This window comes from Diplotaxodon limnothrissa, linkage group LG14, assembly GCF_057381915.1.
Source record: "Diplotaxodon limnothrissa isolate DT_005_m linkage group LG14, D_limnothrissa_male_GT1.1, whole genome shotgun sequence".
NCBI lineage: Eukaryota > Metazoa > Chordata > Actinopteri > Cichliformes > Cichlidae > Diplotaxodon > Diplotaxodon limnothrissa.
In genome coordinates, this window is record NC_140609.1 from 9,617,564 (window position 1) to 9,675,912 (window position 58,349).

The 58,349-nt window shown below is 42.1% G+C and overlaps 6 protein-coding genes across 9 annotated transcripts; 2 read left to right on the top strand and 4 right to left on the bottom strand.

Moving 5' to 3' along the window:
- Positions 1-7,247: 7,247 nt before the first annotated feature.
- On the bottom strand, positions 7,248-9,518 carry LOC146618371 (homeobox protein otx5-like). 3 transcript variants are annotated; one of them, XM_085370271.1, is made up of 3 exons: positions 9,419-9,518; positions 8,112-8,263; positions 7,248-7,886 (listed from the first exon to the last, which is right to left on the bottom strand). In XM_085370271.1, the coding sequence occupies exons 1-3, from the start codon at positions 9,516-9,518 to the stop codon at positions 7,248-7,250; spliced, it is 891 nt and encodes a 296-aa protein (XP_085226397.1). The 3 variants fall into 3 exon arrangements, with proteins under 3 accessions (XP_085226397.1, XP_085226396.1, XP_085226394.1); XM_085370270.1 differs by having other exon boundaries at positions 8,112-8,272; positions 9,416-9,518; XM_085370268.1 differs by having other exon boundaries at positions 9,392-9,518.
- Positions 9,519-23,790: 14,272 nt separating this feature from the next.
- Positions 23,791-29,809, bottom strand: psma6l (proteasome 20S subunit alpha 6, like). Its single transcript, XM_085370312.1, has 7 exons — positions 29,610-29,809; positions 29,015-29,109; positions 27,988-28,069; positions 27,670-27,825; positions 27,299-27,477; positions 24,407-24,501; positions 23,791-24,114 (listed from the first exon to the last, which is right to left on the bottom strand). The coding sequence occupies exons 1-7, from the start codon at positions 29,683-29,685 to the stop codon at positions 24,057-24,059; spliced, it is 741 nt and encodes a 246-aa protein (XP_085226438.1). The 5' UTR covers positions 29,686-29,809; the 3' UTR covers positions 23,791-24,056.
- A 262-nt stretch (positions 29,810-30,071) lies between these two features.
- On the top strand, positions 30,072-35,892 carry LOC146618373 (inositol-tetrakisphosphate 1-kinase-like). Its single transcript, XM_085370811.1, has 10 exons — positions 30,072-30,205; positions 30,342-30,366; positions 34,016-34,138; positions 34,330-34,447; positions 34,535-34,636; positions 34,792-34,832; positions 34,952-35,117; positions 35,363-35,430; positions 35,516-35,678; positions 35,753-35,892. Exons 1-10 carry the CDS (start codon positions 30,072-30,074, stop codon positions 35,890-35,892), a joined length of 1,080 nt encoding a protein of 359 aa, XP_085226937.1.
- Positions 35,893-37,751: 1,859 nt separating this feature from the next.
- On the bottom strand, positions 37,752-42,420 carry LOC146618374 (uncharacterized). 2 transcript variants are annotated; one of them, XM_085371609.1, is made up of 7 exons: positions 42,375-42,420; positions 40,128-40,168; positions 39,948-40,017; positions 39,769-39,834; positions 39,291-39,637; positions 38,589-39,242; positions 37,752-37,820 (listed from the first exon to the last, which is right to left on the bottom strand). In XM_085371609.1, the coding sequence occupies exons 1-7, from the start codon at positions 42,418-42,420 to the stop codon at positions 37,752-37,754; spliced, it is 1,293 nt and encodes a 430-aa protein (XP_085227735.1). The 2 variants fall into 2 exon arrangements, with proteins under 2 accessions (XP_085227735.1, XP_085227734.1); XM_085371608.1 differs by having other exon boundaries at positions 38,589-39,637.
- An 826-nt stretch (positions 42,421-43,246) lies between these two features.
- sars2 (seryl-tRNA synthetase 2, mitochondrial) lies at positions 43,247-51,163 on the bottom strand. The gene is made up of 16 exons (XM_085370914.1): positions 50,888-51,163; positions 50,112-50,207; positions 49,934-49,963; positions 49,662-49,802; positions 49,503-49,557; positions 49,334-49,397; positions 49,092-49,197; positions 48,920-48,967; positions 48,225-48,333; positions 47,851-47,896; positions 47,685-47,772; positions 47,463-47,575; positions 45,698-45,791; positions 45,425-45,517; positions 45,271-45,336; positions 43,247-43,413 (listed from the first exon to the last, which is right to left on the bottom strand). The coding sequence occupies exons 1-16, from the start codon at positions 51,161-51,163 to the stop codon at positions 43,273-43,275; spliced, it is 1,566 nt and encodes a 521-aa protein (XP_085227040.1). The 3' UTR covers positions 43,247-43,272.
- A 1,304-nt stretch (positions 51,164-52,467) lies between these two features.
- LOC146618376 (kelch repeat and BTB domain-containing protein 8) lies at positions 52,468-57,363 on the top strand. The gene is made up of 4 exons (XM_085371131.1): positions 52,468-52,621; positions 52,740-52,818; positions 55,188-55,415; positions 55,620-57,363. Exons 1-4 carry the CDS (start codon positions 52,468-52,470, stop codon positions 57,115-57,117), a joined length of 1,959 nt encoding a protein of 652 aa, XP_085227257.1. The 3' UTR covers positions 57,118-57,363.
- The last annotated feature ends 986 nt before the right edge of the window (positions 57,364-58,349 follow it).

A 58,349-nucleotide genomic window follows, 5' to 3' on the forward strand; every position in this document is an offset into this window, starting at 1 on the left:
TCTATCTATCTATCTATCTATCTATCTATCTATCTATCTATCTATCTATCTATCTATCTGTTAAATTCACTCTGCTCACGATTTAGTAACAAAAATCTGTCTTTTCATGTCACAGAGTGTAGCATTATAATTTCAAGTGTAACTGGGTAAATGAACAGCCACTGAAGTCTGTTAGTGACTGCAGTCTCATGCTTAATGTTAATAAGCTTTTTGGGTTAGCCAGAGTTATGCTGTGTCACCATGAGGCTGAACCCAGCTCTGTGTTCTCAGGCTAAATCCCAGTCAGAAGTCTCACTGTTACTGGGCAGCCTGAGTAATAACCTCAGCCGCCTCTATTGTGTGGTACATATCGTTTTTTGGTTTTTTTTGCCTTCCCTATGTTCCAAGAGACTATCACGATCACGTAACTTATCTGCTAACCTTGATATATCATATATTAAGTTGGTGTAGTTTGAAACAAATGGTGAATTGGTCCCTCTGGAATCTTCTCTGTAATGGTCAGCGCACCCTTTGATGCAACATTTCTATTGTCAAGTATGCATAATTCCCTTTTCTTTAAAGGTAATCCGGTGCTGTAACGACCACTGACTAGTTTGGTAGATCTTAAAGGTATATCTGAGAACTACTACTTTTTGAAGGTTCTGAATCATCTCTGATGTTGCCAGTTAATTTTGAATTACTGTGCCCACAGCTTCTCTGGTTTTAAAACCAATAGCCTGTTGACATGTCCTCCTGGCCATGATAACTTATAATGGTCCGCTGTACCAGAGGCATGTAGAAAAGTTGTCGCACCATATGCACGAGGTGTGTGTTTCATAATGGTTTCAGGGCAGTGTACCAGGGGCATGAAGAAAAGTTGTACCATATGCACGGGGAGTGTGTGTTGACATGTCCTCCTGGCCATGATAACTTAGAATGGTGCATTAAGAAAGCATAGTTTGGACAGAACAATGTCCATCATATACACTCTATATACACTATACACAACTCCAGAACTTGTGGCATATAGAACAACTTTATCATGGATTCCTGATGTCGGCCAGAAGCTGGTCAATCATTAAAGTTGTAATATATATACATACATACAGATATATATTTATATATAATGATAATGGCAATTGCCGGTGTTCATTTTTAATGGGCTAAACCTAAAATTATTCTTTTCAATGTATTTTTTTTGAAATAGGGAAAATTCTCTATCATGACTAACCTGTTGAAGTGTGTTGTAAAGCTCACGCGTGTAGTTAGGGTGTTCTAGAACATTTTAACTCTCAGAAAGAGGGTATGTGCTTACAGAGCTTTCATGTCATGCTCAGTGTTACTGACGGCCTTTAAGGAGTCTTCTTCATATAAGCTGTGTAAATTTTATGCTCATTGCCAAAATGCTCCTTTAGCAAAGACTAAGCCTTTCTGAATCCTCTGTCCAAGACAACATGGAGACAGCTGTTAAAGTTCCCTCAATCATCCTCTTGTGTACTGTTCCAGAAAATAGAAACAATCTCCAGGCTTTCTATCCTTGCTCTCACTGATGTTTGGTACTGAAGTTTGTCACTATCAAAAAAATCAATCTCCTTCAACTGTGGTTGGTATTATTGTCTTGGATTGGTAACTCAATACCTTGAGATTTGTCCTTTTGTATGCACAACTCGTATCTGTAAGGATATATTTTAACCTGCTGTCCTGTTACAAAACATGACTCCATATTTTCATCGTCAGGTACGATTCTCTAAACACAGTTTGGCTGAGGTTCCTGAATTCGCAGAAATAAAGGTGGAGTAAAAGTAATTCTGTTACTCAAGGTACAGTCTATAGAAATATACCCTCAAAGCTGCCTCAACACAATCAGCATTTCACAGTGACATGGGGAACACAGAACAGAGAGAGTGGACATGACATGAAGTGGGCATGATTGAATCTAAAGTTTATTCCACTTCAAGGAAGCTGGAGCTGAAGCGACTGCCTATGAGATACTGGTGACTGACATTTGAAAGTTATATGAAAAGCATTCATTATGCTAACTTTTTTTAAGGACCCTCTGGGTTTGAATGTGGGGCTGTTGTTCTCCCTGTGCCCTGTGGGTGTTTTTTGTGTACCTTTGTCTTTTCTCACTGTACAAAGCCATGCATATTAGATTAATCTGAACTAGCTGTTTGGTGCCTGAAACTGCTATATGAATGCCATTTCCAAGTATATGAATGAATAACAGTAATAATATATGTCAAAATTATACCAGAGATACCTTTATCACCTCTTTATGTCACGGTTTGTGGGGGGAGACTGTGTGTGGGTTTGTATAGACTACCCAAGAGCAGACAGAGGCGAGGAGGCGAAACTTGAAAGCCAAACGAACCTTTATTTGGCTAGTTGCAGGTAAAAACATGGAAACTGAGAAAAAATATGAACAACTATGAAATATGGAATAAACTGAGGGATGCTGGGAGAACTAAGACCTAGTATTATGACATAAACTGTTACAAAAAACGACCAGACATCGGGTGAAACACACATGAGTTGATCAGGGGAAGTGGAGACACATGAGGACACAGCTGACTCGAATGAAACATAATGACAACACAGGGGAGAGTAACACTGGACATGCTAACATGAGACACAGACCTTCAAAGTAAAACAAGAAACATGACAGGCACAGAGTAGACACTGAACTAAACCTAAACTCTTAACCAGAATAACACTGAAACTTATCCAAACAGGACAACTAAAGAATCAGAAAATAAACCATAATACAGAAAAAAAATACCAAAATACAAGAAATAGATCATGCTGGGTTAAAATGACCCAGAACCATGGCACTTTTACATATTCCACACACTTGTGGTATTACATTTGTCTGTTGTTGCCATATTGTCTGATTTGGAGAGGGGAATGTCATTTTGAACATTAGTGAATGAGTATTTTCAGTTTTACTTCACCAGGTGCCTCATCTGGGGAAATGGGAGAAATGTCTAAATTTGCAGCAAGCAGTGCATCCCACAGCCCCATGACCAGTTTGCAGAAAGGCCTACAAGCTCCAAAATGCTTTAGAGCTTCCATAACGCCTGAATTGTGTTCGGTAGTACGTTTAAACCAGTCTCTCTGGGTTTCCTTTTCCTCTTTGGGACTTAATATAACTGACTCGTGTGCTTCTTTGTGGTTTTAATACAGCTGAATCAATTTCCCCAGTTTGTTGCAATCTTCCCTTGCATTTTCATCCTTTTTTGTAAGCTCTTTAATTTCATATGTTAGTCCTTTTGTTTTTTTCCCCACATTTAATTTGTATTCTGTCTGAAGACTTTCAATTTTTCAAGTCAGTGCCCTTATTTCAAGCTTGATTGTCCTCCTTTCCTCTATTTTCCTCAGGCATTTCACTAGTCTCACTCATTTTGTTAGATAAACAGGGGCGATCGTGGCTCAAGAGTTGGGAGTTCGCCTTGTAATCGGAAGGTTGCCGGTTCGAGCCCCGGCTTGGACAGTCTCGGTCGTTGTGTCCTTGGGCAAGACACTTCACCTGTTGCCTACTGGTGGTGGTCAGAGGGCCCAGTGTCCGGCAGCCTCGCCTCTGTCAGTGCGCCCCAGGGTGGCTGTGGCTACAATGTAGCTTGCCATCACCAGTGTGTGAATGTGTGCGTGAATGGGTGGATGACTGGATATGTAAAGCGCTTTGGGGTCCTTAGGGACTAGTAAAAGCGCTATATAAATACAGGCCATTTACCATTTACCATAAACTGTATTCCCAGCAGCTCAAAAGCTTAACTTTCTCGGCAACGCAAATTTGCAACCCAAAAAAAGCACATCGGCCACACTGTGACAGCCCAACTACAGCAAACCAAACAGGCAAAACATTTCCCAAAAGAACAAATAGCAGCCTTTAGAAACTGTTCAAACAGAAGCAATCAACACCTTTGATGACATTGATCTGTTCATGTCACCGAGTGACTTTCCTCTGTTTTTGCACCATAGATTATTCAATAAGTTTCAGATAATCCCACGAAAAATAATCAAAAAGGCCCCAACACAACAAAACACAGAGGTGAGGTCCAGTTCAGTGAGTCGAATTAGCCAGCTATGGCTGCCTGTGCCTGAGGCTCTATCAGTCAAACAGCCACATATACCTAACATTAAGCCTAAAAAATATCCAAAGGATGAGTTATTAATTATTATTAATACATTTTTCTTTCCTCCTGTCTGTAAATATCTTCATTTCATAGCTGAAGTGGGGATTCTTTGACTGACTTGCTTGTCCTGTAAGAATCAACACTGATTTTTAGTTGTGGATTTTGTTCCTTGATCTAATCTGAGGTGTCTGACTGATGCTCAGACTGACAGTAATTGATCTGAGGCATTAGAGAATATTATAACTTTGCTCTTTTCTGCGACTGGCTGACAGATCAACAACAGTACAAGAAAGCGTAGCCCACAGACCGGTCACATCACATCTAATAGCAAACACTCCTTGCAGGTTGACCTGCCCATGGACTGCCTTTGTATTACCCTGGTTGACCATAAAATATGGATAAAGCATATAGAAGGCAGTGCACAGGGACAAAAGACATAGCCTATGTGGTTCCCGGAAGCATGGCTAAAACCTTTCATCCAGTGCACTTTGCGCAACCCCCATAAAGCTGACCCTCTGGCCTATCGGTGGCAGGAACACACAGAAACATCCATCAATCCAAAGTAATCTGCCTGTCTCTCATGCTTCAGTTTGGACCCGGTGTGGTGGTGAGACTCGGTATTAGGGTTAGTTCTAATCTGTTTTCTGTCCTCTCTGCCCTGCTCCCTCTCATTTCAGCCTTATACCCACTGAGCCTCTTGTATGGATTCCTAATGTTCCCCACTATAGATGTCCCAGTGCTCCATTTTCTTCTCTTGCAGTAGAGGTGGGCGTATCGATCCAAATATCGATAGTATTACCAACACCAGTATCGTATTGGATTGATGCTAGCGTGATAGGATCGGTACTTTGTTGATATCAGGCACACTGAATTGTGTTAAGCACATTATTTTTCTGGAAATGAAAAAAACATACCTCAAACATGCACTATGAAAAATGTCTGATCCTTTTTGTGTGACTGTCAGTTCTGTTTTATTAATAGCCCATATCAAATTTAAACAACAGGAGTTGACCCAACAAGCTTCAGAGACAGGCAAATTTAAATTCCAGGTCTCCAAAAAACCCAGTTTAAAAATAAATGGAAAGCTGAAAGATGTGTCTTTCTGTGTTAACTAATTATTGTGGAGAATAAAAATCACAGTGATTTAGTGGACACTAAAATGCATTTCCAAATTGATGATGATTCATCTCATAAATTGTGACACACTGCTCTCCCCTAAAAAAGCTGGCTTTATATGTTAAAAGTACCTGTATTAGTACCAGCAGTACTGACCCTGTATTCCCTTGGTATTGGAACGATATTAAAATTTGCAGTATCACTATTTAGCACTATCTTGCAGCCCTGAATTGCAGAGAAATGGAAGGATCCATGACTTAGAGAACACAGTAACCCAGGAGTTTTAATGAAGTTGTTTAATGTCTCAGAAACATTGTAGCTATCTGGCATGGTAGTGATGAGACCAGTCAAACACAGGAGACAAATGAAATATACAAAATAATTCATATCAGAAAATAAGCAGAGACGATTATAAAGCAAAAAAAAATATGTAAGTACAATAAATGATTAAGAAGCATACTGCTACTATTGGATAAACCCCTGAGTTTGACAAAAAAGAAGAAGAAGAAGCAGAAACCAGAAGTATATAAACAGAAAAAAAAATTAAAAGTTGGCAGTTTTCTAGAAATTAAGAAAGAGGGTGATAGAGTCTGTTGGGTGGAGTGCCTGTGTAGCAACACACAGCTGATACCAGACATGATTACACTTTCAAGTTTTAATATTTACAAAACAACAACAAAAAAGTATATTAGCAAAGTCCATGTCAGCAGAAGATATAATATTAATGATGATAGTTATAATAGTACTGATAGTAATATGAACTTAAAAACAAATTACCACAAATTTTACTCAAACAAATTCACAAATTTGAAAAGAAACTTAAGTTGTTTTAAGTCTAATACAAAAAAGAAAAGAAATCAGACAAAACATCAAACACATAAAGTGGTACCCATCACATCTTTACAGGTTGGAGCTGAGAGAGGCACCAGACTCTGAGCAAAGGAGGAGGAGGAGGGGTGAGTCGGCCGCATGTAGGCCCAGTCCCTTCCTTTTCTCCGGTGCAGTCTCCTCTCCCATCAGATACCTCACTGCAGCAGTTTATTGGCAGTCTGCTCTCATCATGCCACTGTGAGATGAAGAGGTTCCTCTGCCTCAACTAGCAACAATGTGACCATTGTCCCTCAAAATGTGTGGAAGTGATCTTATTACACTAACAATGTACTAGCCATTCAGCTAATGATTATAACCATGCTCAAAGGCAACAGGTTCGTACTGCAGTCACTGGAGTGACCTACTCCTCCCCCCCCTCAGCTCGTATCCCACACAGGCTGCAGGGGGTCACTGTCATGCAAGGCTACTAGGAACCATCAGCTTGTGTGTGATTTAGAGAAGACCCTGTAAAGACACCGAGCTTTAGGTGTCACATTGGGTTAGCTGAACTGTTTTCATTTCTCAAAGCTCAATGATTAAAAAAAGCAGCTTTTTCAAAGAAAAACATGACAGAAAAAACAAAATTAGAAGTCTGAAAGGAAGAAATGCAGTTCTCATCAGTGTAAAAGGTCCATTTCAATTCTATGTTAAAAACAACCTGTAGGTTACAAATGTTGTTGTGCTGTGGCAATTTTACAAATAAGCCCTGCTTTAAATTTGGTCCAAGTCAAACTCAGCTTTATCAGTCGAATCAAAAGGAAAGCTTGTTCTCACTAGTCTGATTTTATTCTGCATACATAAGTCTCTTTTTCCTTACATGTAGTCATTCCTTGATTTCAAGGCTGATTTTCTATGTTGCTTAAACACGATTGCCATCTCTTTGTTACAATCACCAAACCGAGCTTCAACAGATCACATTACTCCCACTGATATTTTTCTGAAACGACAAACACGTAGAGTTTATTTCAGCCGATCACTTCCTCAGCTGATGTGTGATTGGTGGGACTTCTTTGTCCCAAGTTTACCTCTTCCTCCTTCTAAAACACATAGAAAGTAATCTTGTTTTTTTTTTCAACCTACTTTGATTATTATCTTTTTATTTCTTACCTCTTCCCTCTACCTCCCTCCCCACGCCCCACCTCCTGTTATTTACAAGACCTGGAACTTCCAGGAGTTCTGGTCTTTGTAGTCCAGACAGTCAGCGGCATTGAAATTGAGCTTCCAGGCAGTTTGGTCTTTGTAGTCTAGACAGTCGACGGCTCCAAAGCCCAGTGAGGCGGCTGTGTAGCCCTGGGAGGACAGTGAGGCTGGGGACTGGCTTAGGGGCCCGCCCATAGAGGAGGCTGTGATAGGGCTCAGGGCCCCTCCGGTCCCCGACAGCTGTGGGTGCATTGGAGACAGGTAGGAGCTACAGTCCAGGCCAGTGAAGTAGGAGGAGGAGCCTGCGTAGCTCTGGCTGTAGGCTGGGGCCTGGGTGTAGGTCATGGGGTAGGTGGTGGTACGCTGCATGCACGGGGTGGTGGAAGCAGACAGGGGGTCTGGCAGCGGAGAGATCGAGGCTGGGCTCCAGATGGACACTGTGGCACTAGCAGAGCTGGAACTGGGGGTGATGGCGGTGCCTGGAGGAGGGGGAGGAGGGCTGTAGGGACCGTTGGTGGGGTTGGCACTGGCCTCGGTGTTGGCCTCACGAGCAGGGGATGCCTTCTTTTTAGGGGGCCGTGGTTTGGACTGGCCTGTGCTCTGTTGCTGCTGCTGGCGGCACTTGGCACGACGGTTTTTGAACCAGACCTTTGGGAACAGGAGCATCAGAGAGAAGATATCTAAGTATCACTATTTCACAATCAAAGCAGCTGATAAAAAACATTAAAGATGTACAAGCTGCTTTCATAAGAACTCAACAAACCCTCACTTTCTTTCTGTATGTGTGTCTCTGTGACATACGCGCACACAGGTGTTTTGCCCTGCCAATATAGGAAAATATATATGATTATAATTTTCAGTGTAATGTGTTACCTGGACTCTGGACTCAGGCAGGTTGATCTTGAGTGCCACTTCCTCCCTCATGAAGATGTCTGGGTAGCGTGTTTTGGCAAAAAGAGCCTCCAGGATGTCCAGCTGCGCACGCGTGAAAGTCGTGCGCTCCCGACGCTGTTTGCGTGGGGTGCCTACAAAAAATATTATTATTATTATTATTATTATTATTATTATTATTATTATTATTATTATTATTGCCACGTTAAAATCTACGTTGAGTTTATACCTGAAGAATTCCGCAGAAAAATTATTGGACCATGTAAGGCCATGTATCAACGTTGGTGTGCATTTATTACATTTAAAAAATGATTGAACTGATGAATGAAAATAATATGAAATTCAAATCTATATATAAACCACTTCAATAAAAACGCTGGAACAAATAAACGAATTCCGATTTTTCTCTTGAATTCGCAGCATACACTTTAAATACATAAGCACTGTTGCGGCTTCGTTTCACATTTTATACGCTGCTGTGGATATTTGTAGACAAACAAATAGTGGCGAGTCTCCGTAGCTCAATCTTTTATGTGGCGTTCAGGAAAGAAACAAACGTGTGCGGGATTGAAACGTTTTTATAGGACCGAATAAGCGGATCCAGCAGGCCTGATGTTTTTCTTTCTTTTTTAATATTTCTGACTGGAAAAAAAAGAAAGACCGAAACGAAATGAATATCCACATCGGGGATTATGACTTTTAAAAACGTAAACTTTGGGCCGAGCTCGACAACACGCCTTCTGCCGTCGTTTCAAACTATCCTCTGAGCTGTGGCAGATGCTGATCGCTGCATATCGGCCTTTATAAACAACCTCAGTGTTCATTCATGAAAAAATATATATTATTAATGCACCAATATGAAATACAATGACTGTCCTTTTTGTAAATAGGTTACACTGTAAGCGCAACAGATTGGAGTTAGTTTTAATTCCGTGTGAGAACAGGCGGCCTTTCTCTTCTCACACATTTTCATTGTTTTTTGACTCTATAATCCTCTGAATTTATAGGTCAAGTGAACACATGTTCTGATACACGGAGCAGACACTTAGGTTCATAATCATAAATATAACCGTACAGATAAATTTTCAAATATATTATTCAAATTGAGTCTTTTTTTTTTCTTTACCGTTTTTCTGCGCGATATAAGCAATAAATACATAACGAATATTTCACTTAATTCCATCATTTCCCTTGTTTTATTTTATTTGTTTACTTAATATAAAGGCGATTAAAGAAACTACAGGTTTACACAGATTAAAAACACACAGAAGTCAAAGGCCAGTACTTACTGGGATATCCAACGGCGGCGGTGTGGAGCAGATCCATGCCCGGGCCGGACAGCGTTAACCCGTTCACGGCGTAATGGGGTTGCTTAATGTAGGACATCATGCCTCCTGCCGGCTTTAAAACACTCTCTCACTCGCTCTCTCCTTCTCTCAGACCGGGGGCCGGGTCTCCTAACTAGTCTCCAGGGGGTGTATCTCTCTCTCTCTCTCTTTCTCTCTCTCTCTCTCTCTTTCCCTCTCCCTCCTCTCTCTCTCTCTCTCTATTTTCCTTCTAACTGCCTTTAACGGTGTTTGTTCCTTTTCCTGGGATGTTTGGCCTTAGGTTGTTTTGTTTTTTTAATTGTCCATTGACTGCCTTCTCCTCAACTATTTTTATACGTTACTCTGACTTACTGCCTTCCAGCCAGGCACCTTTGGCCAAGCCCCTTTACGTTTGTTTCCATCTGACGCGTAAAACCACGGCGCTTTTAAGGATTTGGTGTTTGTTCAATGCTTCTAGTCAAAAAAAGAAAGACTACCTCAACTGAAGTCGGCCCGGTGCGACAAGTCAATACACCACACTGAAAACAGCACAGTTCGCTAATCGAGGCCGGTTAGAATCTCCATCAGAGCCGTGCGTAATTGCAGTGCGCACATATAACGTGGCCGGGTGAAAGATGGCAAAAAGCAGCGGCAGCAGCGGCAGCAGCGGCAGCTCCACAGCAGTTTGGTGCCTGCGGTCTGACGGGTGTTGAAAAATTGTAAGGCGGGTGGGGGGCCTCTCTGTCCCTGGTCGTCCCTGAGAAGAAGAGGATGCTGATCTGCAGGGCGGACAAGTGAGGAGAGCGAGAAGAGACTGGCTAATTAGAAGTAACTTCTTATCCAAGTAGACACCCAGAGCCCTCCCTCCTTCTCTCTCTCCCTCTCTCTCTCTGCGCACACGCCCACGCGCATCTACATATTGTTCATTATTCATTCAAGTTGTCTTTCAATAGAGGATAATATATGGTCTTTTTAATGTCCCTATTTGATCTAAATGTCGCCGCAGCAACAAAGAAGACTTGTTGATATGCAGGCAGTAAACACAAACATCGAAAAAGTATTATAAAACACACACCGCGCGCGCGCAAACACAAATTTTTAACAATTTTCGTTTTTATAGCCACTTGCCAAGCTTAAAACAGTCGTCCCAGCAACAAGCATAGGTGTCCGGAGACATTGTCAAGATATCTTTTTTTTTTTTTTATTTGAATTAATTCTTTTTAAAAAAATTTAATATATTGTTCTAAAGTATTTTTGAAATTGGCCTCCCTAAAATAATTGGACAACTGAGTGTGGAGGCAGAGGTAGAGCAGCTGAGGCGGAGAAGGGGGGTACAGGCCGGATTAAAAGTAGCACAAAGACCGCGTTGTTCTGCTATTAAATCCCCTTCTGATCCCCAACATGCTGCCTCCGGACCAATTATCCATTCATTCACTTAATCAATAATAATAATAATAATAATAATAATAATAATAATAATAATAATCTGAAACTAGTTTTATTTGATTTGTCAGGCCCTGGTCTGATTATATACCTAAATTCTAAATGTGTTATAAGTATCTGATAAAGATGTTTTATTGCAAAGTCCGACGTTATTTCGTTATCTTATAATTTTGTACGCACTATTATTACAGAAGGTTGTTTGTTTTTTTGTTTCCGTTACCCTTTGTTTATTTTGTCAGTCCTGGTGTTGTATTTATTATCGCTGAGCTTTGTGTATGCGTTGTGTCTCCTCCCGGGGCTAGTTTGGCCTGTGCCATCCTCTACAGCGAGACAATTTCACAGTGTCCAAAGCCGATTCTCTGCGCTTGTTAATTGAATCGGATTTCTTATAGTTTAAAATCCACACACACACATACACACACATGTAGCTACAGCCCAAACTGTATAAGGGGTTTATCTAGCTCTGTAAAGCCAAAGCAGGAGATATAAAGACACACACAGAGCCACAGAGAGTATTTTACCGGCGTGTTTGAGCGTTTCCAAATCTCAGAATAAAATGTCTTCACCTGCTGAGGTGTGTGTGGTGGTCTCAGTGTGTGGGAGGCCTTCCAGTGTGCGCGCTGTTCACGGTTTGGATACGGTGGACTCTTCAGTTGCTTACCGCATCCAGGTACGCCTGTGTGTTTGTTGGTATGTCTAGCTGTTATTGTCAGTTGTTGTTGGGTAGTTTATACACAGCTAACTGCTAGCAGGATAGCTAATTGAGCTAACTGTGGGGAGTCCGAGGACAAGACTGTCTCGAGACCTCCAGCTGACATGAAAAAAAAAAAACGGCGGGAATAGCGAGACCTCAGATGCGCGTCAGGGCGCGAGCGCGGTAGTGCTGTGCACGCGCATTCTCCTAGCACCTGCCCTCAGAGTCTTAAGTACATTTTTTAACATGTTTTATGTTATAAGCTAACAGAAAATACATTGTTTTCTTACTTTTTATGTTAAAAATGTTTTTTTGTTATGAGCAGTAGAATTTGATAAGCTTATAGTAGAAAAAATAACTTCATTTAATCAGTAGTTTCTCAGTTGACAATATACGCGAGCATATTAAACAAAAGCATAAATAGCCTGTATTGTGTGCTAATTATAAATGACACATTTGTATTTGGGACTGTATTAGGCTATAAAGTATAGTTGTAAAATATTAGTATATAGTTATTTTTAGTTATTGTACATGTATTTTGAAATGGAAAAGCTGTTCTAAATTAGACTCTTAGGTTCCTAATAAGATAATAAAATATAGGATTTTTTTTTTTAAATCGTCATTAGGTTGTAGCCTAAATGCTGCACCAGATTTAAAGAAAAAAAGTCCCAAAACTGCCGCATCCATTGTTTTAGAAAACAAGACAAGCATTATGAAAGCATTAAGAAGTTGACTCATTTATTCAGAATTATTTAGTACAGTCACTATTTTTGTCCTCCAAGTTATTTTCTTTGTGATTTTTACTCTTTAAATTGTGCTCTTGAATGTGCATAAAAAGATAAGCCCTCCCGAAGATACAGGGCTAGGTACCAGTCTAAATATTAATGCTCTTATTCAAAGCAGCAGATTTTACTGTTGCATGACAAGTAATGTTTTCTGGGTTGTTTGTTTTGGAAATTGTTCCGTGATGCTTGTGGTTTGGACGCACTAGGACCCAGAGTAGAAGCAAATTAAGGGCAACCATCACATAAGAGGCTTAGTGCATCTAATCTATACTCCCACAGACAAACACCTACACACACACACACACACACACACACACAGCAGGGCACAGCATTTCGTAAACATCCCATTTTGAAACAAGCACGCATACATGTCCCACAGGCAAACACTGCCATTGTATTTTCATTTAGTTTTCATTTTCTCCAAACTCTTTTATTCCCCTTGTTGACCTTAACTGCCATCCCACTTTGTTAGAGAACATTTGCCCATATGCTCCACTATTTCTCTCATCCCTTTTTCATTAGCGAACGCCCTTCAATAAACTAAGAAGCTGAGAGCAAACTCATCCATTCTGGACAGCTATAGTTAAAAAAAAAGAAAGAAAAATACTCAGATATGAAATCCTCCTCATCTGTATGCTCAGCGCTGCTCAGATGGATGTCTGAATGTTTTAATTCCAAAGGATAAAAAAAGGATTTCAAACTGGAATTGAAATGAAGTTTCACTCAGTCATTGCTCATGAAATGTTCCCGAGGCTTTTTTACTGACAGAAAATTTACTTTATTTTGCAGCTAGCCCTTTTTTCTGAATCCTCCCATGCTAAAACGGCTCAAAGACAACTTTCTCTTCTGTTTACTACCAATCCTTTACTTTGTGTGTGTGTGTGTGTGTGTGTGTGTGTGTGTGTGTGTGTGTGTGTGTGTGTGTGTGTGTGTGTGTGTGTGTGTGTGTGTGTGTGTTTGGGAATGATGGAGATGAAAAAAGCTGTTTTTGTGCCATTTGCAACACGACAAAGACCAAAAACCATTAAATTCAAAAAGGCCTAAAACACACATACACATACATGCACAAACCCTCCACACACACACACACATTTCCCCCAGCTGTTAAATACTCTGACATCATATTGTTCGATACACAGCGTATTTTTGTATGTCTGTGTACACTCTGTGTGCTTATAGTGTGCATGTGTGTGTGTGTGAGACAGTTACACACACATACACACACGCGCACAGAGTTCAGCCGATTTATCATAATATGCTTTATCTGAAAAGTAAGTATCTTACCTCGGGATAAAGGGAGGAAAGAGGGGTTTGTGGCCAGATTGACAGAGGAAGGGTGGATGGAGAGAACTGAGCGCTCACTGCACTGGAACGGAGAGCCTGGACCTTAACTTCTGTGGCTGGATTGATCGGTTTTGATAAGGTAAACGAACATTATAGGAAGTTGCTGTTGTGAGAGAGAAAAGGCCACAGTGGTGTTTGTGTGTGAGTGAGGGTGAGACCGGCCAGGCTGACACAAACGAGAAGGTAAGAATGCGACAGTTACCGTGAGTGACTGGCGGACGACAAAAGTCTATAACTGGAGGAAACTGGGCGGAAAGTTAGGGCGGATGGGGTGGAGAAGAAGGAAGAAAGGAAGACTTGACTAGAGTGATGATAAAACAGGGCAGAAAAAAGTGGAAGAACAGAGAGAGAGAGAGAGGCAGATGGAGGGGGAGCATGGGAGGGGCGTTGTGACAGACCCAGTCTGAGCTTTCTCAGGGTCCCGCTGTCAGCGCTGTGCCGCCTCTCATGTTTTTCAGTATACAAGTTGGCCTATTCATATAGAAAGTCATTCACAGACGACACATGTTCATACTACATCTGTTGTAGGAGTTTGTATGTAGCTATGAATGCTGTTGTTGGAGGGTATGTATCGAGGTCAGTGTTAACTCCTCATTTAACTCGTGTAAGGATTACTCTGCGTGAGCCCAGGTCAGACCATGTGTCTCTCTCTCTGATAGTGCTTACATTTCATATATGTACAGTTGTGTGTAGGTTACAATGAATAGTCCTGCTGTTACAATGTTTCTGCACACTGTTAGTGTATACGTATGCATATGCGTGGGCTTGCGTGAGCGCGTCCTTTGAGAAGGATTTGGGTTACCAGCAGTCTGTCATGGATCTAGGCTGTTAACACTTATACAATGCGATGCATATATAAACATATACTCAACAAATATAGACCAGGGCTGGATACTTAATTTACTTGCACCTTGGTGGCTATGTATATATGGATACAAACAAGCTACTTTAAAGAATCTCTAACAAATTTGATGCAGCTAAAACTTCAGTCATATTTATACTTGGTGGTCTCTTTGGTGATATATTGCATGTTTGGAAACCTCTGAAAAATGGTTTCACATGAATTTTTTATGGTAAATACAGCCTGGAAGAAACTAATGCTTTGTTATTTATATTTATGACATTTTAAAAAAGAAATACAAACCTATTTCCGTGATTCTAAAACGCCTTTTCTTCACACTATCAGCTTTTATCAACTGCAACCAAAGACTTTTTTTCACATTTTTTCCATGTTTATGATACAGTCACATGAGGCCCCGTCCTTGAATAGAGTCGTGGCTATCAGGCTGATGAATGATATTAGTGAATGTTTTAATTAACCCCTGAATGCCTAGTGTAAACTAGTGTGACTGGTGTAAACTTATATAAACTTCAATAAATTACACAATAGATTTCTAAGCAATAAAATGCACTCACTCCCCCACCCAAAAAAAACAAACAAATAAATAATTCTTTACATCCTGCAGCAAATAGAATAAAAGTGAAAACTCATGCACTTATGCAAATTAATATTGCTGTATAATTAATATTATAATTTTAAAATTTTTATTTTCAGTTTCAGGGTTCAGCTTTTAAAGTGTTAAGGTGTTGGTTTTATTACCATGCGTGTTATGTGGACAGTTGTTTTATGAGATGAGATTAATGTAATTATACATAATGTATGATATGCGTGACGTCAGTCGTTGCAGGATGCAGTTCTGCTGAGTTTTTTTTTTTCTTAAAGAAGCTGTGCTGCACTCCAGCCTCCTTTGGGTCCCATGTGGAGGCACAAAGTGTGTGTATGACAGAAGAAGGAGGATCAGTCTGACTATGAGTTCATCTGTAAATGATGTCTGGCCAGCATCTTGATCAATTTCACAGACTGCAGACCCCCTGATGCGTGCATGTGTGTGTCCTGCTGTCTTCTCTGGTAGACAGATCTCTAATCAACTGCAGACAGCAGCAGGTGGTGTGTGTGTGTGTGTGTGTGTGTGTGTGCAATACCAGTCATCATTTAACCCCCTCCCTATCACTGTCTGAGGTTTTAGGGTGTTAACACCTGTTCATACCGTCATACTCATACACTTGTAGCTGAGAAACTGCATACCAAAATATCACCAAACAATGTCAAAATATTCACTTTTAATACTGGAAGTGAATACAAATTCAGTAAATGCAATAAAAAGAAAAAAAAAGTACACACACTCACACACACATATGCCCGAAATTCTGACTTGAACTAATTTAATTACATGTAAATTGTTCATTGAATTTTTCTATGCAAGTGCAATTTAAATTGCTACATTTAACAGGATCTGGTCCAATAAAATTATACCTGATTGTTATACTTTTTGTACTTATTTAAATAAATAAACCTTTGATTTTTATACATTTCAGATGCGTTTCATCCAAAATTCTGGCTTCATTTTAATTGTGGTTGAAGAAAAGGTAGATAATGATCATTCAAAATACAAGTTATGTTATGGAATAAACGGAGTTCATAATGTTGACTGATTATTTGAGGTAACCTTTATAGCAAACCAAATATCCACCGGACCAGATGGGGTAACCGCAAAGGTCCTAAAAGAGTGTGCAGACCAGCTGGCTGGGGTCTTCACTAAGATCTTCAACACTTCACTGTCCCAGTCCTGCATCCCGCCGTGCCTAAAGTCAGCCACAATTGTCCCACTGCCAAAGCGTACTAACATTAGCAGCCTCAACGACTACCGACCAGTTGCTCTAACACCTGTTATAATGAAGTGCTTTGAGAAACTGGTCCGACGTCACATCATGTCCTGCCTGCCACCCACACTCGACCCGCTCCAGTTTGCATACAGAGCTAACAGATCAACTGAAGATGCCATTGCTACAACGCTCCACACCACCATCTCTCACCTGGAAGTGCAGGGCCGTTACGCCAGGCTGCTCTTTGTTGACTTTAGCTCTGCTTTCAATACGATACTCCCGGACAGACTAATAGATAAACTGCTGGAAATTGGACTTCCTTCCACCACCTGCCGCTGGATCAGAGACTTCCTCTCAGACCGTGTACAGAGAGTTAGAGTGGGGCCTCATCTTTCCTCAGCCCTCAGCCTCAACACCGGCTCTCCACAAGGCTGTGTACTGAGTCCCCTACTGTACACTCTGTACACACATGACTGTGTTAGTTCCCACCCAGACAACACAGTCATCAAGTTTGCAGATGATACCACTGTGGTGGGGCTCATCTCAGGGGGAGATGAGACGGCGTACAGAGCTGAAGTTCAGAGGCTGTCAGATTGGTGTGCAGACAACAACCTGGACCTCAATACCACCAAAACAAAAGAACTGGTAGTTGACTTCAGAAGGAGGAAGTCCGAGCTGCAGCCTGTCAGCATCAACGGGGAGTGCGTGGAAAGGGTCTCCAGTTTCAAGTTTCTGGGTGTGCACATAGACACAGACCTCCAATGGAGCTCTAACACCTCTGCGGTTTTAAAGAAGGCCCAACAGCGTCTCCACTTTCTGAGAATCCTCAGAAAAATGGACCTGAAGAAGGAGCTGCTGACCGTCTTCTACCGCTGCTCCATTGAAAGTGTGCTGACATATTGCATCGGTGTGTGGTTCTCCAGCTGCACCACAGCACACAGAAAGGCACTCCAGAGGGTCATCAACATGGCCCAAAAAATCATTGGACATCCTCTTCCCTCCCTGAAGGACCTGTACAGCACTCGCTGTCTCAAGAGGGCACGCAGCATCCTACGGGACTGCACACACCCAGGACACCGGGTGTTTAAGCTGCTGCCGTCTGGCAGGAGGTTCAGGCTGCTGAGGTCCCGAACAAATAGACTCAAGGACAGCTTTTACAACAGGGCAATAGCCCTGATCAATGTAAATAGCTGACCTGACTGGATACCTCCCTGGACTTTTTAGGGGGAGGTAACAATGTTTAAAACGATAACAATAATATTTATATTTATAACAAGGTGCAATAATAATTAATGTGCAATAATAACAGTGTGCAATACACATACACTTATTCTTCTTTTTTATACTAAGTTAATATACTGTGTTGTGTTGTTTGTTACGTTGTGATGTGTCATATCGTGTCGTGTTGTGTTACATGTGCCGACGTAGGACAGTTTTTCCAATTTCATTGTACTACTGTACTATGTATGACTGTGCAATGACAATAAAGAGTTATCTTATCTTATCTTATCTTATCTTAAATACTTTTCATTTGCTTAAAGTTATTTATTATTATTCATTAAAAATATATGATTAAACTGTAAAAACCGTGGAAAAACTGCTAATGTAAAAGCATTCACAGTGTTTAATTAACATCAAAAGGCAGCCTGTGCTCTTCAATTCAATTTGCATTTTTTTTTAACTATGTAGCACTAATTCACAACAACAGCACCCTCAGAGCGCTTTATAATTGTATGGTAAAGACTCAGGTTCGGACTCAAACCCGGGCCACTGCTCTCTGACCGTATGGCATGCAGTTGCCTGCTGACTCACAGGTACTAAAGTAGTACCTGTTACCCATCTATTCACAACTTAGACACAGCTTACACTAAGTTTTAAACCTAAATTTTTCAATTACACTATATGGACATGCTTTCTGTCTCCAGGGAAGTTATGTCCCCCAGATGTAACACACATACAGGCTTCAGCTAGTTAAGACAAAGCTCATATGTGCATTCATGTATGGCTTTATATGCTTTATAAAAGACCGTGTGTGTGTGTGTGTCTTCTGATCATGTGTGTGTGCTGGTGTGGAGGAGAAGGGGGACATTATTGCAGTGGGTGGACAAAGGTGGGGTGTGTGTGTGTGTGTGTGTGTGTGTGTGTGTGTGTGTGTGTGTGTGTGTGTGTGTGTGTAGCGTGGTACAGTAGCTTGAACCCCCACCCACCACCTGCAACACCACCAGCCCATATGGCAGTAGACAGCAGTAATAATCATGGAAGTGGAGCAACAGGCCCTGAGCCTCACTAATCCTCAGCCACACTCCGACACGTGCCACACTGATGCATACACCCACCCTATGGACACACACACACATACACACACACACTGAATGGTACTGAAGGTACCATTTATATATGCAATCATGCATACACACACACAGTCTCACAAATGCATATACTAACGAACAGAACAGAGTCGAATTACAAGGAATGTTTATTGCTCTGTAGCGGGTGGAGCTGCCACTGTTGTCTCAGTAGGTCCTGGTTTATCTTGCTTCATTAATAAGAACACTGTGCCAAAATACACATAAACAAACACACACACATCTTGCATTTACAGAACATCTTTCTCTCTATCAACGCTGTTTTTACGCTGCACACAGTTTCTGTTTAATCTCAGTTATGAAGCCATCGATTTCATGTTAATATTGTAACACATCGCCACAGGAGCACAAAGAGTTCTTTCTGATCAGCAGAAAAGCACCTTGGCTTCGTGCTCGTCCAAAGGCACATGCACTCGGCACACAAACAGAGTCGCGCGCACTCGCTCGGTACACATACACACACAGAAAACCTTTTACGTGTGACGCACAAGGAGACAGGGCGACAATGGCGCTCTTATTGTTAATTGGCTGTTTAATCCTGAGGAATGTGTGTGATTAGTACCCACCGGTGGGTCAGGATCTTGCTCAACACTCTTGTTCACAATGGACAGGCTGTAACAGAGATGTGAGAGTGAGCAGGCGCGCAAATGCACACTTGTGCACACACTCACACAGACGGACAAAGGTGTGCAAATAGTGGTGCATGGGTATCACATAAAACACACACATATACACAGACAATTGAGCATCAATACACATGTGCAGATTGAGAGGCCCTCTCACAAAGTACTAAAGTGACCACACATACACAGCAATCTACCCAGCATGCAACTCAGTGGCAAAGAAAAACCATAATTGTGATTTCAATCATATAGTACTGCTCATGCAAGGGACATACAATTTGCAGGAAACACAATATATAGATGTAGCTACACATCTGCATGTGTGTGTGTGCTCTTTTTTTTTTAACAATCACACCTTCACAGCAGAAATGAAAGCCATCTCAGAAGAGCTGGAGGCTACATCATGAGCATTGTCTGATGGTCATGAGACTGACTGCATGCTAACCCATATTCTCTTTTGCCTTCTTTTGTTAGCAAAGTAAAACGCTTTTTTAATGCCATAATATTCAACACAAGTGTAACTTTATATGTAAAAATTCACCCATTGAGTAAGTGTACTGGTAAGTGAGGTAAGCCACTGGTTGCACTGAAATGCAACGTGTCCTTAACGTTGTTTGTTTCGATGTTGTTTGTCAAGATTCAGAGGACACTTAGAGCACGCTACAGTGGCCTGCCTGCATCATGGGGTCCACTGTGCTGCTGATGCATATTTACAGGAGTGTAAAAAGGTTATGATGGACAGAAAGGAAGGGTTAATGGGACAGCCAAGACTGGTTACAGGTGGATTGCTGGGTCCTGTGTGTGTGTGTGTGTGTGTGTGTGTGTGTGTGTGTGTTCTGTAGGAGGTCCAACCAGGCTGCATCACTGCTGACACACTGCTGCTGGTAAATCCAGCTTAGTGTGTCTAAAACAGGCCTACGAAATCTGCCACAGGGCACCTAATGCTAGGGCCGCTGTCACCCTCAATCACTCACACACACCTAATCCCCACGCTGTGACCCCCCACACACACACACACACACACATGGCCAGTGCTCTGGGCCCATTTAGCTTGGCAGGCACTCACAGTACCAGGAGACACCAGCCACAGGGTCAACATTTCATATGGTGGGGGAGTGATGGGGGAAAAGGAAGGATAAATGCGAGGTAGAGGGGTATGAGCTGCAGGAGTTCAGGCATGGAGGTAAGAAACAGGTGGCATTAGCTCTTGAGGTATGGCCAGAACAGAGAGGAGCAGAACAGCTGTGAGGTGAAGGTGCCTGAGGAAAAAGAGGGTTATGGGGCTGCGAATACGAGAGAAGTGGTGTGTTTGTAGGGATGAGAAAAAAAGGCACAGGGAAAAATGAAGGGTATGTGGTGAGGAGAGGACATGGGAAAAGATACTTAGGGGAGTCTGAGTACAAATCAATTCAAAAATTAAAAAGGCACCACTTTGTTAAATACACCATAGAATAAGACGAGCAAGTCTTGATAGCAGTGGGCAGGGGTATGACCTTAAGAGAAAAAAAACTATAAAGATGTTTATGAAAATACACATATATATAAATTAACTGTTTAATTATTCTTAAAGTTTTATAAAACATCTAGTATTCAATAATACACCATAAGAAAATGAAAGGGGAGCGGTCTTATAGTTAATTGTGTGTGGTGATATTTCTTTTCCATTACAAAGTCTTTATTTTTTCAAATTTAAAGATCCACTTCAGTCATTTTCTTTCCAATCCTGTAAATCTTCTGTCATGTCTTCTTTTCCCATAAAAAGCTTCACTTACATCTTCTACTATAATTAATTTTAAAACAGCTTAAAATAGGACCTCCCTTTCCATCTTCCTCTGTCCTACTGTGTGGTAATCCCTAAATTAATCTCAAGCACAGATTGGTCTTTTTCATTAAAGATATTTTGTTACTGCAGTTTGAAACTTAAATGAAGAGACCATTCACATTGCTGTTATATAACCCCTGTGCTAGAGTTATAGACTGTATATAAAAGATGGACAATGCTACCAGCTCTGAAAAGTGACATAGATCTGTCCTTTTAATAGCCAGAATGGGTGTGACTTGAGTCCAATTGTGTAGAGGTCTAGGGGAGAACATCCCTTCAGTTTTCTTGCTGTTTGATCTCAGTAAACATGTTTTAATTAGTTATGATCTCAATTGCTAGTTGCAAATCATATATTATATAACAAAATGTTTTATGTGCTAATCACAGACTTAATTAAAGTAAAAAAGGAGGATAAAGCAGGATATGCTTCACTTTGTTTGACAAATTGCTAGCTAATCAGCATGCAGTGGCTTCTCAGTCTGCTTTATGGTGGCCATGTCCATCTTTTGTATACAGTCCATGGCTGTAACAGTCAATGTTTCTGCCAGAATAAAGTATCTAAAAACTGGGGACTGGAACATGTAAAGGTTGCAGTACTCCAACTACTTTTGCGGTGTGGATCCACTAAGTATAGCTAGCATATCTACGAGTTCAACACTTTTATTGGTGGAGACTTTTTCATGTCTGTCTGCATTTATGTAAACTATGAACCTGCCAGTGCTGACAGCGTTCTTTGTGTTCTGTGTTTTTCCAGGTTCCTGTGCATGCAATGCAGCAATGGGGGTTGAAGAGCCAGCTGGTTTTACCGGTTAAAATGCTAAACTGAAAGATTTACACACACACACACACACACACACACACACACACACACACACACACACACACACACACACATATGTATATATATATATATGTGTGTATATATATATATATATATATATATATGTGTGTATATATATATATATATATATATATATATAATCTTAATGCTACACTGCAGCACTGTTCCCATCCTGTTGGCATGGGGTTAAAACAGGCCATAAGAGTTTATGTGCCAACGCTTGCTCCCATAAAGTAATTGAAGGCGAGACACTTAAAGCCTATCAATGCAACTTAGGACCGTGCTCCAACCACTAGGAGCTTTAACAAGACTAGCAGGGCTTTTTGATGCTCTCAGTCTAAATCCTTAATGTGTCTGCAAACAAATTGAGAATCTAGTCTTTAAATATCCTTCTTCTCAATCCTGTAAGCTTTCAAATGACCTTAAAGTATTAATCTTAACTTTAAAATGTATTAATATGAACTGGTGCATTAGTAAAGTTACATTACATAGCACCAGTTCACAACAGCAGTTATCTCTATGAGCTTTACACTGTAAGGTAAAGACCCTGAAATATCAGATGTAAATTCTAATGAATGGAACAACCCCCAGACCACTTGGTGACTGTGGGAAAGAAGAGACCTCAGCAGGCTGTGGGGCAGCTGGGGGTGGTAAGGAAACAGGACAGCACCGAGGAGCAAAGAGAGCTCATAAACAACAAACAAGATGAAACACAAACTACTGGAAACTGGTGCAGAACAAACACGTGTATGATGTGTAACATCACATGGCTACCATAGAGATATTGCAACGGTACAGTATTTGTTTAAGACAATTTCAGGGCAGTGAATACTGTGAAACTACTTGGCAGGTAAGTAATAAATATTGTTGTCAATGAGAGAATCAGCATTATTAATAATGTAGGATCACAGTTTAACTTCTGTAAACTAACAGGATATTCATGTAATCTGCTTCTAATAATAAAGTAAAAGCATAAACACGCTGCTGTTCTCTGTCATTGTACGTGTTCATTTTAAGAGTGAATATGTGCGTGCGTGGCTGAGAAACACTTATCCTTTCAGACTGCCAGGTGACATTTTGTAAATGGTGGGTCACAGTGTGTCTTTCTGGTGGACTGGCAAGACACACAACAAGGGACAAATAACAAAGTGGAAATGCACGATTGGCAGTGTGACACACATACAGACACGCAATCCCCAAAGACTTGGAAGCGTAATAGTTCACAAGAGTCAAAATTGATTTCTGTAAATAGAAAAGTACAAAGAAGAACAAATTGTGTTATGAAATACTCAGAGGCTGGAAGCAGGCACACCACTGCCATCTAGTGGTCACAAGAAGAAACGCAGGACATTCAACAGTGAATAACAGGCAGAGAAGCCACATACATTTCAACACAAGAGCCTCATAAACTGTGATTGCTTTTTAAAATTAAATCTGCTTTAGCTGCAGCTAACATAAATGAACACATGAATGTTTCTAATGGCCTCATTAGTCTACCCCGTCTAAATCCTGGATCCTTAGTTCTTGCTCATGAATACGTATCCTTATCCTTAATCCGTTCACGTTAAACCAACACACGACATTGCTCAGTCTTCTTTGCATTCAGTTTTATTGTGAGTTGCTTAAAAAGCATTAAGTATGACTCCCAGGGACAGTTTTATTATGATCTTTGGAGAGTGTTGTTATAAACATACAGTCCTAAAAATGCTGTATGATAAATATTATGCACAAACCAGCATCCAACAAAAGTTTAGCTAGTCGCTTTAGGTGCAAGATCAAAATTTAAAAATGGCATTACTACTCTATACAGAACTGTTTTAAAAAAGCCCACTGGAGATATGTGTCCTATCACTATGAATCAAACATGTATCGATCCTTTTTAGCACAGTTTCTTCATCAGGTGCGCTTGATTAATCTGTCTGGATATGCAGGTGACCGACTGTGTACAGTGGAATAGCATTGGTAAATTAGACTAAATCAAGCACACCGACTATAGCAGACTATGATAAATCACAGACCGATGTTTGCAAGGGTGTCTCTACTCCCGCTCTGCTATGGCAACCAAGTGGGTTTCAATTTCTTCTTCAGCGAGTGTCCTGCCAGAAGGAGAGGAGGGAGGAAAAGTGGAAGAACAGAAGTCAGACATGGCCATGTTAAGTCCTTCAAAACAGAGAGATTCAAATCCTGTATAATTACCAGACTGACAAAAAAATAAAAAGCATCTGACAAACAATATAAACGGAATGAACCAAAACAAAAAAGTAAACTCGTATTTGCAATAAAAGCACCTAAAATAATAAACAATGCCACGTTTCTTTCAGGGTAAAAATCTAGAGCAGAACCTCAGTCATGACCCATGTGGTGAAACCAGTGTGTGAATGAAGTTACCTGAACTTAGGTTTGTCTTTGGTCACTATGCCGATCTCCAGCTCACTGGCCTTGAAGTCCACTGACAGGACAGAGGACAGACAGGAAATGGCCAACTGGAAAGACAGGAAAGAAAAAATCCTTCAGTCAGAACATTAAAGAGGATTTTCGGTCAGAGCGAAAGCAGAGTACAACTTCACAGACTAACAAGGTGCACAGAGGAGAGAAAGCCGAAAGGAAAATGTTGTTTCAGGTGCGTTTTCCTACAACACAGGTTGTATTGCAAGTCATTCAAAAGGTTTTAATAGTTTTGAGGAATGCTGGTTGATTCTCTGGCATTGGGCGATTTTCAGGCTTGGTTCAGTTTACACTTGGTTAACTGGCCTGACTCCAACATCATGAACAAAATCATGGTTTACACCTGCTTCTATAGTGTGCTCAGGTGACCACTAGTATTCAGGTTTTTAAAGGCCAAGTCAGATTTGACGTTTAAACCCCTCTAAATGTTGACACTGGCTGAACAAAAAGGGAACAGGACAAAAGAAAAAGTACCACCACATCTGCCCTCATGGCTCATTTTTCAAGGGACACATCAGGACACATTAGGGTTTACACTGCAAAAGATACAATATATGGACTAAAGCACAGGCCTACACATTATACCTACAGAATCCTGTTGGTCACAGAGAACCCAGGCCGTGAAGCTCCCAGTGCACACTCTTCTGTTGACGTTAATGTTAGAGAAGGTTTGAACCTCTGCAGTTACTGAGACAGCTGGTGCGCTGAGTGTAATAACGGACTGAAACAGAAGATGGCAGCACTGCATGTACAAGGATGCCAGCTGCCGTTACACCCCGAAGAAGAAGAAGCTCTGTCCCAGAATTCATAGCGCAGCCCAGCTCAGTTTCCAACAATGGCGGCAGCTAGTTAGTTTTAATATTACTCTTATTATTCTTTTTGGGTCACAAAAAAAAAGTTTAACATATTTTCAGGCTGAATGTAGCTGTGTAAACCTCAAATATCTGCTCAGTTTATCAAGACACCACATATTTTCAAAAGCGCTCTGACGTTTTCGGAGACGTCTGTTACCCACTAGCTCGATAGCTAGCCGGGGGCTAGGCTCACTAGAGCCCGTGAGAACACCGGACTCCCGGCAAATCGTTTTCAAACCCACCGCCGTCTTTCGCTACGCAGGTTAAACATGTAATATAAGTCACTTAGATAACTTAAAAATGTTATTCTTTGGCTTTTTTAGTATTTTATTTGTTCCTGAGTAAATCGGTTTGGCTGAGAAATAAAGTTTTTACACAGCTGAATAAACGTCAAGCAGACAACTGATTATCAGAAGTGTGAGATGCTGGAGAATATACTCCAGTGTCCTGTTATATTTTAGATAGCAAGGAGCAGACGGCTGAGTTTATTAAACTTCACTGAAACATACCTTAAATACTTCAAGCTGTAAGCTAATGATAGTTATATAAGAGCAGATGCTGCTGGTGCAGTAAGCTGTACGTTTTACGTCCAATGGATGCATGATCTGATTAGTCGACTAATCGCAAAAATAACGGTGACTAGTCGACTCTCAAAATAATCGTTTGTGGCAGCCCTATTGTAAAGGCAGACTGCATTGCTCGGTGCATGACTTTGTACACATGTGGCAATGGGACTGGCAATACTTGAATTCAAAGATTAAGAGGTGCGGCCCAACACTTTTGTCCATATAGTGTATGTCGTTAAATACATCATAGACAACTCAGCAGGCAGTTTTAGCGATCGTCACACAAAATGTATAATGCCAACCACACACTAGAAGACTTTAAAAGCACTTCTGAAGCATCTAGAGATGCTGTGTCTTGACTGAAAGTTTGTAGTCATAGATTGTAAGATTTTGCAAACACTGGGAATTTTTTTCAGGGTTATTATTTCCAAGTAACCAAATTGCCTTTAACAATATCACACAATGCTGGACAACTGAGCATTAAACAGAAGGTGCTGCATACATAAGATGCCACTGAGAATGAGACCGGAGGAAGAGAAGCTACTGGGTGTCAACCATGTTCATGAAAGTGATTTGCCTGAGCCATGACCAAAGACTTACAACTGAATCAAACGTGGGTGATTCCTATGGAATATGGAGACGACAACAACACCAACTTAAGGCAGCTTTGACTGAGACAATCGAGATGACAGAAAACTGCCAATATTTTGTCGTGACACGGGACATTTGTCTTCGACACTGATATTGCCTGAGAGTTATTTGGTGTAAGGCCAGCATCAGTGATTCTTTACAGGTGAGATGACCTGAGACATGTAAGCAGGGTTCATGTTACTGGAAACGTCACACTTTATGAGGTAAGTTCAGAGTCACATGAATGGCAATGTGAAACTGTTATAAGGACAGGCTGCTATGGTTCATTGTCACATTGACCTGTTTGCTCACAGGTCATCCTCTTGTAAATCATATCTCAATCAGAGATGCTGAAATCATGCAACACCCTCTCCTTCACTGACATACAACCACTGAGATGTTGATATTCTAACAAAGGTAAAAGGCCAAGTGCATCAGAGGCTGCTATTCTGGGAATGAGCAGGTATAGGAAAAACAAATTCAACAATGTATGATGAGCTAATCCTAGGTGAGGCAGATAATTTCAAGGCAGTGACTATACCAGTGATAAAGGCACAGATTTGACTTTTGCAGGATGTAAAAACATCCTGTATAACGACAGACAGGAATCCAGTGTTTTATTCAGGGACACTGTTGGTATACCTTGGCCTTTCTGTTGGAGGACAATCCTTTCAATTCCACCCAGCAGCTTTTACCACCACCGCATAACTCACCTTTTCGACTAAAATTGGAGGCATCGCATCAATAATTCAGAGAAAGTGTGTTTTCATCAAGCTTCATTTTACCTGCACTGTCCTGTCATGGTTGAGTTCTGGCTTTTTCTTCAGCTTCTTCTCCAGGTAGCTGTTAGCCTCCGTCTGTTTGGCTCCAACCGCCGTGGCTCTGAAGCCACAGTAATAGCCTGCCGGGTCGCATTTATAAAGGACAGGACCGTGCTGGGGGTCAATGGCCACCATGATCATACCTGGGAGCACACGGGGACAACTTAAGACAGCCGTCCTTCAGATTGTGAACATTCAGTGCACATGCAGTCAGTTTTTAATGAGCTCTTATATGTGTTATTAATGTGTCCCTTAAATTAAACTGTCTTAACTATTAATTATATCTATATATTAACGCAAATAAAATGTGAAAATGCACGTAAGCGCCTACTTACAGCAGCCTAGAGGTCTCATTTCAGCATTCTGCGTGTACACCTGAGAGATATCAGCCAACCTGCGACACAACACGTCTGCCGTGATGTCATAACCAAATTTATACTTCCATTCCCCAGCTTCCACTCGGGCCCGGTGAACCTGGGAACGACTGTCAGCTGCACAGAAACAACAGGATTTGAGTGTAATTACACACAAAAAGAACATCAACACTTTAACAACACATACATCACGTCTCATATTTATTCATTATTATTTATGACAGCACAGCATACACATTATCATAATGAAATGCATGCTGTTAAGTGATGTATACATACCATTGTGCCCGGTCATCACGCAGCCAATGCGAGGTGTTAGTTTGAACATGTTGGTCACAGTGGAAGAGTCCAGCAGCTTATCCTGTAGGAAAAATGATCCAACTTTATAAATCTAGACACTGCAGTATTTTGTCAAAGTAACAATTTAGACTCATGAAATGCATCTCTGATGGTTTTAAGCACTTTGATCTTCTGATAATTTCCTTTTTCCTTTTCTTTTGTTTTTTGTGATGTTCTTTTTCCAGGGTCTTTTTCTCTAATTCACATAGGATGAAATATTTATACATGGGATCAATTATATACAGACACCCCCACTAATCATTGGTTAAATGTGCCTTAGCAAGCTGGACACTTTTGGTAGCCATCAAAAAGGTTCTAGTATAATTCTGGCTGGATATATGACCAGTCCTTCTGCTCGAATTGGTAGAGTTCATTTATTTTGGTTTTTAGGAACATCATGACATCTGAAGCATAGTCCACAAATTTTCAACAGGGCTAAGGTTGGTTCTTTGGGTACTGCTACATCTTGTACCAGTACCACTGGTACAGCAAAACAGCCCAAGGGCAACTTAAGACTCTTGGTGCTCTTGGGTTTGAAAGCCGCAGCTTTACTCCTCTAACATACCTCTTGCCATTGTGGCCAAATAGCTCAATATTTGTCTTGTCTGGCATTAAAACCTTTCTCCAGAAGGCCTTTGTGGTCTCTGAAAGACCCTGCCTTTCACCCTATCATAGTTCCAGCCCTCCTGTAACCCTAAATTGGATAAATGAATGGGTCTCCTGGATCATATCTGGATCCATGCACACTCCATAACATCCATAACTGCAGTGACTAGATGATGAAGCTGACATAGGAGAATAAAAAACATGCCAAAGGTGTGTTTGAGGCCCTATCGCGTTATATACAGGGTATCTTATTCAAGCTTTTTGCTGACATGCTTTGAGTCATAAGTGGCCTCACTGTTTGGCTTCAGCTCACATCATCATCATCAGCATCATCACTAGTGAGACGCGTTTGAGGTCTTACCGGAACTTTCTTTTGTGTGACCACCACCGAGGTGTCCTTACCCCGGATCCCAACGGAGGTCAACCCGCCCTGAGAGATGGCTTTGAAGGCATACTCTGCATCGCAGCACAAGACACATATGAGAAAAAATAACAACATAAACCTCCCCCTTTATTTTTTTAATCTGATTATTTAATTTATGAGGGGGAAGGCACCGAGTTAGCCCATGATAGTTAGGAAAACAACTTAGAGGAACTATTTTTTTTCTCTTTTCGGGATACTTCAAACACTAAAAGCACACATAAAGAATAAAACTAACTCAAACTAACTACTAACTGTGTGCAGTTATTCATATTGCAATTTAACTAGGTTATAAACATTCAAGCTTGAGTAAAAACAGGTATAGCAACTAGTACGTGTTCAACTTGGACGCTAACCGTACTCCGCACCGAAACCAGAAGAAGCTAGCTACTTTTGCTCCATCATGTTCTTGTAGTGTTGTTTCGATTAGCAGCAGCAGGTAGCTCACACCTGGTAATGACTGTGCTACTGTACTGTACACTAGGCATGGTCCGGGTTTGCTGTTAGCTAACACACAACAGAAAATGTCCCTTACCGACTTGGTACAGGCGGCCCTCTGGTGAAAAAATGGTGATGTGTCGGTCAAAACCTGCGTTGGACCCTCGGGACATCTTCCTCCTTGTGACCTCAGGTGAACTTTACTCAATATGTCTATATGAGCACGCAAATAATCGATACTTCGAGTGTTTTTCAAGAGTCAGATAATAGGAAATGACATGCCTGTGCTACTGCCGTGAAAGCAGGCTAATGGAGTAACTTCCCCGACAGGATTTTTACTTTCTCTTTCAGTTTTTCGCTCAGAGCGGCTCCATGACCGGCCCCGGCCGCTTTAATTGGATGGCAGCGCCAACGAGGAAGTCAGAGACTTACTTTACTAGTTAAACTGGCCCTCTCGCTCCTCCTGTGCGGACTCAGACAACCATGACTCATGACTGTCCCCATAAAAGAGCGAGAGGACTCGACACTCCCGAGCAGAAGTGGCAGAGGGAAGGGATGAATGGATCGTCTGTCCGTGCGCGTGTGCGGTCCCTCGGCTGCAGGGGTCCGGATGTCAGAGCGCAGGGTGGGCTGCTGGCTCAGTGACAAGAAGCGCAGGAGGATGAACCTAGACGCGTTCATACGGTTCTGTGCGTAAGTGTACTTATTGTTTTACTATGAGGCTATTCAACTGTAAAATTCTCTATACTGAATGATTTGTCAGCATAGTCTTGTTCATTATGTCTAACATAACAATAGACAATAAGCATTTTAATATTTTTTCCTACAGACACCATGGAGTGGAAGTGGTAAAGGTGAGTTCTTTTCGCCCATGAAATCTTGGCTGTGTGTTAAATCTTAAATCACAATGGCGAGTCACATGAAATGCGAGGCTGAAGACTGGCCAGTTTATTTTATTTGTTACGTATTCGTGTTGATAATTACAGTTTAATTAAGACGAGTGGAACAAGGCAGTGTGTGAGTGATGCTGTGTCAGACTCCAAGGAGTAAGATGATTGTAAAAGCCTAAATTAGGGGAAAATTATTAATTTTTTTTAGTGTAAAGGCTAAAAACTTTCTTGTTTGTGTGTGTGTGGGCGAACATGCTTAACATTGCATGTCTTTGTAAGTGCGTGACGGTAGATGGATGTTTTCATACTTGCTTGATAGCTGTGACACTAGATTATGAACACTATGCGCTCATAGTCACATACTTGCGGCCACAACATTAGCAGTTAGTATCGCAGCCACCTGCGGCCACCTGCTATAATCTGCTTGTAGTGAACTTGCAACCCATCCGTGATCATAACTGTTCAGACATTTAACTGCACGCAAATATCTTCATATACTACTGCATGGGTGTGTAAAACCACCTGGGTGTGTTTTATGGTGATTTAGATTTCAGGAGCAGAGATCAGGAAGTGACTCTTTTTTCTTGTCTGAAAGATTTGCTGGTGGCTTAAAACGAAGCATTAAGCAATACCAAAAGAAAATCAAAAGAACTGCGTGAACAAGGTCTATATATATTTCATGTGGTGTCTTAACCTTTTACATACTGTGTGATGTCATGAAGTTGACCTTGCTTCTGGAAGTTATTACGAGTCACTGTGTTGCAATCTATTGACTGTAGGTGTGCCAGTGACAAGGCCCTGCTAATGTACATAATTATCTACTGGCTCTGTGGTTTGGTTGTAAAACGTCTGATCCCTCCTGAAGCCAAGACAGCTGTCACCCCCAGAGGTCAACTCTTTTGTTTTTTTTCTTTGTTCTCTTCTCGAATCATATAAGGCTTAAAGACAGTGCTGACTTTCTATTTGGTTTTATTTATATGGCACCAAATCACAAGAACATTCACCTTCAGTCAGATTACTCCCCTATGACAAGGCGCTTGGTCATAGGTTTCCAAGGTTTCTAGGAAAAGTGGCCACAATTCAAAGAAACACCCCTGCTGTCCTTGCTGCTGACTACCGGTTGGATATGCAATGATTTCAAACTTAAAGTAATAACACAGACTCATTTGATCATGTCTTGTAGCACACGCTTTTTTGGGAGGCGATATTCAAATTAGCTTTATTCTTGTTTTATCACTGTTATAGACAGAATGGGGATATTATCAATGCAAACAGTAACACCTGTGTTTTTCCTGCTCAGCCATTTGAAAATTTGACTTTCTATATTTTTTGATGATCACTCCTTAATTGGTGCAGTGATCAGCTACATGTGCTAAAACAAACTGCCATTTGCAACTGTACATTTATTACACTTCAAGACTGCACAAATGAAGATAATATGAGTGATAATATGAGAATTTAGCTATATTAAACTCCTACAGCATAGATTGGCTACATCTATTATGGCTTACAGCTGCACCACCCTGAGCACACCCAATCTGATTTGACCTAAAAGATAAGCACAGTTGTTTAGAGACAGCCCGAGAGCGCCAGGGTCTGTAGGTTTAGTGGGTGGGTCATGTGGTAATTGTAAAGTTAGTGCTTTGATCCCCAGTTCCTCCAGTCTGCATGTCAAGCGAGATACTGAACCTTGAGTTGCTCCTCGTGCATTGATTGGAGTGTGTGTGTGAACATTATAAGGTATGGATATGTGTGCGAATGGGTTCAGTTCAATTAAATTTTTTTTATTTATATAGCACCGAATCACAGCAAGTTTCCTCAAGGTGCTGTATATTGTAAGGGAAACACCCTACTGTAATACAGAGAAAATCCCAACAGTCTAATGACGACCTGTGAGCAAACACTTGCTGGCAGTGGGAGGGAAAAAAACTCGCTTTCAAAAGGAAGATGTCTGTGAAGGTTCTCAGTCATCCAGGTCATCGTAGTCAAAGGAGCTTGCAAAGAAAAGCGTCTGGACTTCTTTAAGTTGCTTGAAGACGTTTCACCTCTCATCCGAGAAGCTTCTTCAGTTCTAAGGTCAAATGGTGGAGAGTCCCAGATATAAACCTAGTGGGAGTAACCCCCCACAGAGGGACAAAAGGACCCCCTGATGATCCTCTAATCGCCTGAGCCAAGGTGTGAAACTGGGTGTGGGTCCAAATCAGGAGTAATCAGGACCCTACACCACCGGGCAGAACATGTTCCCTCTGAGCCTGAAGGAAAAAAGAAGGAACACACACATGTAAAGGAAGCACTCAAAACTTGCAGCTATCCTAAATGGGCGTTTTTAAAGTCAGCAAAGAGGCACAGAAAAGAAGATCAGACACCAGCGAGGGAGGATAAGAAGGACAGACGCAACAACATTGTCATCCCCTATGTAGCCGGTGTATCAGAGAAACTCAGGAGAGTTTTCTCCAAGCATGACATCCCAGTGTATTTCAGACCCAGCAACACGCTCAGACAGAAACTGGTTCACCCGAAAGACAAAATGCCAAGACACAAACTTAACAATGTGGTGTATGCTGTACAGTGCAGCGAGGAATGCTCAGACCTCTACATTGGAGAGACCAAACAGCCACTTCACAAGTGCATGGCACACCATAGAAGAGCCACCTCCACAGGACAAGACTCAGCAGTCCATCTGCATCTTAAGGATAAAGGACACTCTTTCGAGGATGTCAATGTTCACATTTTGGACAGAGAGGACAGATGGTTTGAAAGAGGAGTGAAAGAAGCCATCTATGTCCACTGTGAGCGACCATCTTTGAACAGAGGCGGTGGTTTACGACACCAACTCTCTGCCATCTATAATCCAGTTTTGAGATCCCTTCCCAGACGCCTTAACGCCCACTCACATCCTGGGCCATCTGACCTCAGGAATTCGCATGATAAGTGGGGCCAGGTTTCACAATGAGCTCACCCGAAACTCTGGCTGATTGGGACCCACGCCCAGTTTCCCACCTTGGCTCAGGCGATTAGAGGATCATCAGGGGGTCCTTTTGTCCCTCTGTGGGGGGATACTCCCACTAGGTTTATATCTGGGACTCTCCACCATTTGACATTAGAACTGAAGAAGCTTCTCGGATGAGAGGTGAAACGTCTTCAAGCAACTTAAAGAAGTCCAGACGCTTTTCTTTGCAAGCTCCTTTGACTTTCAAAAGGAAGATACCTCCTGCAGATCCAGTCTCAAGGAGGGGCAGCCATCTGTGAGACCAATTGGGGGTGAGGGGAGGAAGACAGAGATTTTAATAATTAATGATTAAAAACAGAGTTTATAAATGTGTATAAATATATATAGAGACTGAAGAAGAAACACTCAGTGCATCATGGGAAGCCCCTAGCAGCCTAGGTGTATTGCAGCGTAACAAAGGGAGGATTCAAGGTCACCCGATCCGGCCCTAACTACATGAAAAAGGAAAGTTTAAGTCTAGTCCTAAAAGTAGAGAGGGAGTCTGTCTCACTAATCCAAACTGGGATTAAAGAATAAGATAATGAAGCTTGTAATAAAAAGTAGAAAATTCTATATTAAAAGAAGTTCATCAACATAGCCTGTACATTTTTTTTTCTATTGTAGATTGATCTCACTCAGCCCCTGGGCCCTCAGGGACCCTTTGACATCATCCTTCACAAGCTGTCTGACGTAATTGTGGAAGCTGAGCACGATAGCCAATCACAGCAGCTCCTTGATAACTTTCAGGTAATGCTGCACCTATTTAAACTATTCATGTTGCAAGTCCAGTAAACTGTGTGTTCATCTGGGGCTGCTGACAGAGGATACTCCAGTACCCTCTGCATGTAGTCTTTTAATCTCGGGTGTTAATAATAATGGTGCAGCTGGACGTTTTCATTAATGAGCAGTTAGTGACTCCTCTCTCTTTCCCACCACAGAGTTATGTTTCAGCTCATCCTGACACAGTGCTGCTGGATCCCCTGCCTGCCATGGCTAAACTATTAGACCGCTTTATCTCGGGTCGGATAATGAGCCAACTGAACAGTTCACTCCGAGGTGACTGCAGCTTCTTAGCCCAACGGTAACACAACTTACAGCTCAATCGCAGATATTAACAGTTACTCATTCTTCTTTGTTTGTCAGACTGGCGTATCTGCAGTCCCCCATGCCTCGAGGTCCACAGTGGCAGTGACCTGTCATCCATTCAGCAGGCTGTGATAAGACAGGGCCTAACATTTCCTCTCAGTCAGTTCACTTAATGTCTGTCCTCCACATTTCTTACTTATTATCTTTGTGTGCATGCATGCGTGTGTGTGACTGAAGCCTGGAGGTAACATGCAATTCAGTTTTATAAAAATAAAATACTAACACACAAACACTTCCTCTTTTCCTCACCTCAGTTTGTAAAACCAGAGTGGCACACGGCTCATATTCACATGAGGTAGCTGATTTGGTTTTTCCTGCCTCGCAAAATCCCACTTGATATCTACTAACTACTAACTGTAAAATGTATTCTTGTAAGTTTCCATTTCTTAATCTCATGTGGTCTCCATGCTGCAGATGTGTCTGCTCTTCAGTGCAGCCAGTCTGGCTGATATCCATCCCCCCTGTGTGCTTCAGAGTTTTGTGAACCACGGAGCCGTTTTGTACAAAGTGTTTGTGGTAGGAGACAAGCACTGCTGCGTAGAGAGACCCTCTATCAAGAACTTTCCCTCCGGCCCCTGTGGTCAGTTTCCACCCCGCCAATATTCCTTTCGTCTTTCCCGTCTTTTATCATTTAACTTTATATTTTAACTTTTTTTTTTTAACTCACTTGCATCGCCCTTACCTTTCTTGCTTTTCCTTTCGTTTTGTGTCCCTTCCTTTTGAGTTCCAGCATTTCATTTTCTCTACTACTTTTACTTTCATGTGCCACTGTTATCACCTAGTTTTTCTTTCTGTATAACAGTTTCTCTTTCTCCCTGCCTGCAGACAGGAAGACCATCTTCTTCAACAGCCAAAAGGTGTCCAAACCAGAGTCGAACTCTAATCTCACGTCTGTGAGTAATATTTCGGACTTAGTTTAAAGCAACAGGTCAAATGCTGCTCATGTCCACCATAAAATGCCACGTCTCATATTCTAAGGTGGATGAACATATGGTGGACCCGCCTTCTCCCAGCTCAGATGCTGTGGCCGCCCTCGTCAAGGAGCTCCGAGCTCAGCTCGGCATGGCCCTGTTTGGCGTGGATGTCATCGTCAACATAGGAACGCACGCGCTCACCGTCATCGACATCAACATTTTCCCAGGTAGTGCCGGAGTACACAGTGACTTACACACAGGAAGACACTGTCGTTTTCTGATGCGCTCTTTTCTCTGCTAGGCTACGAGGGCATGCCTCAGTTTTTCTCCTCTCTGCTCAGCCACATCCAGTCAGTGTTGGACAAACACGCCGCTGCTGGTTCACACACTACAGGTGGTTCCTCTGAGGAAACAGTGGGTGTTTGTCACCCCAGGAGTTGATCACGGATTGGTTTCATCAAAAGGATAAGCAAAACTTGATCCCGAACTTTATCCTCTTCAAAACACACTAATTACTTTGACCTGCTAATTGTCTCTGCTCTGTTAAGGCCAACAAACAAGCAAAAAAAAAAAAGGCAACCTACAGTACTTGAGTATACTTTTCTGTTTATTGATTGACAGGTAGCATAGAAGAAGATACAGCAGGCACAAAATATAGCACTCTGATTGGCCAGTAATAATACAAATGCCTTTTTTAATCACTTTTTTCCATATTGTGTCATATGTCCTCTATGCTGAGCGCGTCACCTCCCCACAGACGTTTCCTGCAGTGATCCTGCTGGTTTGTGAGATTCATTTTGTATTTCTATAGAAAAAGGAACTACAGTACATTCATGTTGATTAACCTTTGAGCGAACAAGCATCTCCTCTTTGGAATAGATTGCTATAACATCGTCAGTGTTGATTCATAACGTGTATTATTACCACGTGTTTACACAAGTTGACCGTCGGCTCGGCCAGTGTTCAAATACATAAACGTATCGTAAATCTCGGCCTTGTAGAAAAAAGAGAAATATTTGTATACGAGTACCACATGATGCACTTTGATTACATATTAAAATACATTAAATAATTCAGTATTTGGCTAATTATTGCATTCGCGTGTGCTCTAGTCTATACTGTGTTATTGCACTAAGTGGGCCTCCAGTAGCAACCCTGTTAATCCTGCACTAAGTGCATATCTGCCCAGTGTCCTCTTGGGGGCGGTGTTGCTTCATATTTCCCATGACCTTGGCTTACAGACCACATATCTGATATTTACACAAATGACATGACAGCCATTAAAACTGGGATGTAACACTACCTAGTATTTATCGACGTTATTGTCGGTGTCACTGTTACCAAAAAGACAACAAATGGCTTTAGTTTTTCCTCTCCTCCTTCCTTCAGCTCCTCCTTGGCTTGTTAAGATAAGAGTGCAAAGCTGGCTGAGAAACCTGAGGTGACACTTTTAGACCTTGTAAGCTGTAAGTACATCACCTCCTTCTGCCACACGATCAACCAGGCAAAAGACAAACTTAAAGTGTGACGTACGTGCAAGTGTGTGTTTCGCTCGTGTCACCCCGGTTCGTCGCAAACAGTCTGGCTGTAACAGTGCGTGCGCCGAATGAAACAAACAATCTTCATTTCTACTTAAGTCGCCAAAGAAATTAAGAGGAGATAACGACTTCCTCCTGGGTACAAATATCAGCAGTATCGTTAACAGTCGGAACAGCAGGGTACACACAGTTATCAGTTATTGCACAAAATATACTGTATATTAAAATACACTAACTACTTATAATAGGGAAACTGTATTTTTTTTTTCCTGAAACAAGAACACGCCATCAAAGATGAAACCTTCAGAGTAAAAGAAGCGCTGATTGCTATGATCATGACTCTTCGTGGCTGACAATCTGCAATCAAACTAACATCTGAATGAAAGTGCTGAAATGCTATTGCATCTATCGCCTGTCTACCTCACGCACGTTATTTACAGATACTCGAGAAGACAGGGGCAACGGTGATGAGCACAAGCTTTCAGATTCTCTGGGAAAACTACGTCTTTTTCTTCAACACAAAAACACATCCAAATGACCAAAAGAGAAGAAAAAAAAGAGTATTCTTTTTCCCTCCAGGCAATCTAAAAGCAGAAATGAACCAACAGTATGTACACTTTGCACTAATGTCCATTTACAGATTCCTCTGAGTGTTGAAGGGATTTGAAGGCTGTTAAATGGAAACTGTGTGAGCCGAATGTGTGACTGTGAATGCAACAAAGGGGTTTTGTCATTCTGCTGTGCGTGTGGGTTATGGGTATCTTATCCTCTGCGAAGTTCCCTCAGCTCTGCAGCCACTTTGCGCAGCTCTGCTTCAATCTCCAGCAGCTCCTGCAGATTAAAAAACAGTTGCACAAGCCTGGAATCAGTGCATTTGTAATTTGAACAGACAAGCTAAGAGAAAGCATATTTTTCAACTATCCCAAACCACTGTCAATGTAACAAGAGACACCCCCCCCCAAAAAAAAAAAAAAAAAACCAACAAAAAAACAAAAAACAAAACATGCAATAATAAATGTTCCATTTAATGGAGTCTGGTCAAATTAAATTGACTTGTATACACCGACTATATACCAAGCATATTTACCTTAATGATTAATTGTTTGAATAAATGAACCACTGATTTTATATATTTCAGTTGCATTTCACTCTGACGTATTGGTCTTAATGCTTCATGTTTGATTTTGAAAGTGTAAAATCTTTTACTTTGTGATATACTGAATATTACAGTAACATACATTGTGATTTATCACCTTTTTTTAACCGCATGTAATGTCCTCAGATTTAAACTTTGTCAGTATTTGTTTTAGCCAATTAAAAAAAAGTTATCTTACTTCAGTTATTTATTTATTTATTTATGTGATTAAAAATGAGATTATCAAGGTTGCCAGGTCACATGACCCCTTTTGGTTCTGGTATTCCCAGAGAATTTTAATTTATTTAATAAAATGTCGTTATTTGGTGTCCCTTTAACAATACTACATCACCAAGGATGATATCATGATTCTATGGGTTCCAATAACTACCAAGTAACTACAGTATAATTACACTGTAATCTGCAGTTAAGCCTGAATGTACCCATTAATTGTTCTAACTTACTTCTCCTTCATCTTCTTCATCCTCCTCTTCACCCTCATTGTCTTCCTCCTCCTGCTGCCCCTCCTCATCCTCCCTGACATATTCATCCTCATCTTCCTCGTCCTCCCCGTTTCCATCCTCCTCCTCCTCACCCTTGTACCGCTCCCGCTCAAACTGCCGTGTAGCCTCATCGCTCGCTTTCTCCATTACTCTCTTCTGCTGGGGCTCCTTCACCTCCACCTCCTTTGCTGCCTCTTCCTTCTTAAATCCAGTCTCTGTTTTCTCAGAGTCGGGCTCTTTGTCTCCTTCCTCGCCCTCCTCCTTCTTCTTCTCACTGTCCTCCTTCTTCTCTTCCCCCGTCTTTTGGTCCTCGTCTTCCTCTTTCTCCCTGCCCTGCACCTCCTGCTGTTCCTCCTGCTGCACCCGTTTCATCTTCCTGACGAGTTCATCCAGCTCCTCTTGCTTCTCCTTTCTCTCCCTCTCCTGCTCTGGCTTGCCCTTGCTGTCCTGCTCCTTGAGCAGCTCCTTCAACTCTTTTTCCACCTTCTCTTTCTCCACCATCAGTTCCACCTCATTCTTCCTCCTCTCCTCGAGCCTCTGCTTCTCCAAGTCCTCCACCATTTCCTCCTTCTTTTCTTTGTCCTGCTGCTCCTTCTTCTTGTCCTCCACCTTGTCCTTGTGCTCCGTCCCAGCGCCTTTCTGGATCTCCCTCTCCTTCACCACCTCATACCTCTTCTTTTTAAGCTCCTTCAGCAGCTCTTTGAGCTCTTCGTCATTTCTCTCCTCCTTGCCTTTCTTGGCGAGCTCTTCGGCAAGCAACTCCTCGAGCTCCTTGGCTCGTTCCTCCTCGTCATCCCTCTCTCTGTCTTCAATGCGCGGCTCCTCCATCACCTTCTCCTTGGTGTCATCATCCTCTGTTTTGTCTTCTTCCTCTCCCTCTGTCTCCTTTGCGAGGTTGCTCAGATCTCTCTCGTCCTCGCCCGTCTCCTCGAAGTCATTCTCATCCTTCTCATCATTGGCCAGATTGTACTCGTACCGCTGACGTTCATCATCATGCTCCTTATCTCTCTCTGAAAAATGGAAACAGTCAGTGTGACATAAAAAAAGACAACAAATATAAGTGCCCATGTTTTATGGGGGTTTTTTAGTAGTAATATCTTAAAAACAACATCAGACTGAGGCAGTGTGAATTTATGTGTACCATCATCAGCCAGTTTCTGCAGCTCCCTGAGAAGACCCTGATGCCTGTGCACCTCATCAAGTTCATCTGCAAAAAACAATTAGACACAAGCGAGCCTAATCACCGTGCAATCAAACCGCACACACCAAACCCTGCATGACACCATCTGATCTCTTAAGAACAGCTAATTGGTTACCTACCTGCTAGCTGTGGGCCACAATCGTGCGGTGACCCATCTTCATTCAGTGTCTCCTGAATAATACATTCAACCTAATGGTACAATACACACACACACACACACACACACATATTTTACAGTTGAGTAATTAAAAAGCAGCAGACTGATGGATGAAATTCAAAAATAAAGTCTTGTTCCTCACCTTTGCATCATTAAGGGGTGAGATTACTGGCCGGCTTCCCACTGAAACACAAACACAGACAGAGACGCAGAGTGAACACGGTGAGGCACGGAGGGACAATTGGACTAAAAATCAATGTAATCAGCAGTTTTCTATCAGTAAAAGGAGCTGAAACCTTGCACCACAGATGAAGTAGTTTGTTTACTTTCCAACCGTTTGCTCTGTGCGAGCGTAGGTGGAGCTGTTCCCTTGTTAATGTGCTTAACTCCCAGTCCCCCCTTCTCTCTCGCACTCCAGGATGCAGTCGTTCCCAGAAGCTTTAGCTCACAAGGTCGTTTCCCACCCGGGTTAAATCAGTCACCAATACCACACAAGCCAGCCAGTCATTAAAGGCACACTAAGCTGCTCTGCTGGTGCCTTTTCCTCACGGTGATACACTGCATCTAGCGAGGACCAAGAATCCATGTTCATCCTGCAGCCTGCAACCCTCTCCTTCATTATTGCGCGCCGGGAGCGAGGACTGTTTGAAGTGTGAGACGTGATGCTGCTCAGTTCCAGCAGCTTTATTCACTCTTTGTTTACAAATGTCATCGCACATGTTAACTTTACTTTACAAGATTGTTTTTTGTTTTTTTTAGTGGTACTTCGCCATCACAATTATGAAGAAAATCATGCATAAATAAAGGCAAATATCATCAAGTCTGGGCCCCTGACATAAAAAGGGAAAAATAAATAAGTTTTTAACTGTCATAATATTTTTTGACTGACTTAAAATGCCTAATGAGCGTGTACTTCTATTAGCATGAAGTGCATTTTTCTTCCAAAACCACCACTGCCAAGCATACCACACTAACAGTGCCACCCAAAATACACAAAGGAGAATTTCTCTAAGGAAGTTTCTAAGGAATTACTCACATCTACAAAAAATATATATATCTCTGAGTCACATAATGGAAATCAACAGTTGTTTTGTTTTCTTAGTGTTTCTCATCAGCTTATTTATTAAAACCACTTCACTTTGATTGTGTCTATCAGCTAACAACAACGGTTTTGTTTGAAAGACTCCATAAAGGTTCACTTCATCAAACATGACTTCAAATGTTATGTATTCACAAATAATTATAAATAATAAAAGACACTGAGGAAAATTAAAGCTCTGACTTTTATCTGGGCTCTGTGGGATCGCAGCTCGCAGCCCGATCAGTGCAGGATCAATACGGGACCAGCTGATACCACTGGTGCCCCCTCGCAGACACGTGAGCTGCCTACAGTTTGGCCTTTTAACAGTCTGCATGTCCATGTGATGACGAAGTGTGTGTGTGCAAGCTGGGACACCCCAGCACCATAATTATCACCGTGATCTGGCTTTATTTCGGCTTGTCCGCTCAGAAATGAATACATCACGTGTCCAAGTCAAATTAGTGGAGTACACGAGCTGCTCAACAAGCCCCCAAATGTCTGTCTGCATCAGGAATAGGTGCATTTATTATGGGGGGGGGTTGAAGGATGCGCAATATGGAGTGTTGGCTTTGACAGATGTGGAGCGGCAGTTGCATTATGCAGTATTTTATATCCATTTTAATGTAATAATAGATTTGGTTGTATAGTGTTAGGGTGGGGTTATTGCCCTCACACACTGCGACACAACTCTAACCCACAGCTTGTAGTATCCTCTATAGGTTACTGACAGAGCTGTGCGCCCCTGCAGACACGCGCGTGTGTGTGTGAAGCACACTCCCCCCAGATTATAATTGATTACGCTGGCTCTCGCAGCGGCTGGCGCGTGCAGCTGAGCATCACGCGCACGTGTGCGCTGTTCCGCTCACCTGCGCGCGGAGCTTTTTCCATTTGGATTAGTAGCGGACAAAGCCGGGAATCCCTAAACACTGAAATACTCCTCTGTGTGTGAAATGTGTCTACGGGCAGAAGCAGCATCGCCCCACAGGCACACAAACACAAAGGTGGGCGCACAACAAATTATGTAACAACGCTCCTGTTTAGCCTATTAGTCTTAAACCCCTGCGGATTCCGCCATTAGGTTAGCATAAAGCGCCAGTCTGCGCCACAAAGTAGCGCTAAAACGCGTTTATTGTGTGTGTTTCTATCACAAAGCCGGCTCCATGGCGGTAAAAAGAGTAGCTGAGGTAGTAGCGTGTAAAGAACTGGGTCGTCTTCGGCTTAGCTTGCCAATTTTTTGCCGCCACTTCACACTAAAAGCGCCCTGCATGCACACAGTGTGTGTGTTTAATGGATGTGATGAATGCTTACCTCCGACGGCAGCCCAGAGAAACACCGCGGTTATCAGAATTCCCATAGGATCCAGAAAGTGAGGCTCCTGCAGGAGATAACCTTGAAATAACGGGCTGGATCTTCTTCACACACCCGCCGAGCGAGGTGGAGCCGAGCCGCGGAGCACAGTCCTCTGTGTGTGTGTGTGTGTGTGTCAGGTGACCGATTAAAGCCCAGACCGGTGCCAGAGAATCAGGTTGACGTCCTGTACTTAGCAAAAAATATTTGCGCATCAACTCTGATAACAGTAGGGGCATGCAGCTCTCCTTGGAGTCAAGTGAAAATAAATTAACTTAAACTGCGCTCTGTTTAAACCCCAGCCAACAAGCTCTTCAATGACACTATTAGGATAACACTTTGATTGCAGGCTCCCTGTAGGCTCCATCACCTCCTCTAGCTGCTGCTCAATTATTTTAGCAGATCACTTTGAAACAGCTGGTAATGTAAGGCACATTAACAGGTCTGTATGTCACCTTTGGGAGTTATTAAATATCCAACTGCAAGCTCCCTCCTTCAAAGGCACATAGTGTGTTTTTGTTGTAGAGCTAATCCATCTACAAGGTCTATATATGCAGCCCCCTGGAAAAAAAACCCCAAAGTAACGATATTGGAGATATACACACTTTTTATTGCTTTTTTCTTATTGTTCCTCTAATTATCCAGACAAAAGACACCAGTTTCATTACATTAGACAAAGGAATGAATCTATTTACAGTGGTCTTCTTTCAAACACTGACAAACTTAATTCACTCTCAACGTTTTTTATGTCTTTTGAGGGACACGGTCAATCAACCAATCCACTTGCATTAAATAAACAAACAGTTATTTATTTATGTAGACGATGGCTTCTGTTTAGAGTGTTGAACTTGTGTTAGTGTCATCTAATTTTAGGAGCCGGCCTTGGTGGTGGGTAGCGCTGATTGGGTCCGATGTATTTCAGTGGAGTGTACTTTGGCTTCTCAATCACTTCCAGACTCAAGTAAGGCTGCAGGGCTCGGGGAACACGTATTGTTCCCTCCTGGTGAGAGAACGTAAGGAAGTATAGTCTTAGTTTCAAAACTTCTTGAAAACATATGAGAAAAAAGAGCTAGACTTTATCAATTCCTGTGAAAAACTAAATACACCCTCACTACTTCTATAAGAATTAACAGCCAGTTGGTGTTATTCAAATGCACTTAATTAATTGATTATCATTGAGTGCGAGTACCTTTACAAAAAGCAGAACTTTGGGACTTTGCTGGTCTGGAGCATTCAGGTGTGTGTTAACACGTGCTACAACCTTCCTAAGAGTGGACATCCCAGCAAATTTACCTCAAATGTTGGCTGTGCAATGCTCCGAGAAGTTTAATGGTTAAAGTTCATGATGGCACAATTATACAAGTACGGATTGTTTGGAAGTGTTGAAAGGAGAAAGCCTCTGATGTAGAAACAGAGCATGGCAGCATGAGTTAGGTTTGAAAAGCTTCAAGATTTCAAGAACAAGTCCTCTGTGAAAACGTAAAACCACGCACAGCCTATCAGCACCAACACAATGATCCAAACACAGCAGCAAATCAAAAGAACAGCTGAAAACGAAAAAAGAAAAAAAAAAATCAACCTGCTACAACGGCGAAAATGTTTAGCTCAGGTATATGCGATGTCAAGGTATCCATCTTTTACTACAGTCTAGATCAGTGGTTTTAAACTTAAAATATCTGTGGGCCACTTCTGTCATCTCGTGTGAGGGACACTTTAGTGTTCAAGTAGTACAAAAAAAAAACAATCACAAAAACACCCACAAATATTTCCAAAAATGTCGTGTTTTGTTTGTTTTTTGAAATTTCACATTTTGTATAACAAGACAAAGCTGCTAAAGTGAGCACAATTATTGTTCTCACTCTTAACTAACTGAAGCCTTTCACTGAACTACCAAATGAACAAACTGGCCAGACACGTGCCAGCACTTCTGCTATAATTTTGTTTGTATTTACCGAAATAAAAATGCAGACCTAAGTGTACACATTCGTTTTGGACTACGAGTGAAAATTGTTTTCTTTACAAATAACTCTCTCACTGAACTAACACACCCAATCCCTCATCACGTTTGTACTCTCTGCTCATATTGCCTTCCTATTAAGTCATTTTTTCCTTTTTAAAGAACTTATTGTAGCATTGCACTCAACAACAAACAAATCCTCCCTAACAAAAAAGTAACTTCACGTCAATATAAAGTAGGGGTGATGTGGGCCGCTAATTTGAGACCCCTGGTATAGAGCCTGAACGTGACAGCTCAGTGGGTTTTAGAAAAAATTTAAAGATCCTTGATCTTGAAGTTCACCTGTACCATTCAACCTCAACCTGACTCGGTTGCCGTTTCCACTGCTGCAGTGAGACTTGCCTTTTACAACTTCTAACCCTTCTGTGGCTCTGTGTGCTGATTCAGAATTACAAAACAAATTATTCTTTGCAAACACAAACTGTCTTGTGGCACATAGAGTCACCAGCTTTCTTTACACTCAGTAAAGAAGTTGTCTCTCTCCCAGCAGCCTCAACTTTCCTTTGTTGTTCCACTGTGGCGTGTGCACGGGGCGCATTACTGCAGACAGCTGCTGTAACTAGGTCGAGTAAAATTTATTTAGAACCTCACGTGTATGTGCAAAGTCCCAGAAAAAAATGTTTGGAAGGCTAGGATGTGAGTTTGACAGAAGTGATTTAGAGAAACATGAATCACAACAGTCACAACACCACAAATATTACACATTATACACTGTGTTAGGTAGATGAGCTGACGTTTTATTATGAGAAACATGAGGGGAATATACTACAGAACTGTCTTTCATAATAATGTGGGGGAAAAAACTAATGTGGGGGGGAAAAAATGCTGCTGGTGTCTTACTTTGGTTTGGTGCGTCTCTAGGATGGCGATTACTGTTCGGGGGATTGCACACGCTGTGGCGTTCACCTAGGATGAGGAAGAAAACATAGATTACGGAGGTGGTATATCTAACCAGCAGCAATATACAGCAGTGCAGCATCATCTGCAGTCTTACTGTGTGGGCGTACTGCAGACTGCCGTCCTCTCTCTCATACAGGATGTTGAGGCGTCTACTCTGGTAGTCTGTGCAGTTGGACGCACTGGAAACCTGAGATACAGAGGATATAAAATGAGCAACAATTATAAAAACCAGTCCGTAAATTTATTCATGCAGGAGTGGTGTGAGTCGCTATTGACTGTACAAACTGAAAGCTTCTTGATTAGAAATAGAAATGAGGTAACTGGAAGTAAGTAGGTAAATGGGTAATATTTATATAACAGGGCTGACCTCTCCATAGCTGTTTCTCCCAGGCATCCAGGCTTCAATGTCATACTTTCTGTGTGCCGGAGGGCCAAGTTCCTCTGTCGGCATGTCTAGCACTCTGAAGAAGAAAATAGTCACAGGTAAGGGTCAGATCTCAACATGTGAGGGATGTGTAAAGTGAAAGTAGTGCTGCATTTTCTGTAGACATTGGGTGACTTGAGCTTTAAATCTACTTTTTTTCTGTTTCACTTCAAATTCAAGACAGAACAGGGTTCAACCAAACTCACTGCTTTATGACTACATGGGATTGTCAGCCTGTCAATGAGCACTTTAGAAGCATTTCTCCCCAGACTCGACCCCTTGGATATAAAAAGTCATCATTCTATCCTTTTAGACACATGTGTACCGTTGAAACGCAGCTCACCTGTTCATATTTGAATGGCCAAAAATGTGACTGACAAATCCTAATCGGGTCACTTTCCAGTCGAAGTTGAAGGTTTGTTTTGTTTTTTTGCTTTTGTTTTTTTCAGAAGTACTGAAATTATTCCAAGCTTTACCGAGAAGAAGAGGGACGAGGTCATAATGTCACCAGTCACCAACACATGTGACCTGGTTCTAGCCATACATGTCCTTTCCACAACATTACCTCCACCATGTTTTACAGATGATGTGTTATGCTTCTGATCATGAGCCATTTCTCTCCTCCTCCATACTTTTCTTAAACACCATTTTGGTTTCATTTGTCCACTGATTTTTTTTCCAGAACTGTTGAGGCTCTTTCAAATGATTTCTGGCAAAGCTGGCCAGTGCAATCCTTCTTTTAAAGGATGTACCAGTTTCTTATATCTGATAGGTTTCTTTTGGCTTTACAGCCTAATGGACTTTTCCACTTTCAATGGAAAAATCTCAATTTCTTTGGACCTCATATTGAGATTTCCAGTGAACTAATGGAATAATAAGGGTGCAAACCTCACCTGGCCAAGAAAACTAAACACTACCACGCTAATAATGGCCAGAAAACATTTATGGCCCCAATATGTTCATTGTGTTGCGCACTGAATTTGACATCACATCCTGTCTTGCTTCAGCCAGTCATGCACATCTTGATCTTTGTAACGTAGCCAGCTGTGCCATGGCCACTGCAGCTGAGTTGAAGAGACTAGTGTAGGATCTTGTCAGTCTATACTGCCATTTTAATGATATACCAGTACAGAAGCTCAGAGACACACGGATATACAGACATTGGAACAGAAAGCCTGAGTTTGTAGTGGGAAAAAAACAAAAAACACTGGACAAATTGTTGGCTTCTGTTTTTGAGTTCTTCTCCTCCTATATCAGCACTTATGTGGCAATATTGTCTGAGTGGCGACACCTAGTGTTCAGAAAAATACTGCAGCGTCTTAATGTTGGATATAAATACAAGTGACTGTGAGATGATGTTGTGGAACAAAGCGACCATTGTAGTGGGTATACAGAGCCACAGAAACACGGAAAACAGTGTTTACACATCAACACTAAAAATACCTTTACACTTAATATTTTATATCTTTGGTCTTTTGTTATTATGCTCAGCTTTCCATCTTTCCTCACTACACAAAACTATTTCTTACAACCAGTGCAAGCATTCTCTGAGAGAAAACGGGGAGGAGCATCGACATTTTTGCATTTCAGAATATTTCCACAATATCATTTTGTCCGAGCTGAGGACACAGCTGAGGAGACAGTAAGACTGTGTGTGTGTGTGTGTGTGTGTGTGTGTGTGTGTGTGTGTGTGTGTGTGTGTGTTGACCTGTAGTGCAGTTCCAGTGCAGAAAACATCTCTTTTTGCAGACTGACAAACTCCTGCAGCAGCTGCGAGCTTTCTTCTCCTGTCTCGTCTGCCGTCACTCCAAACATCTCCACCTGCACAGACGCACATAGAAGCAAGCAGCCGCACAAGCAAATAACCACTTACATTATCATTGTCCATGTACAGCAAATGTACACATTAAACTTCTGTGTGGCTTCTGACCTTATTGAAATGATGAACTCTGTAGAGCCCCCATGTCTCTCTGCCTGTGTCGGTCTCCGCTCTGTAGCAGGTGCTGCTGCACACCGTCCTGCACACAGACACGACAGCATCGCATTACGTGTAATTATTCCATATATCTCAAAGTAAGAGGTGGGGTGTACCTCACCTGACAGGAAGGTCCTTCGAGTTCACTGCATGATCCATGAAATAGCCTGAGGGAAGAGATACAAATGGATGCATCCAGTTTACACATTACCACCCCTCTCCAGATTAAAGAAACGCAACTAAACATACAGAGATCCACGAGAGCTTTTCTTTACTGAAACCTGACTACTGATAAGTTGATGGACAGCAAGACACACGACATCTCAATTCAGCAATCGATCGAATACAGGATTGCTGTTGGGACTAAGCAAACTTCTCTCAGTTACTACACTCGATAGCTGTAGGCTTACTAAACAATACAACACACTGTTGCTGTATTGATACACAACCAGCTGGTTATTTGAAACTGTGAGGAAATGGAAAAAGAAGCTTTACCTGCCACCCCAACCTCTCCAGTTCCAGCCAGGTTGAGGTCTGGGAAACGTGCAGGGTCCAGTGAGTAGACTTGTGAGCTGTGGGCATTGGGCTGCATCCCACAACCCTCCTGGAGGTGGGTCAAATCAGAGAGCAGAGTGAGATTATCTGTGGCTGTGCCCAGTTACTTCAACGAAAATTTATATATAACTGCAAAACAATTCATTTAGAATAATTTAAATTTAAATTGTTTGAAAAATGAGCTGAAAAATGAGATTAATGCAGATGTGCTAGCACCAAAAGTGAGTCAATCCCCAAAGACTCCCATGTTAAAATGCTCAACTTTGCTACAGATATGAATATGTTTACGGCCTGGTTTTGAAAAATGGTTTTCATCTCTATGGCTAATTACAAAGGTTATGACAAGGTAGCCATGTGAATGTATCTGACTCAGTCATTTTCATTTTATTAAGGCTTTAAGTTGGGGGCATAGCCACTTTGAGTGACAGGTGAGTGCCTACTCAGCAGCAAAACTGAGCTCCTAAACTGTGCTTATATCTGGCAAACAATAAACTCAAATTAAAGCCTTAAAATGAGGCTGAAAGACAAGACTACACAGAATAGTGAGTGTCTTGATGGATGAGGCCATCCTTTATGTATAGTGTATGACAAAAGTATTTTATTGTGACTTTAGAAACCTGAGCTTTGGTACTCACAAACACTGCACCCTTCAGCATATCAGGCACAACCATGGGAATGAAGCCCTGTAGGAGTCAAAGGAGGAATCCATGTTTGGCATGTCTAGATATTATATATATATAGATATAATAATACACACTACTAACATTAATTATCCGGGGATCACATCAAATGACCAAACACACATACCCGTCGCTGTAGCGTGTCAAGGGCAAAGTTCTGGAGTGCAGCTTGAAGTTTGGCCCCGGCTCCTCGAAGATAGTAGGACCTGTGGCCTGAGACATGAGCTAGATGCCTGCAGCAGTGGACAGAGGAAATGTGAATAGCGCAGTTTATTTAAATTAAAGTAGCTTGTACTGTATATTAGACAGTGTTATAGTGGACATACAGTACAGTGAAGGACTGTAAACAACAACCAGAGTCATCTTCACCTCTGCCTGATGAGTCCTAACTCTTCCCCCAGCTCTACATGTCCTTTGGGCTTAAAGTCAAACTCTGTACCAGAAACACACACAAACGTTTGTGTCAGCATTCATTAAAAAAAATATTAGGTAATCAATTTAAAGTTTAGAAATCTGCACTTCTCATCTCATTAGTCACCTGGTTTCTGTCCCACGAGCTCCACCACCCTCGCCTGGTTCTCATCTCCTATTGGCTGGAAAGAGCAAGAGAAACTTATGCTTAGTGACTTGAGCTTCACAGTAAATCTCTCCCAAGCAGCTCAGGACAAAGTAGTGTGTGTGCATAGTGTATCCTGACCACATCAGGGTGTGTAGTGTTGGGCAGCCTGAGTGCTCGGCCATAGTGTTCCTCATCCAGCTCGGTCTCTTTGTGGTACAGATGATTGAGTCTATTGCGGATCTCTCTGCCCTTCTGAAGAGCTTGGTTGTACTCTGGAAGCTAAAGAATAGAAAAGAGCAAAGACTCAGAAGTGGTGCCACATGAGATTTATTATAGGTCAAAAACACAGGGGAGTAGGAAGGTTAACTGACTCAGTAACAAAAGAGACAAGGTTCTGAAGTGAAACTTACATTGGCGAGGGCTTTCTTGTCCTCCTTTGTCTGTGAGGAAAAGATCAGTTAGGTCACAGAAATCTACTCTCTGACAACAACAAAAACCTCAAAGCAGAGTAAATGATGACGCAAACCTCGATAGAAACTGAAGTTCATTCTGGTTATAATGTTTAGAGCTGTAATAACTATTTCTCACCACTAGTGCTCTGACTATATCACTGATGCGCCGCTTCTCTTCCTCCAGCTCAGAGATTTCTGTCTTTACTGCCTGGAGCTCCTGCCACACACACACCTAAAAGGTAGACAATCAGGATGATCGAGTCAAAAGCAAGCACATTAGACAGCAGTGATAATAAGCAGGTGTACATATGTAAAAACACTGAGAACCGATCAGTCAAATTTAACACAGTCGATCTAATTTTAAACAACTGCTTTGTTTTTTGTTTCCCAGATGATTTCATGGTAGGATATCTTATTTACAGTCACAAGTATTCAGACCAAAGACGTCACTTTTTATTATGGTAAGTAGTGTAGTTTTAAGGTCAGTCAGCATGACTAGACATTTTTGTCAATTTTTAGATCCAGGCAAGATTTGCAGTGCCGTCCATAATGTTAGGGGAAAAGACTGGGTTTTTTTCTGCCTCTGTACACCACCACCACAGTGGATTGCAAATCAGGGAATCAAGATGCAATTTAAGTGCAGACTTTCAGCTTTAATTCTCAGGGTTATAAAAGATTTTGTATGAAATCTTTACACATCTATGTATCGGTGGGAGTTTGTGGCATCACACGTTTGGAGCGAATCATGTCCCAGTTACATTTTAAGCAAATGCATGTGGAGGCTTATTGTAAAAACAGATTTTTCAGTGAAGCGATAACACCCAGAAAAACTTTAGAAAATAGTGACATAGGATAAAATTATGGTGTTTTAATGCCACAAACAGTACTTAATTAGTAACTAAAACCGCTTACAATTTTCCTCACATCGTCCCCTCGCAGGTCCCCTTTCCTGCTCTCTACATTCGCTATGACTTTGTCAGTCTCCTCACACACAGCTCTCATGTCCAGCTCAGGCTTGTCACTGTAGCCTTCACGGACATGCTCGTACAAACGACTCCGGACTCCATGCGACAAGCGATGCGGGACAAATACATTTACGCTATGCACTGGACACTGTCTGGCTACCGGCTTTAGCACAGCAGCTGCAAAAACCCCAACTTTAGCGACCATGCCGATGCAGGTCGCCATGTTTGTCTCTTTAGCTGAGGATGCGTTCATGGAGGTATAGGAACAATCAACGCCGTATTCTGTTTAGGCTCTTGCTCAACTGAAGTTTCTCGTGGTTATCAATGTGTCCCGAACATTTGAGGCAATGTTTGTGTATTTCATTATTATTTTCATTGTTATTATTATTATTAATATTTTTGATTTATGATAAATTTATATTTTTAGGTGTCAGTTTAACTAGGTAGCGCTAGTTCTGGCTGTTAAAAAGTCCGTATCTTCCATGAATGCAGCATGAATGCGGAAACCAGTGTTACCGCAGCTAGAAACCAAATATATTTTTGTAAACAATTAAATTTGGAAGAGAGAGAGAAACGAGTAGTTATTTAACGCAACTTTTGTCACAGAGGAGGAGCAGGATTTATTTTTTTTAAATCCAGTAACAGGAAACGGCTCATCCTCCCCAAACAATCGTCACGGGGCAAAGGTCAGCCAATCAGATGAACGGAAGTTTACCGTTGCGGTAATCCGGTTCAGAGACGACAAGTGCGGCCGACAGGAGCTGAACTCAGTCACAATTTTCAGCTCCGTGAGCCCTAAAAGCTGCAGTTATTACCGGCTAACCACCGAGCTGAGCGTCTGTGTACACTGCCATGGTGGACTGATGTGTGTAACGACGAGACGCGTTTGCACAGGAGGAGATTTTTTTTTCTTTTTTTAAGCTAGTTTGTACCTCCAGTTGGTGATGGTGTACACAGGGCTGGATGAGTAGCCTGACGAGCAACGAGTAGCCTGACGCCTCTTCACCGCAGGCCGGGACAAGCGTTTCAGCTGAGTCCGGAGGACCAAGACAACCAAATGCTTCCAAGTTTTTGACAATAAACGAGGTACTTGGATACAGTCGGTCTGCTCCAAACTGCCTCACCAGTTCCTGCTGAAAGTGAGACCCAACCAGCTTTCACGGTGGAAACGAGAAGAAGAGCAAAGGTAAATGAAAGCTAAAAAAAAATCCCCCATCACAGCCTCTATGAGCAGTGTGCTTTGGAATTTTTAAAACTCCACCTTTTATGGCAAGTATCACACATGTGATATTAAAATCAACGAGTTTCTTAACATGCACTGTATTGCAATGCTCTCATAATGTGTGGCTAGGAAAGCATACCTTTTTCTGCCAGTGATTTGGAGGTAGGTGCTATCTGGGCCATGTGTCCACAGTCTCTGGGTATAATGATGGTCCTTGGATGCATAAAGATCAGCCTGTTCTGTGTTTGCTGATGTTAAATGCATAATGCATGTGTATAATTCTCTGCTTGTGTCCACACCTTCAGATGAATGCTGTGCGGGGGGGCACAGTCACCTGGCGTCCCCAGCCGTGGCAGGACGGAGACGGGGGCGGAGGGGAGCCTCTGTCAGACAGCGACTCAGAGGAGGAGGACTTCCCCGATGACAGCACCACCCCGCTGGGGGACTACATAACTCATGGTGGGACATTAGAAAATGACAAGGCTGGGGTTTCTCTATTCCTGCACAACATTGGGCTGATCTTACCTTCTGTTGCCACTCTCTCATTCCTCCCACCTCTTTCTTCTCTGTCTTTCAGGACTGAAGCAACTCCTGGATGCTCAGCAGCTGTGTGATGTTACCCTCCTTGTTGAAGGAAAGAAGTTCATGTGTCACAGGTATGATTGCCATATGTTACAGGGTATGGAGATGCAAGGGTCTAATTCCCTGACAATAAGTAATTATTGACAATATTGGGAATAAATAAGCATGTTGATGCATGTTTTCCTGTGTTGGAGCCCTGACTTTGGTGAACAGGACCCTATCTCAGATGATAAAACCTATATAATATCCTTCATATCTTAAGTCTGAAGTACAGTTTGCCTCCACAGCATGACTTCTCTTTTCCACCTTTGACGTACTGAGTGTGTGGGCTCATCCATAAAACAGTAGAACAGCAATGTGCATCTCGGCCACTGTATTCAAGGTGATGATGCAACATGGTGGTTTCCACAAACCAGTGCCTGCCCCTGTGTATTTACAGTTTTTGTAGTAATTACACACTATCAATATGTAATTATGAGAGCAATATCAGAGGAACGTTGTCTTCACTGTGTAGTGTACCACTGCACATGGTTGAAATGACAATAAAGCTACTTGACTATTCCTTTTTCCCTTTTTTTTTCTTTAGTAAACTCAAAAACATGACTTGAAGAGCTTTGAACACTGAAAGACTGCAAAATTGATTTTCTAGCACTGACAAATAAATGTCCCTTTTATTTATACGCTCTGGTCCTTAGGTTTTTAGACAGTGTTATAGTTTTTGTCATTTTACCTCTGTATGCCACCACAGTGGATTTTAAATCAAACCATCAGTAAATAATTTACTTGGAGTGCAGACATTTAGCTTTAGTTGGAAAATTAAGGAGCAGTACAAGGTGAGACCTGTTCTGTCATTTTGTAACAATTTTCAGTAGTTTTCAGAGGTTCAGAGGAATTGAGATGAGATGCCTGACATTTAGAATCCATGGATGTCACCAAATGTTGTGTTTCCTCCAGTGAGGTGTTTGTTTTTGGGTCTCTCTGCATTCAGTTTTGTATTTAGTAACTAAATAGCTGCTCTGTTGAGTTAGGATCAAGTGACTGACTTGGACATTGAACAATCTCACATTTTTCTTGCCTTAAGAAACTCTTGGGTTGTCTTTTTGCTTTGGGTCATTATCTATTTGTAGTTCGAAGCTTTGTCCATTCATGCTTGCAGAATTTGTCTGAATCTGAGAAGGGAGTGTAGCTCTGTGCTCATCGTGATAGCTTTCTTGATTTGGATTGACACAGCTTTGAAACTTTGTATTAAAGTGAACAGCTACAGCTCTTTTATCGCCTTAAAATGCTGTGGAATAGCAAGAGAACCAGCCTCTGAAAAAGAGAGCTATGAGCAGGTCTAGATTATTGTGATTTTTATATAATGATGCAAGTGACTTTGAAAGAGTGTGCATTGGTGCTCATCTACTGATGAGCTGAGAAGAGCCTTTTACTAAGGCAGCTCATCTGGCACACTAGAAAAAGAGACAAAAGTCACATCTGCATTATGTTTGAAATTCCAGTGTGATTCACAGCAGTGTCATTTCCCAATGTTTTTGTGCTTTCCAAAGCTATCACAACCACCATTGCCTCAAGGGCAGAAGAAGATAAAAAGCCATATGTTATAATGTGTAGTTCTGCATGAAAATTTCCCGTCAGTCAACTGCATGCATTTGTTAGCACTGATACCCGTGGTTTAGAGTGATATGTAAGAGAAGACAGGGCAGCTTGTCCTTCGGGAAAATGGTCTGCTTGGAAGAATAGTTATTGCAGTAGGGTTGAAGTTCAGAAACTCGCCATTAAAAGACGTGCAATGGAAACTTCAGTGTTACAAAAACTGTAAAGGCACAGGTTTAGGAGTGGAGTATAGGAACTTACCAGATGAGTCATCCTTTGCTATATTCTGAATAAGAGCACCAGTGTGTGTGATGAAAAGAAAGAAAACAGTTCAAGCCTGAAATTTTTAAAGCTCTGTAATGCTTTTGGGAGGTATTTGTCCTGTTAGATCGGGGATGTCAAACTCATTTTACACCATGGGCCACATACAACTGACTTTAAGCTTGAGTGGGCTGGACCAGAAACTCCCCTTTCAGTCAGTGGACAGAAGTGTAAATACAGTTTAATCCCTGAGATATCGCAACGTAAAAAAAATAACAGTAATTTCAAACGTATGTCTCTGTTTTTCTACATGTTTCTATAGGCACTATGACTGTTTGTGCTAATATAAGATTACATAAAATTACAGACTGTCTTGTAATTATGCAACATGAAAGTTTCAGTTTTGTTAAGGAATTTATTTATTTTTTGTGTGCATCTATGGATCCATTGTATAAAACCTAAATTTGTACAGTAACAGGAAGTTTTCTTAATTGTTTATTTGTTACATTTTGTTGTGGTTCACTTTAATGTCTCACCCATCTACTTCTTCTTTTCTTTTGACTCTCCCTCGACTTCTCTTTGCCATCAGAGTCCTTTTAGCAGCCGTGAGTCCGTACTTTCGGGCCATGTTCACCAGCCCGCTGGTGGAGTCTCGCCTCACAGAGATCCGGCTTGAGGAAGTGACGCCATCTGTCATGGAAACCATCATCCAGTTTGTGTACACTGGGGAGGCTGGGCTCTCCCTGGATACAGCTGAGGATCTGTTTGTGGCTGCCAACCGGCTTCAGGTCATGCCCCTCCAGGACCTGTGCTCCAGGTAAAGTTAATATCCTCAGTAATTAGATGTTACAGTTCAGGTGGCTACGTTTTTACTTTGACTTTAGATTGTAATTAAAATAAAACCTATTCTGTTTTCTAGATGAAGATGGCAATTAAATCATCTTGTGTCATTCCCTTTTTCTCTTCTTCTGTTTTTCTTTGACATTTTTCTGCTTTTTTTTTCTCACTTTAAATGCTTCAGGTTTCTTTTTGAGCACCTCTCAGTGGACAACTGCCTGGGGATGTACTCTCTGGCTCGCTCTCACCATGACCAGCTCCTGCTGCGTGCCTCCCTGCGACTGGTAGCCCAGCACTTTCCCCGGGTGGCCCGCCAGAAAGACTTCCTCCTGCTCGACCACGGCACCTTAGGCAGTCTTCTGAGCTCCGACCGTCTGGGCGTGGACTCGGAGGCAGAGGTATATGATGCGGCACGCCGCTGGGCAGAGCACCAGCCTTTGGATCGCTACGCTCACATGCCGGCGCTGCTTCACCACCTGCGCCCCGGGCTGTTGTCCCAGGAAGAGAGCCGAAGACTGAGTCAAGAACTGGGGCCAGCAGCAGCAGGAGAAGGCCTCGGCGGGCCTCTCAGACCACGAGAGGGAATGTTTGAGAAAAAGATTGTCTGTGTGGACCTGACGCCTCGGGAAGATGAGTATTTAGCTGCAAGAGACTACACGGTGGACTGCTTTGATCCTCGGACAGGGAAGTGGGAGAAGCTAGCACCACTCGGCTCACTTGTCAGTCCTGGCTGCACAGCTGTGGGCGACAGGCTTTTTGTAGCTGGTGGGATCCTGCGGACCGGCTCTGTGTCTGCAGCCGTGCATGAATACGATGCTGTGTTGGACCGCTGGATAGAGCAGCCTTCGATGGTCCAGCCCCGGGCCATGCTAGGCCTCCTTGGATGTGGAGAGTCACTCTATGCTTTGGGTGGCAGCAACCGCTCAGCTCTCCTGGACTCCAGTGAGACTCTGGACCTGACCACACTTCAGTGGAGTCCTGGGCCTCGGCTACCGCTTCCCCTGCGCGCCTTTGCCTGTGCAGCACTACGTGGAAGACTTTACCTCCTGGGTGGAACCACACTTGAACAGAACCGAGCTGTGGTCCACTCAGGCGTGCTTATTTATCACACCCTGACAGACTGCTGGACACGTGTGGCACTAGATTCAGGTGCCACCTGCCTCGCTGGAGGAGTAGCAGTGCGAGGTGGAGTGTGCGCCATTGGGGGATACATGAGGGATACCACCAAGTTCCTGGATGGTAACTACACCAACCTGGAGACTTTGGACGCTACAGGCCGTGTGCTGTTTTTCAGAGAAGGCAGAGGGTCAGGGGTGGAGAGGGAGGTGACTGGGGGAGGGGTGCTGGTCAGCGCAGAGCAGCGAGGGGGAGCGGGTGGCGGAAGTGACCGAGCTCCAAGCCCCGTCGTTTTTCCGGGGTTGCCTCGGCGGATTGCAGCAGGGGGTGTGGCCAGGTGGAAAAGACGGATTTATGTGTTGGGAGGGGAAAATGGCTCGCGCTTTTACGACAGCGTGTACTGTTGGAAACCCGGCTGGCGCAGCTGGGTTCAGAGACGGGAAAAACTTCCGGGAGATACCGGAGGCGTGAGCCAGTTTGGGTGCACCACTCTAAAATTCCCTAAAAAACACATCCTGTCCAGACTCAGACTAGCCAAAGAAAACTGCAAGAAGCCCTCTGACTAGCTGAGCAGGAAGCAGTGAGACTGAAGTGAGGGTCATAGACACAGATTTACTCCAAGGAGAATCAGCTCCTCCATGGCTTCTTGAAATGTTGAATTTTAAAATGAAGTCACGTGGAAAATAGCATTTTATACTATCTGAGTTCAGCCACCAAGCAGGCCTAGAATAGACCGGATCATCTGAAAGTGTCACAGATACATCAGTAGTCAAACAGGCAGTAGGTAGAGGCAGAAACTGGGGAAAAGTCAGGCAACGTGCACCTGAATGTAACTGAATCCACTGTTTGTCCTCTATAACCCAGAAAAGGGCCTTCACTTGATTGAAGTGTGATGTTATTTTAAGCTTTTTTTTGCTGTTGTAATAACTCTAAATTTGTGGATTTTCTTTGGACGCATTTAGTTTAGACACAAGGATACTGGCACATTCCTGTTCACTTTATTTCCCTAAATCTTTTTTATTGCTCTCCTGATCTCAGCCTGCAAAAGCCCTTTGATACTGCAATTTACAGCACACAAAACCTGACTGGATGGGAAATGTATTGTAGAAAGTTTTAGAATAACTGTATTTATAGAGCATCTTTGAAAAAAATCAAGAAATAATGGGTGTTGAAAGAAAGAAAGAAAGAGAAGAAATGAGCCCATAAATCATTGAGGTGATTGTAAAATAGATAATGGACTTTCTATAGCCTTTGTAGTGTTGCATTCCTGAAGACAGGAATACAGAAAGTAATGTAATGTAAGAAGAGCATGGATATGAGTTTCTAAGTTTTCTGTGAGTTGAAAGGATTTTTGATGGTGCAAGAAACAAGAGTGAAGAACAGACTGGACCTGGTAAACAATGCTTGATGTCAAAGATGACACGCACACATCTGGGAGTCATTTCAATAAATTGTGTGTGGAGGTTTTTGTTGTTTTCACAGATTCATTTTGATCCCAGGTTACAAAACTACATTAAACAGCTTTTCTAATGGCTCCAGCCCTCCCCCCCCCCCCCCCCCCCCCCTCTTTTTTTTTTTTTTTAGATCAACAATATCAAGAAATTTGTGGTTGATAAAACTTTGAATAACAAGCTGATATGTTTCTTTTTTCATCTGACATAAATCATTTGGCACTGATATCTGAAAGCCATGGTACTTGCCGAGATGCCAATATTAGTCAACAAGGCCATTACAGCAATGAAAGGCCAATTCACCTTGTTTTTTTTTATGAGTTCTGATAACTTATTATATGATAACT

What these genes read in the sequence shown, in the direction of transcription:
- LOC146618371 (XM_085370268.1), bottom strand. Translation starts at nt 9,518, where the DNA reads ATGATGTCCTACATTAAGCAACCCCATTACGCCGTGAACGGGTTAACG. An exon ending in CTGGCCTTTGACTTCTGTGT is followed by an intron (nt 8,264 to 9,391) that starts GTTTTTAATCTG and finishes TATTTTTTGTAG; the next exon opens with GCACCCCACGCAAACAGCGT. An exon ending in TGCCTGAGTCCAGAGTCCAG is followed by an intron (nt 7,887 to 8,111) that starts GTAACACATTAC and finishes CTGTTCCCAAAG; the next exon opens with GTCTGGTTCAAAAACCGTCG.
- psma6l (XM_085370312.1), bottom strand. Translation starts at nt 29,685, where the DNA reads ATGTCCCGAGGGTCCAACGCAGGTTTTGACCGACACATCACCATTTTT. An exon ending in TCACACAAAAGAAAGTTCCG is followed by an intron (nt 28,070 to 29,014) that starts GTAAGACCTCAA and finishes TTTTTCCTACAG; the next exon opens with GATAAGCTGCTGGACTCTTC. An exon ending in ACCATGACAGGACAGTGCAG is followed by an intron (nt 24,502 to 27,298) that starts GTAAAATGAAGC and finishes CTGTCTTTCCAG; the next exon opens with TTGGCCATTTCCTGTCTGTC.
- LOC146618373 (XM_085370811.1), top strand. Translation starts at nt 30,072, where the DNA reads ATGGATCGTCTGTCCGTGCGCGTGTGCGGTCCCTCGGCTGCAGGGGTC. An exon ending in ACTGAACAGTTCACTCCGAG is followed by an intron (nt 34,448 to 34,534) that starts GTGACTGCAGCT and finishes TTTGTTTGTCAG; the next exon opens with ACTGGCGTATCTGCAGTCCC. An exon ending in ACGGCTCATATTCACATGAG is followed by an intron (nt 34,833 to 34,951) that starts GTAGCTGATTTG and finishes TCCATGCTGCAG; the next exon opens with ATGTGTCTGCTCTTCAGTGC.
- LOC146618374 (XM_085371608.1), bottom strand. Translation starts at nt 42,420, where the DNA reads ATGGGAATTCTGATAACCGCGGTGTTTCTCTGGGCTGCCGTCGGAG. An exon ending in TCTCTGGGCTGCCGTCGGAG is followed by an intron (nt 40,169 to 42,374) that starts GTAAGCATTCAT and finishes TTTGTGTTTCAG; the next exon opens with TGGGAAGCCGGCCAGTAATC. An exon ending in CACCCCTTAATGATGCAAAG is followed by an intron (nt 40,018 to 40,127) that starts GTGAGGAACAAG and finishes TTGTACCATTAG; the next exon opens with GTTGAATGTATTATTCAGGA.
- sars2 (XM_085370914.1), bottom strand. Translation starts at nt 51,163, where the DNA reads ATGGCGACCTGCATCGGCATGGTCGCTAAAGTTGGGGTTTTTGCAGCT. An exon ending in ACAAGAAAGCCCTCGCCAAT is followed by an intron (nt 49,803 to 49,933) that starts GTAAGTTTCACT and finishes TCTATTCTTTAG; the next exon opens with CTTCCAGAGTACAACCAAGC. An exon ending in TAGAGACGCACCAAACCAAA is followed by an intron (nt 43,414 to 45,270) that starts GTAAGACACCAG and finishes TTCTCTCACCAG; the next exon opens with GAGGGAACAATACGTGTTCC.
- LOC146618376 (XM_085371131.1), top strand. Translation starts at nt 52,468, where the DNA reads ATGAATGCTGTGCGGGGGGGCACAGTCACCTGGCGTCCCCAGCCGTGG. An exon ending in AAGAAGTTCATGTGTCACAG is followed by an intron (nt 52,819 to 55,187) that starts GTATGATTGCCA and finishes CTTTGCCATCAG; the next exon opens with AGTCCTTTTAGCAGCCGTGA. An exon ending in CTCCAGGACCTGTGCTCCAG is followed by an intron (nt 55,416 to 55,619) that starts GTAAAGTTAATA and finishes TAAATGCTTCAG; the next exon opens with GTTTCTTTTTGAGCACCTCT.